Here is a 70,763-nt window from a genome sequence, read left to right as displayed (position 1 = left end):
TAATTCATTAAAAGGGGACAAATGAGTGGGTACAACCAAAGGGTTAGCAACAGGAAGAGCAGTGGAACTATCAGTGTGAATATCTGGGCTATGGTTTCTTACTGAAAAATATTTCATCATGTGTAGGAAGCTTTTGCCTGTATGTGCTGCTGGGCATCATGGGCATGCCTTGACAGGTGCCCTCAGGAGACATAGGAAAGCTCTATGGGGAGCTACCCCATGTGGGTGCTGGGATCTGAACTTGTGTCCTCTGCAGGAGCTCCTCAGTTGGCCATCTCTGGAGCCCTCACTTGGCTTTCATCCACCCCATCACTGCTGTGGATGCCCAGCATCTCACTTAGCACTAGCTTGAGCTGAAGGGGCCTTTCTAGTTGCTGACCTCTCTGGTCTCCCTCCCTTGAACAGCGTTCAAGCCTTCCATTCATTTGTCTTACATGGTTAATAGGCGCATAGATCATTGCAGGTTGATATTTAGAGGTTATTATAGGCTACAGATATCTTCAGAGACGTGGGGTCTTGCTGTATAGCCCAGACTGGCTTCAGACACCACACCTCCTCTGGTCTCTCTTTTTCCTGGTACATTTTGATTTCCTTTACAGGGTGCCTACCATGTGCCCGCTAGTGGGACCACTGCATGAACATGTAGAAATCCCATAGCAGAGTCCCCTTAGCCATAAGATATTAAGGGTAATATGGCTGGTGAATGCCAAAATCTGCAGTTTTGTTTTGCATCTTCCCATCACTTTAGTAAGGTTATACTTTTTTTTTTTATTTCTATGTCTTTGTGAACTTTTAGCCACACACACACCCCCACCCCCATCTTTAACGATTGAAAAGAACTCTTGTGGAGAGCAATACTCTTTTCTGTTGTATAAAGTATTGTTTTCTAGTTTGTGGCTTGCTTAACATTTTTAAGGTAAGTTTGTGTTATGATTTTGTGCTTTCTTTTTTATTGGATATTTGAATTTACATTTCAAGTGTTATTCCCTTTCCCGGTTTCCCGTCCATAAGTCCCCTATCCCATCCCCTTTCCCCCTTCTTCTATAAGGGTTTTCCTCCTCCCAAACCACTCTCCCTTCCTGCCTCCCTGCCCCGACATTTCCCTACACTGGGGGATCCAGCTTTGGCAGAACCAAGGGCTTCTCCCATTATTGCTCAACAAGGCCATCCTCTGCTACATATGCAGCTGGAGCCATGGGTCAGTCCACGTGTACTCTTTGGGTAGTAGTTTAGTCCCTGAGAGCTCTGGTTGGTTGGTAGTGTTGTTCTTATGGGGTTGCAAGCCCCTTCAGCTCCTTCAGTCCTTTCTCTAACTCCTCCAATGGAGACTTCATTCTCAGTTCAATGGTTTGCTGCTAGCATCTGCCTCTGTATTTGTCACGCTCTGGCTGAGCCTCTCCTATATCAGTCTCCTGTCATCATGCACTTCTTGGCTTCATCAATATTGTCTGGGTTTTGTGGCTGTTTGTATATGGGCTGGATCCCCAAATGGGGCAGGCTCTGAATGGTCATTCCTTCAGTCTCTGCTCCAAACTTTGTCACCATATCCCTTCCTATGAATATTTTTGTTTCCCCTTTTAAGGACTGAGCCATCCACACTTTGGTCATCCTTCTTGAGCTTCCTGTGGTCTGTGGGTTGTGTCTTGGTTTATTCTAGCTTTTGGGCTAACATCCACTAATCAGTGAGTGCATGCTGTGTGTGTTTCTGTGATTGGGTTACCTCACTCAGGGTATGTTCTAGTTCTAACCATTTGCCTATGAATTTCATGAAGTCATTGTTTTTGATAGCTGAGTAGTACTCCATTATGTAGATGTACCACATTTTCTGTATCCATTCCTCTGTTGAAGGGCATCTGGGTTCTTTCCAGCTGCTGTGAACATAGTGAAGCATGTGTCTTTCTTGTATGTTGGAGCATCATTTGGGTATATGCCCAGGGATTTTGTTTTTCATATTGAGGTCCTCTTTTAACACACCTAGAATTGGTACTTTGTGAAAGGTTGTGCTCCAACCTCAGTGTCCAGTTTATTCCAGTTGCTCACTATTTTGTATTTATTGTTCGTGTGGATCAAGGCTCTCATTTAGCCCAGGCTAGCCTCCATTCCCCATCCTAACACCCCACCTCTGAAGAGCTGGGGTGACAGGCACACACCATTATGCCTATCTTTTAGTCTTAAGAATGGAGGGCTAGCCTGGGTTCAATTCCCAACACCGTGTAAATTAGGTGTGGTTTCTATGAATGTTGGCAGAGCCTGGGGCATGAAGAGTGACATGAACTTGAGGCTAGCCTGGACTATTAGTGGCACTATCTCAAGAAAAGAAAGAATAGTTAAAATTGAGGCTGCCAAGATGGCTCAGTGGGTGCTCGCCGCACAAACCTGATGACCTGAGGGCCTACCTGGGACGCCCGTGGTGGACCAGAGAACTAACTCCTCCCTGAAAGTTGTCTTCTAACTTGTATATGATTGCTCTGGTGCGTGCACACACACAGACACACACACACACACACACACACACACACAATTGGGGGGCATAAATTGTGTTAGAGGGAACGGTAAATGATCTGGCTTACAAGGGTCTTGATTATATAGGGTCCTGCTAAACATGAAGAGCGATCATTAATGTGCTTTGTCAATCACATGCAACACAGTAAGTGCTGGGGTACAGAAAGTCAGCGTAAGCGTGATCCTATGGAAATGTGTTCTCAGTACTTCAGAAGAAGCAATTGTTAGTTGGGATCGTTATAGGAGATGGAATCTATTTGGGGACCCATATCTTTGAGAATGGATGATTGGTCTGACACTATCCCGGGAGCCATACTCACCTACCATGTACAAGGCCCTGACGTTGACCTTCAACACTACAGAGCAGAAATATTTACAGATATTTGCTTATTGTCAAGGCAAGTATACTAAATTTAGAGGGTAAAATAGAAGTTTTAACTCACTGAAATAGTTGGCTTAATTTTGTTTTATTTTTTTAACTTCTAGGGTAAAACTCTAGGAGACACGAAGCACGAAGCTAGAAGAATGGCAAGTGACAGTTTGAGTTTCCTGTTCATCAAAGAGGTAAAAGTGGAAAGTCCAGAGGTGAAGACTTACGAAGAAGAAACACTGGATCAGAAAGATAAAGAAACTCTCAAGAAGCAAGAGGCCTCAAGGCTAGAGGGGGAAGAAGAGATCTCAGAGAAACAGGGAGAAGAAACTTCAGAGGGAGAGGCTTCAGAGTTGGGGGAGGAAGAGGGCTCAGAGGAGGAGGAGGAGGAGGAGGAAGAGGAGGAGGAGAGTTCAGAGTCAGAAGAGGAGGAAGAGGACTCAGGGGAGGAGGAAGAGGGAGAAGAGAACTCAGAAATGGGGAAAAAGGAAGAAACCTTGGTACTACATGACGCTCGAGGCTCAACCTTTCAGGGCCTTACTGTGACAGAAGAGCATTGCGCTGAGAAAATCACCAGGAGTGCTGAGGAGATTGGTTTAGTTAGTTTGGTGATAGACTCTGAATCAGAGGAAGAAGGAAACAGAAAGACGTCTTCTCAGACTAAGAAAAAGGAGACCTTCCATGGACTTAAAGAACTTGCCTTTAGTTACCTGGTTTGGGACTCTAAGGGAAAAAAGCTGGTGAAATGCCAGGATGGTGGAGCAGCTGCCGAGTCTGGTCAAAGGTTTGGGATACCGTGTCTGACCTTATATTTGGCTTCTCCATCTGAATCTCTAGGGGCAGGTAGTGATGGTCCTAAAGGCTGTTCACGTACAAAGTCGAGTGTTCCGTCTCAAGCCACTCCACTTCTAATGAACACAGAAAAAGGGAGGTGCAAGACACCGCAAATAGAAGAGCTAATGGGCAAAGAGGCAGACTTGATCCATGAAACCGAAGAAAACTTTAGAAGAGGCGTGATCGGCGTTATCAGACAGATGCAGAGGGAGGTGGAAAATATCAAAAACCTTTACTTTTCAGATATCCTAAACATGAAAAGCTCAATGGATGATCTGAATTCCTTAGCGTGCATGATTGAAGCGAGGGTGAACGAACAGGAAGATGCCTTGGAGGGGTTGGCCAAGGAGACGCTGCAGTTGGCCAAGGAGATTGTTGATAAAGAAAGGCTGAGAGAGAGAGAGGACAGATTGCGGAGCTCCAACATCCGAGTGATAGGGATTCCAGAGAAGGAAAACCGGGAGAACGGAGCGGAGGACATAATCAAGGAAGTAATTGAAGAAAACTTTGCTGAGCTGGAAGACCAGAGTCTTGAGATTGTCAGTGCTCATCGAATCCCCAACTCAGTGGATGAGCACAGGCTCACGCCGAGACACATCTTGGTGAAGTTTTGGAATACTGGCGATAAGCAGAGAATTCTAAAAGCTTCCAGAGCCAAAAAAGAAATAACCTACAGAGGAGCCAAGATCAGGATGACAGCCGACTTATCACCTAGTACTATAGATGCAAGGAGTCAGTGGTCCAGCATCATAAAAATTCTGCAAGAAGAAGGCTTTCAACCGAAAATCCTTTATCCTGCCAAACTGGCATTTGATTTTAAAGGTAAAACCAAGGTATTTTTGGATATTGAAGAATTCAAGAAGTTTATCTCAGATATTCCCTATTTGAAAGAACTGTTTAACAATATGCCTTAGCAATCTGGAGTGCTTTCTGTCCACCAAAACACATCCAAAAGGTAGAGTCAGACAGTACGCCATCGCGTCTCTGTACTGAAGGGTGGACAGCTGACATTTCCCCCCCCAGGGAAAGGGGCTGGGGGAGCAGGGTCACTCCCTGCATGTTGGTTGACTTAGACAGCGCGTGTAGCTTTTCAATAGCTATCTACCTTTGTAAGGAGGCAACTTGTCAGTGTAACCACACACAGGGAATACTACTAGAGGCCACAGTGGGATGGGAAAGGACACAGTAAGTTGGAAGAGACTGGCTGCCCAGGCTGACTGAACCAACAGATTACATTACTTTATTTTTCTGCCGTTGTATATTAAAGCTTGAAGTTTGAATTTGTCATTTGTTTACTTAATCTCCCTACTCATATTTCCAAGAGTACTTTGCCATTAACTGTATATTGTCTAATAGCGTCTACATTTTATTGCCTCAACTCCTCCATTGATGCAGTCTGTACCTTAACATGTGAGACCGTGTGTGCATAGATAGAACTTCCTTTGAAATTAGTCTTTAGTGAGGAGACACTGAAGAAATCCAGGAGAACGAAACAGAATGTTTTGTCTTGTTTTGCAATGTTCTCCATTAGCCCTAGGTGTCCTGAACCCCTCCTTGTAACTAGGGCCAAGTGCGGAAATTAAGTTTTGGGGGAAACACCATGCGGTGTTAGGGCAACTGAGCAAGCCCTGGCACCCCTTTGAGGTTGGGGAGTCTACAGAAGACAGCACCAGGCACCCCTGGTTTTATTCCCATGCTGGGAGTGGAACCAAAGGCGCTAGCTCTCTTTCTGTATCCTCCCTCAGTCCTGATGGCAAATGTCAGATGTAAGATGGGCACAGTCATTCTTGCTGCTATGTTGTCTCTTTAAAAAGTTCTTCATTTTACATGTATGGATGTTGTTCACATATTTGTGTACCACATGCCTGGTGCCCTCAGATGCCCTGGGACTGGGATTACAGATGATTGTCTGCAAGCCACTCGTTAGATGCTGGGGCTTGAAGCCGGGTCTTGTGAAAGAGCAGGTAGGACTCATAACCACGGAGCCATCTCTCAAGCCCTGTGTTGTCTCTTGCTGTGCTGTTTTGCTTTGAGGGGCTGGTAGAAAATTACCTCCATGTTCGCTTTTTTAGCTGTATCACCGGAACAACTTACCACTGACTTGGAGGTTAGTAACAAATTTAGGGGCTAAAGAGATGCATTAGTGGTTAAGAGCACTGGATGCTCTTCCAAAAGGCCTGGGTTTATTCCTAGTACACACATGGCAGCTCACAGCCATCTGGCGCTTGCTTCTGGCAGGAGTACCAGGTACAAATACGGTACACAGAGATAGATACAGGCAAAGCACACGTACAATTAATAATCTTAAAAACAAAGCCCCAGCCTTCAGTTCCAGCTATCAGGAGATTAAGGAAGAAGGGCCACAGTGAGTTCAGGGTTCAGAATCCAGCCTGAGCAACATAGAGAGACCGTTAAAGGCCTTCAAGCTATAAAAGCAAACTAGGAATGTAGGCCCGTGAATTCCAAACTTAAACGGTGGCTGGTGGCATGTTCAGACGGTACAGGTGGCACCACATTTCCCATCACAGTAAAGGAAGCAGGACAAGAGCTCCAATGAGCCTGGTTGTCCATAAGACAAAACCAAATGTTATGCAGGTTTAAGAAGAGATCACCTTTAGTTGTCTCATCTTGAGAGTTCCACCAGCATTCGCTCTTAGTAATCTTAATGAGCTCTTAGCTTCGTAGAAGACAAGGGTTTTCCTAAGCCAAATCCAGGTCAGTTGTCTCCCTGTGGAGTTTCTGGAACCTCATAGAGTCAGGAATCCTGGACATGTCATCTCCATTTTGGTGCCCATTGGTTGAGGTAGAGAGAGAGCCTCCTCAAGTCTGCCGAAGCTGAGAGTCACCTGGGAGTGTCAGTGTCCCAGGAGGACCCCTCGGACTGTGCCAGGCTCTACAGCAGAGGGTGATGGTAAAGCTTTGCGTTGGAAGCTCAGGAGGCTGAGGAGGCTGGCACAGCAAGGAGGAGAGGCTCACTCTGCACTTCCTTCTCTTGTCCCTGCACTGAAGACAACCGAGTTTCAACCTCTTCCTTTCATGTTGAGTCTGGCAACCAGGACGTTGCTTCTCTCCTAGTTAGAGTGAGGGTCCATCTTGAAGTGTTTCTTCAGTGCCTGGTGCTGCTCCCAGGTCTGTCTGTGGAGTGGATTCAGTCTTGACTCTGGTTCATGAAGCTCATCCAAGCGTTTTTCAATTTCTAGGTCTTTTTTTGTCCTTTAAAGAATTATTTATTTTACGTATCTGGGAACACTGCTGCTGTCCTCAGACACACCAGAAGAGGGCATCGGGTCCCATTACAGATGGTTGTGAGCCGCCATGTGATTGCTGGAAATTGACTCAGGACCCCTGGGAGAGCAGTTGGTGCTCTTAACCACTGAGCCATTTCTCCAGCCCAAATTCTAGAGTTTTTTGTTTTGTTTTTTTTTTGGGTTTTTTTGAGACAGGATTTCACTGCGCAGCCTTGGCTAGCCCGGAGTTCAGTGAGGTCTGCCTGCCCCTGCCTTCTGAGGGCTGGGATCAAAGGTGTACTACACCATGCTAGGCCTAAGACATTGAAGTAAAAGGGAAGGTGTGTGTACATGGGTGTGTGTGCGTGCGTGCAATGGTATGCACGTGGGGGTCAGGACAAGTTTGTGGACTCGGCTATCACTCGGCACTTTTATATGGGTTCAGAGGCTTGAACTTAGCACTGTTAGGCTTTAGGGCAAGCATCATGTCACCAGTGAGTTCCTTCATATGTCACCAGTGAGCTCCAGGACAGGCTTTTGATGAATGGCATCTGCCACCCTAAAGTAAAGAGACTATATTTTTAACACTTTAGTCTAACCGCAGGTGACATGTCTATCTGCTAAGGAAAGCAGCTGTGATCAGAATGTATTAAGATATTTCTGAAACTTCTCAATGCAAAAGCTGACACCCTTAAAACACACCAACGCCCTCCTATGGCCTCTGCACGTGCTCATGTACTCGTGTGAGACACACGAGAAAGTGAGTGAGCTGAGGCAGGGTTGGGTATTCATCTTAATGCATATGACTTAGAGTTTGGGAGTGACGTTGCTCCCAGGGAAGGTATATGCCTTGCAGAACTGTTATCCAGTGGGTGAGAGTATAAGCTCATTTAGGAGGTGTGTTGTGCGAGACCACACAGGCTCGTAAGTTAAAATCAGCCGAAGGAAGAGGTCAAATGAAGTTCTGTACAAGTCTCAAGGACATCAAGGCCTGTGTTTTTATTATAAATTTCGTTCCTATTCTGGTTTGTGAAATTTCCACAGGGTAATACAGATTTCCAGGCGAGTTCAATTCAAATGTCTACATTCTGACAGTATGATAGTTCATTGCTACGTTAATGTTCTTATTTGAAATCTCTCTCTGTGCAAGACAGATTTGTTGTTAGTCCTGCCAAAATTTTTTAGTGTTTTTTTTTTTGGTGGGGGGGGGTTTGTTTTGTTTTTTGTTTTGTTTTGTTTTGTTTTGTTTTGTTTTTTCCTTCTCCTTCAGAGGTGTTTATTTCCCAGTCAGAGAGAATCAGTGTCAGATTCCTCCCTCGGCCTGTCAAGGTCTGAACCTGACAGATACCACATGGTAACCAGGGACAGAGCAGGGGCAAAGGAGACAAGCTCCCAACTTGGTCCCACGTTTGTCTTAGCTGAGCCCAGGAAGGGCCTGCCCAGAGATGTGGCACTGAGAGCTGTGGCATAGGCTATCCAACTGGCCCAGATGGAGTAAAAAGTGACAGACCAGGTATAAGGTTCCAGGTCACAAGAGACACAAAGCTTGAGATCTTTGGCTCTGTCCCCCAGGGGCACTCTGGGGACAGAGGCTCTGAATGCTGCCCTAAAGGACAGAGAAAGAAGGGTTAGAGCGCTCCATCCCCATCCTGCCTCGTAGATGGGACCTGAGGCATTGAGTTTGGGCAGTTTGATCCTCTCCTAGCTACTGGAGCCACCTCCAGCCCTGGCCATGGTGAAGAGCTGGCCCAGCCAATCAAAAACAGCAGTATACCCCAGGCTTCCCTGGGCAGGCCAGCAGCATGGTGACAGCAGACAAGGCAAGGACCAGGGGACATGCTCATACAGGCCAGCAAATATGGAGTAATTGATGGCCCCCAGTACATGTTCGCACATTAAGGCTTCGTGGTTAGACAGTGACTGACAGTGATGAACAGTCTGACCAGATTACTGATGGGACTGAGGGACAGCCCAGTCTTTGGCCTGAGTTGGGTTGGCCAACTCACTGCCTTCTAGAAGTTAGGACCCAGCTATAGCCTGAGGAAGGAGCTGGAGGGATAAAAGAGTTTGGAGGCCTGGCCTGGAACCCCTCCAGTGCATAGGCAGACGTAGCAATATGACACTAGAGACCTCAGTGGCCTGTGGGCAGGAGGTGGAGGGTCAGCACCTTGAGGTAGGGGGAGGGACGTGTTGGTCCTTCTGTTTGTCAGCTCTTAGCTGGGAGTGCTTCCATTCCTTTTTGACAGTGAGGTTCCCCTCCCAGGACAAGTGGTGAGTCTTGTCACCCCCTGAACTGGGGTGTGACCTTGTCCCAAGCAAGCATGCCTTTAGGAGCGTCCTCCATGGGTGTCAGGAACTCATACCCCTCAGCTCAGAGTCTGTGGCCATGGACCATGTAGTCAGTCTTGTCAGGCTGACTGCCTGTCCTGCGTGTGTGCTGGATGGACATCATGCCTGACACACTGTTTACCTGGAAAGAGATTTTTATCCCGTTCGCCATCCTTTCAGCACCAACGACTGTTTCTTGAATCTCTCCAGATCAGCTGTCCCATGCTGCACAGAGGTCAGCCAGGTCTCAATGATTTGGGGGACACTGGGCTCTGCAGAGGCAGCCACTTGGCCCAGTGGGGCCTCCTTGTATGTGTGCAGGAGTCCACTGTCATCCAGTTCCTGGATCTCCTGATGCATAGTTAGGGGCTCACGTTCCTCGCTCTCTGTCGCTATTGAGGCCGGCTGCTCAGCGGTGGACTCCTGTTCTTGTGTGCTTATCTCCAGCCTGTGACACCAGAAGAGAGCTCTGTGTCCCTCCCCTGTGCTTGGCTGTCAGCTAACAAGAAACATAAGCTGTAATGCCTGTGTCTCTGCATGTTCTCAGTCTTCCTATCCTTGCTCAGTTTACCCACTTAAGACTTTGATCTTAAAGGGTTAATGGTAGCTGAAGTTTTATTTTCTTCATTTTTTTAATTTAAGATTTAAGGGGCTGGAGAGACAGCTTAGGGGTTAAGAGCACTGGTTGCTCTTCCAGAGGTCCTGAGTTCAATTCCTGTCAACCATGTAGTGGCTCACTACCTTCTGTAATGGGATCCGATGCCCTCTTCTGAAGACAGCTACAGTGCATATGCACTATATGCATAAAATAAATAAATAAACCTGTTTTTAAATTAAGATCTAAATTATAGCCCATTTTATTTATGTGCATATGTGCATTTGTATGTCAGTGCCCCAAGAGGCCAAAAGAGGGCATTGAATCCCTGATGCTGGTGGAACAGGCAGTTGTGAGCCTGGGTTTTCTGCAAGAACAGCAAGCACTCTAACCCTGGAGCCACCCCTCCAGCCTTGAAGTTCCATTTTCTAAATCTCCATGGACAAGAGCGGACACTCTGCCTGTCCAAAGGCCGAAGTCTGATTTCAGGGAGACTTGAGAGCTCACTGGCTGATCGTGACCCTCCCATCCTTAAACAAATATTAGGAATATGTCGATGAAGCTCATGCAATTATAACAGAAAACAGATTTGTGTTGAACTACGGGAAGCTGCAGCAGTAAAAATCAAAGGCACTTTATAGCCTTACTCGCCATCTTGTTTTTTTAGAATTTAATACTTGTCCACAGCATGACGTGGTCCTGACTGTTCTTCTGAATGCTTCCTGCCTCCCAGAGACCCAATCCCTGCTGAGATTTGTCTTCTGAAAACAACAGGCAGTTCTGACTGGGAAGGAAGCACCAGTCTAGAATATTCCAGCTGTAAAGATCTCTTCTCATCCCCTCCAAATTAAAACATACAATTCAGTTGTGTCTGAGAACATAAGGACTCTCCCAAAATCTATTGTTGGAAATATTTTTAGTCTGTTAGCTATTTACTGAGAAGTTACCATGACAGCAGTCTTACACAACACTCAAGTTCCAAGGCAAGACCCTTGAAGGTCACCCAGGATGGGGGCGTGAGCTGAAGCTTGTCTCCTGTACCCATATATGTCATCGCCAGTCAGAGCCCCTCTTACCCTTGGCCCAGGCATGCCAGGGGCAGAAAATGTTTCGGGAAGTTCAGATATGTTCGTGTCTATCCAATGCTAAATTGGGGCCATAGGAGAGAAGGGCCTGTTCTTCCTGGAGCCTTCCTCCCGCCAGCTTCCATTCTGCCCCTGGCATTCAGTCCCAGGTGTTAGGAATGCAGGAGTGTGTTCCCTCAGACCTTTCTTTCTTCTTTTTCTTTTTTTTTAAAAAAGATTTATTTATTTATTATATATAAGTATACTGTAGCTGTCTTCATACACACCAGAAGAGGGAATCAGATTATACTGCAGATGGTTGTGAGCCACCATGTGGTTGCTGGGAATTGAACTCAGGACCTCTGGAAGAGCAGTCGGTGCTCTTAACCCCTCACTCTCTTGCTTCCCAACCCAGCGATATCTCCAGCTCCGTGCCGCCTTGGCCTTGCCTTGGCTGCTGCCTGCATGCTCTCCCTGGCTCTCCCTGGCTCTCCCTGGCTCTCCTCCCCCAGCTCTCTGTCTTCCCCGAGGCTCCATTCCATAAATACCTTTCAAAAGTTTCATCTCTTTTGTTCTTCTTCCTCCTCTATCCTAGAACCATCAGAGCTTCTGTGAATCCTTTCATCCCCAACACTTCCCCCCCTTGCCTTCCTAGGTCTGTCCACAGGTGTAGGGCATCCTGACTTGCTTGTCAAATTCCAACCCAACAGCTAACTCAGGACATTTTTAAATTTAAGTCTGCATATTGCTCAGACTGAATAGTTTGCACATAAGTGTTTCTTTGATTTGGGTACACTTTTCTAAATACCAGGGACTAGCAAGAAATACAAATTTTAATCTGTCATCACCTTATTGTTGTTATTATTATTGTTATTATTGTTGCTATTATTATTATTATTATTATTATTATTACATTGCAGTCTTTTGAGACGGGGCCTCACTGTGCAGTTCTAGCTTTCCTGGAACTCCCCATGTAGAGGCCAGGGTGGCCTCGAACTGCTGCCTCCCAAGTGCTGGGATTAAAGTATGTACCACTATGCCCAGCTAATTATTTTTTCTATTATGTTCTAGAAAGACGTAGACATTAAGGCTACTGTCTAAAAGCTAAAGCCTGCAGGTGGCTTCCTGTAATCCCAGCTGGCACATGGGAGATGGGAGCAGAAGGGTCAAGGGTTCGGGGTTGGTGATCCTCAGCTACAAAAGTTCAAGATAGGTCCAGCCCGGGGCTCCCGGAGACCCTGGTTCAAACAACAGCAAATAAAGTGTCTAGAAAATAAAACAAAACCAAACCCTTAAGACTGGATGCAAACAGTGACAGGTGCTGACGTGGAAACCCTGGCTGTGTTCCTTGCATGAGCTGTAGGTACAGTTCTGCAAGCTGAACCCAAAACCAAGCCCACTGCTGGAAACCCGTTCTCACCGTTCATAACTGACTTATGGCTAGGCTACCCCCTCTCCACTTGAACCCCACGGAGCTGGCCTCTTTGCATTCTAGTTGTCTGCTGGCTCCTCGTGGGCCCCAGGGTGCTGCATGCATTTCCAACCCTGCCTAACCTCGCCAGTGCACCAGGGCACCCATCCACTCTGCAGCAAAGCTTTCTGCAGCCCTGAGAGGGACAGGGCTGGGAAAGGCTGCTTGTACCCTCTTCTGTGACTCCCTCTTCTGGCAAACACAGAATCCAACAGACACTCACCTGATACTACTTCCTTCTTTCTTGAAATGAAATCTACGCTAAACAAGAGGTGACCAGAGAAGCAGGCAGAGTCAGGGATCAACTCATTGCTCAAGAGAACACAATATTCCCAAAATACCATGGCATTAGACTTTTCATCTCTCACCACGGAGAGATCAAATTAGGAGTGCAAAGCGGCTGGGTTTCCACAATCAGAAATCTGACTTTTAAAGTGCTTGTCAAAGGCACGGTGGTTCATCCCTTTCAAATACCCACTTGGCTCAGGGTGTTTCAATGTGGCAATTGTCTCTCCTGCTGCCTTGACAGTCTGAGGCCATTCCTGACAAACAACAACACATGAGAAGCTCTGGCCAGTCTCTGCTGCCTCTGAGGAATTCTCCCAGGTCTAACCAGTGCAGCTTTTCAATGACTTAGCCTCCAGCCTAGCCACAGAGAGGGACGACTTCCTGGAGGAGACAGGCCATAGGAAAGAATCTCAGGTTGATGGAAAGACAGGAAAGGCTAGCCAGGCCAGCACAGATGGATAGGGCAGGGGGTGAAGGAAGGCGTAGCTCAGTGGGAAAGGGCTTGCTTAGCAAGACACTGAGCAGAAATATATTTATGGTGGCACATGCCTTAACCCCAGCACTTGAGAGACAGAGATTGGTGGATCCCTGTTTGAGGCCAGCCTGGTTTACATGTGTGTGTGACGGTGTGTGTGTGTGTGTGTGTGTGTGTGTGTGTGTGTGTGTGTGTTCTCTATGTCTGTGTATCATATGAATGCCTGGTACCCAAGAAAGCCAGAAGAGGTCTCAGGATCCACTGGGTCTGAAGTTACAGTGCCCCTAGTCACTGAGCATCTCTCCAGGCCCTGGGTTCAGTCTCCAGCCACAAAAAACAAACTTCTTTGCCTTCATTTTTACAAATTGTTTTGGCTAGGTTTGAACACATAACTCTTGAGCTAAAATCTCCCTGGTTAGATTATGAATATTCTCCGTCTTCTGCCCTGGTCCTGCTGGCATTCGAGAACTGTTTGGTTGCTGGGAGTTTCACTTTGATTTTACCTAACTGGCTATGGAACATTAAGTGAAAAATACTGGCCAATCCCTTCTTTTGGGGTAGTAGGTTTTGCTGGAGGTAACCGGGTGCATGAGAGGCAGAGCCAGAGCCCGATTGCTTGTGAAGATCGTGGACTTGAAGCGGATGGGTGATGCGGACTAGTAATCCCAGCAAGTAGCAGGTCGAGCCAGGAGTTGGGGGCTAATCTGGACTTCAGAGCGAGGCCAGTCTTGGAAAACAAAAGCAAAAGCTGAACTCCGTGATGCGAACGTCGAAAACTGTCCTTGCAGACTCTCTTACATGCTTTAATCCTTAAATCCCACCAACCCATCGTTCTGTCCCAGGGAGCTAGCAGCTTCTCGATCAGAGAAGAGATCATGTCTTTCACAGCTAGTGATCCTGTGCTGCCTGGCACGGGTGACCTTTCCCAGTGCATCGGTGTTTGTCCCTGCTATGAGCTGCATCACCTTCATCACTGTGAGCTGCAAGACAGGCTTCCTGCTTCCGGAAGATGCAGATCAGGAGGGGCATGAAAAAGGGTGCCAGGGTCATCATGTGACCAACAAATACTCAGGGAAGCTATGGAGAAAAGTTCATTTGGTCTTGACTGACTCTTCTGAGTCACGATGGAGGCAGGGGGAGACTAGCGTGGGCTGCAGAGTGAGATCCTCTTTCAAAAGTCAAAACAAACAAACAAAAAGAACAAAAGTCTCTCTTATTAAGCCACCGGACGCTGGGGAGAAGCAGGCTGTGGAACAGTTAAAGGCCTCCATCCTAGGGGGTAGACTCTTTTTTCAGAAAGAATCAGTTTCTAGGGAAACAGGTATAGCAGGCCCTGAAGGCCATTGGCGGTAGAATCCAGAGTTTAAACTTGATTCTAGAATGAGTGGTTTCAAACTCTGTAGTTTCCTGAAGCTGATACAGTGGCCCGCCTCTGAAGTCATCATCGCACTTGGGAAGTAGAGGCAGGAGACTCAGGAGTTCAAGATCATCCCTAGCTCCTTGGTGCGTTCCAGACCAGCTTTGGCTACGTGAAACTGTTCCTATCCTTCCCTCAGTTGGTTTTTCTTGAGTAAATGGCATATGCATACAGTTATGAAAAATTCATGAGGTCTCCAACAGTGTACAGTGAAATCTCCTGTCCCCTCTTTCCCCTGTCCCCTCCTCTGAGAGGACACCGGTCCGGTGTGGGTCTCTCCCCTTGCTTTCCACAGGGGGTTACTCTCCAGCAGCACTGGAACTTGCTAGAATGCAAAGTCTCGGGCTCAGCACAGACTCAAGAATGGGATCTGCACTTCTGATGCTCTACGTGGACCTTAGACTTCAAGATGCACTTGCCACCGCTGTGGAATCAGTGAGGGAGGCCACACCCATTAAGATACTTAAGGACCAGGGTATGGTGGTATATAACCTGGTCTATAGTTCCAGCATTTGAGAGGTGGAGGCAGGAGCATTTCTGTGAGTTTGAGGCAAGCTAGGAACAAATTGGTGGGGAGGGGGAGCATAATTATCATTTTTTTAAATACCCAAGAAATTTCCTGGGGGAGTTAAAACCCCGCATCTTCTCGCTGCACTGGAGTCCAGGAGTCTATGAAGTCACAGCACTGGGGACCCAGGCCAGGGTCCGGGAGAGGGCTCCTTTCTCCAGCCATGGAGACAATGCAAGACTAAGACGTCTGGGCCCTGAACAGAGGCCTCTTTCTTTCAAGAAATGCTGAAACATGGGCATTTTGACATCCCAACTGTCCCCATCTTAAAGACTCTGTCCTGAGGGACACCTCTAATAGACCTGCAGGTCAGATGTTACCGTAACCTCCAGCCCCAGCCACTCTGACTCTAGCCTGGGGCACTAGTCGGGGGCAAGAAAAGATCTGGGTGTGTGGCAGTGGGATTTTTCATAGAGCCCATCTTAGAGTTTCTAATGCTATGAAGAAACACAGTTACCAAAAGCAAGTGGGGAAGGAAAGGGTTTATTTTATTTGGCTTACACTTCCCCATCATTGTAGTCTGCCATTGAAGGAAGCCAGGGCAGGAACTCAAACAGGACAGAAATCCAGCAGCAGGAACTGATGCAGAGGCCATGGAGGGGCGCTGCCTACTGGCTTGTTTGTTCTTTGTGGCTTGCTCAGCCTGCTTTCTTATAGAACCCGGGAGCACCAGCCCAGGAATGGCCCCACCACAATGGACTGGACCCTCCTCAATCAATCACTAATTAAGAAAATGCCCTACATGCTTGCCTGCAACTTGATCTTCTGGAGGGAATCCCTCTCCTCATATGACTGTAGCTTGTGATAAGCTGACATAAAACTAACCTGATTGGCTGGTTTGTAATCCTGAACCTGAAGTTTACTAGGCTACATGGTCCTTGGATGAATTACTTAACTCTCTTTGCTTCTGTCTTCAAATGGAAGATGGAAAAAATACAGCCCTTAACCATATCTAAAGCCCCTCCCAACTTCTGCTGTTGTTGTTTTGGTTCTGTTCTGTTTTGTTTTTTTGTTTGTTTGTTTTAGACAGGGTGTCTCAGTATAGCCCTAGCTGTCCCGGAACTCACTTTGTAGACCAGGATGGCCTCAAACCCGCAGAGATCTGCCTACTTCTGCCTCTCAAGTGTTAAAGCCCTTAAAATGGCTGGGCCTAGGTACAGTTGTCCCTTGTATCTAAGGGGGCTGCATCTAAAACATCCTAAGGATACCAGAAACCCATATACCCAAGTCTCTTATGTAAAATGGCATAATATTCTCCATAACTCACACACTTATTATATATTTAGTTATTTATTTAAAATTTTCAGAGTTGAGTTCAAACTTCCTTTTTTTTTTTTTTTTTTTTTTTTTTTTTTTTTTTTTTTTTTTTTTTTTGGGGACCTAACCCAGGGCCTTGTTCTAAATCCCCCAACCCCTGTGTGTGTGTGTGTGTGTGTGTGTGTGTGTGTGTGTGTGTGTGTGTGTGTGTGTGTGTGTGTGTGTCTCCTTCTCTCTCTCTCTCTCTCTCTCTCTCTCTCTCTCTCTCTCTCTCTCTCTCTCTCTCAAGTGTGTAGGTACCTGAGATGACCAGAAGAGGGCGATTGACCCTCTGCCCCTGGAGCTGGATTTACAGGTGGCACCCTGCCCTTCTTGGGTGCCTGGAACTGAACTCAGATCTTCTGCAGAGGAGTATGAGCTCTTAACCTCCGAGCCATCTCTCCACCCCTGAGCTCTTGTTTGCCTTTGTTGCTAATAGATTTTAAACACTAGGGTTAAGAGGAGAAAGGACACACTGAGGACTTGGGTGTGACTTCAAATCGGAGTGCTACCCGTATAGTTTAAACCAGCTCTAGATTGCTTAGGCCTAATGAGGTGAAAATGCTATTTAAGTTATTGTCACCCTGTATTGCTTAGGAATAACAAGAAGTTTTTGTGCAGGACATATGAAAAGCATTCTTAGTATTTATTATTAGCATTACTCACAACTGGCTGGATCTATAGATGTAGAACTCACAGATGCAGAAAGCTAACTGCTCCATAACCAAAAGCTGTTTTTTTTGTTATCGTTTTTTTTTTTGTTTTGTTTTGTTTTTTTTAAGACAGAGTCTCGCTACTCTTGCTATACTGGAATTCACGATGTAGACTGGCATTAAACTCACAGAGACCCACCTACCCTTGTCTCTGCCACCTGCCTGAGTGAAGACCTGTAACATTATGCCTGGTGCAAGCTGCTATAGTTAGAGGCAGGGTCTAGGGAGAGCCCAAGCTTGGCCCTTCATGCTGCTGTTACAGAGGCTGCCCACTCACTGTGCATGCGCCAGCTGCTTCCAGGACTAAGGAAGCTCTGGTCCTCACGCTGCAGCTGGGATTGAGCAGCAGGCTGTTCCATTGACACCTGCCTTTGCTGCATCCTGTCATGGTGCTGTGCACCTACAGGGGATGGGAGAAGACATGGGGCAGAAAAGCTCCCGTACTTGAGGGGAGGCATCTACAGGCACGGGTGGCCCTGGCTTTCTCATCTCTCTCTGCTCTGAACATCTGAGCCAAGCACATTGCTGATGCATGACCAGGAGCTTCAGAGTTCTTTATACTACAACCCAGATACCAGGGAACTGGAGCTATTTACTAAATCCCAGCTTTGGGGTTCTTAGGAGACGACTGACTGGCTCAGGTGGTGCCTACAGCCTATATTTTAAGGGGTAGGGGTGAGTTTTCCTGTAGGTTGCCCTTGTGAGGTAGGCTAGGATGATTGGCCTCCCTTCCATCCCCCATCACCAGCAGACTTTGCTCTGACTGTGACTCCTCGCTCCTCCCCTCAACACATCTCTTCATGAAAATTCACCCTCTCCTGGAATCTCATTTCCCTCTGGCTTCAGTCCCTTCTCACAAACCAGCCACTGCTGCTGCAGGAGACTGTGTTCTCTCAAGTTGCTCAAACTATTCAGTGCTTTTGCCCAGGTTTTCATAACAGATTTGCTTAAAGACTGGCCAGGCATGGACAGCTCATATCCTGAAATCTGCCAGGGTGGCATAGGCTACACTTTCTGCAGGACTCTGGGTGGGCAATCCCACCATCACTGTGCACCAGGTCTAGTACCATAGACATCCATGGCACCCAGATGGGAGGCAAGTTTTTGAGGAAAGGCCTTCCTTCCCTTCCCTCCCCCCTTCCCTTCCCTCCCTTCCCTTCCTTTCCTTCCCTTCCCTTTCCCTTTCCCTTTCCCTTTTCCTTTCCCTTCCCTTCCTTTCCTTTCCTTTTCCCCATGATGGGGTTATTCAGTGTAGCCTTGGCTATCCTGGAACTTGTTCTGTAAACCAGGGTAACCTAGAACCCTAAGATCTGCCTGCCTCTGCCTCTAGAATTCCCAGCATCAGAAAGGCTTTTCTATCCTGATGCCTTTGCTGTCTCAAGGTCTCAAGGATGTTGTCTATCTCGGGAGGGGCTCCAGTGGACAATGGTTTACCTCTGGTGAGAATACTTTTGGATTTTGTCAAGGGACGGATAAGCAGCTCAGAGCAGATGTAACAGGACCCCAGCTCCTTCTGACTCCTGTCTGGGTGGGGGCATTAGCCCCATCTTTATGGATCGAGCTGGATGGCTACAGTATCCTGGCCAAAGCGACAGGGAAGGTGCGTGTCCCTTCCTTAGCCTGAAGTCTGTGCACATCCCTTTGTGCCTCGCTCGCCTTCCATGTGTAGTTAAGAAGCCGACCACATTGCAAAGGAAGCTGGGAAGAGGAGTCTCTGTCCTTGGCAGTGAGTTGGAGACGCTATAATTAAGGAAGCGGAGTAGAATGATACTGGGGATAATGGTGACACCAACTCTTGTTACTCAGTTTGTGACCACATCCTGGTACGCCCTCATTCCTGGTACCTTTCCCAGCAGGCCTTACTGCTCTCACTGCTTTATACCCAGGGGCTCACAAGAGACTCCTAACTTGTGCTCCTGCTTCCAGTTCCTCCCCTATCAGAAAGGAACCCAAGACCCTCAAACATACCAGGGCTGTATCTCTCAGCTACATCTCTTTTGAAGTTTGGTCTTTTCTTATATATTGTAATGCTGAATACTGGCCCCTAAGGCCTGGTTACCCACAGGGACAAAAGAGAAAGTTTGCATGTAATTCTGTGTGACCCCCCCCCCCCACATTATCCCTGATTGGTGAGTAAGGATGTCAACAGTCTACAGCTGGGCACAATTGAGATAGGTGGGGTTTGGGGTTCCCCGGCTTGGGGCCTGAGGAGACTGTGAGGATGAGAGAGGAAGGGGAGAAAAGACATCATGAGGTAAGAATTTTAAAATCATGGCCATGAGGGCTGGCCTATTGGAGTTAAGAGTAGACAGGATGGGACATAGTAAGTAATGACTCAGGGTTATCGATGGGAAAGTAGATTCTAATAGCACAGAGGGTAGATATCTGTCCAGCTTTGGTGCTGATAAAGGTGTATTATAAATTGAAGCTTGCGTCTTTTATCCGGGAACTGAATGATCAAGAAGGGGTAGAAATGGAGAACTCGCCCAAGTTAGTTCTCTTCTTTCACCATGTGGGTCCTCGGAATCAAACTTAGCAGGTTTCCATGCTGGGTTCCCAACAGTAGGGTTTTAAGTAGGGTTTAGTGCATATGTATGTTTTTCTGGAAGGAGTTTAAATTCTTAAACTAATTTGTGAGACACTCACAGATTGGCTCAAGGCCAAATCTCTAATATCAAAACAAGGCCATCTGTCTTCTCTCTCAAATCTCCTCTCCCATCCGAAACCCTCTCCTGTGAGGCCCTTACTCCTGTCACATCTGCAACCCCATTGCTTCCTCTAGGACAGCCTGGCTAACCTTAGAGTTCAGCTCAAAGCCTCTTCTTGGGGTCTATGACCCTCTGGCTGTTACGGTTTCTACAGCATATCACCCCCTACTCTAGCACTGGGAAGCCTTAAGGAGCAGCCATGCTGTCATCTGGGGGCAAGCTGTCAATGTGGTTAAGGTATCTTTCTTGGGACCTAGAGCAGCTGTCACAAGATCATTGCTCAAAAACCCGATTTCACCCTGCTGTTGTGCTCCCTATATCCAGCTGTGCTCCCTTTACCCAGCTGTGATCCCTTCCTCCTCTAGGCTCTGGGCAGACGATAGGTCTGCCCAAACACCCAAACCAGGCTGGTTAAATTTCAAAGCTGTGGGCTAATAAATACCCTCTTTTTCTTCATAAGTATCCTTCCTTGGGTATTTTGTCATAGCAAAGAGAAATTAGAGAATACAGGCCAGCATTGCAAGTTCCCAAGAATCAAGAGCAAAGAAATCTTGAGACCAATTGGGAGGCAACATTTTAATTTATAAACAAAAAGAAGACAGGCCGGAGCTGTGCTGCTCAAAGCGTGGCTGTAGCCTGACCGCACTGGCATCCTCTGGGCCCAGTTAGACACATAGAAACCCAGACCTCGTTTCAGACCTACAGTATAACAAGATCCCTGGGGCTGGATACACATTAACCTTTGCGAAGCACGGAGCTAACATTTATTAAGGTATGTGTTGGCTTTTACATTGTGTTTTGACATTGAAATAAATCCACGTAAAGCATTTTTAAAGCTCATCTGTCACACCATTCTTTCCACCTCTAAGCAGCATCCACATGTGGGATTTTGGGCATCGCTCACAAATCCCACCGTGGGGAGGACTTTGCTGCAGAACTTCTGAAGACAACCTTTCTGGGTTATCATCCAGATTCCAAAACTGTTACAGCCGTTTCTTGTGGAGACTCCCAGAGGTAGGTTGTACGATCACTTCCACTTTGGGGATGGTGAAATTGTTACTCATGAAGACTTTGTGACTCGGCCAAGGGGTACCAAGCAAATAGGTATTCCAGGCCAAATGAGAAATCTTGCTTTAGTGTTTTCAGTGTTCAGATCACCAATTTTGATACTTGATACTCTTCCTTTTATATAAAAGATGTGTGTGTGTGTGTGTGTGTGTGTGTGTGTGTGTGATTGCATGAGACTTTCAGAGCTATGACCATGAGCCTTTCATGTGCAGGACCCAGGGGATATGGATGCTTAGGAAAGCACTATCCCTGGGAGAGATGTCTAAGGGAGAGCTCTATTCTGCCCCCACTGGCTGCTACTGCAGCCCAGGCTGGATGTTTATGCAGCAAAGATCCAGGAAGTTCTCAGAGCTGGTACCTGCTTATAGGGGCCCTGTGCTTCTAGAAATGGGTGAATGATGTTGACTTCTACAATGTCCCATTCCCAGCAAGAAGCTGGCCAATTCACTTGCTTCTCTTGTAGGTTGAGAATGGGTAAAACAACTGGACTCTGTCAAGCATGCATCTAGTATTTACCATTGGATTGGTTTTCCCCTTACTTCCATAGAGGGGATGGGATACTCAGAAGTGTCACAGCCTGGCACTGACATAACTGGGCTTAGTCCTCCTTTGCCTGAATTTAGACTCCTCTGCCATTCTCTCTAGACATGCATATTCACTGGGACATATTTGTATACATACTTGATTAAAAACAAAAAGACGGTGCCCTTTAAAACTCCATGTAAAAAGTATTGCTTTTTCTACTGTGCAAGCGTGCCCTTACCTACGTGCTTGCTACACAGGGCTGCAAAGACGACATCGTGAGGAATTCAAAGCTGAAGCTGTTTTGAATTTCTGGGCGACTCCACTGCAGCCTGCACTCTGCACCTCGCACCCTGCTCTGAACCCCATGTAGTTTGGGGGGGCTTGGCCTAAGGCAAACACTACCAAGCATCCTAATGAGCAGAACTGTATGCCGGGAATGTATTGTGCATATTTGACATAGTTTCTGTCTTGAACGGTGGCCCTCTGGCTGTGACCCCGGCCCTCTCTAAGGGCAGGGGGGGAGTCCAACAAAGGAACCTTTTGTTCTTGGCTGCTAATTCTTCTGCAGCTCCTTCAGCCCCAGGGACCTGCCGTGCTCCGAGTGGGCCCTCAGAAGCTCTGCGATTTCCACGTGGGCAGGTGAATTCAGAGCGATGGACAAAGCTGTTTGGCCGGCCTGCAGGGAAGAGAGAAATAAAATCATCCTATCCGCCTCCCCACTCAGAGGAGAGAGTGGGAGCATTGTTGACAAGGATGTTAGAAACATCAGGTGACCCAGGAGGGGATGTGACTCCAATGGCACCGGGACCACGAGACATGAGGGTCCCTTCCGCAAGAACCGCCCTCTTCCTGTGTCAGTGGGAACAGAGAAAGGGTTGCCAAACCCTCAACACTTAAGAAAATTGGAACGTAACCTTCCCTCTCAGATCTAAGAGAGCATTAGCATTTCAGTGTGTTCTCTTTGTGCTCTCTCCTGTGCAAACCTGTTGTTGGTTTTAAAGCAGTGGAATGGGGGTGTGCACGTCTCCCTAGAACCCCCCTTTACTGTAAATTACTGTGGTATGCTAGGGGATGTTTCCCCATTGTTCATCTTCATAATGCATGTCTTCTTATAGGCTGTCAAAACAGCCCATAATATACCAGAAAATTTCCACTTCCTGTTTGTTTCTATGTGTCCATGGTCATAAACTCACTGAAAAAGCATATTCTCCTTGTGCATGTATGTGTGTACGTGTTTGTGTGTGTTCACCTTCATCCATGCATGTGCACATATATGTATGTGCATACATGGTGCTGTTCCTCAGGTACTGTCTACCTTGTTCATTTTGAGACAGAGTCTCCCCCTGGCCTGGAACTTGCCAAGTAGGCAAGGTTAGCTGGGGAGTGAGCCCCCTCACAAGCATGGGTTCCAATGCCTGGATGTTTTTTACAGCTGTGGGTTCTGGGGATTAAACTCAGGTCCTCGAGATCACACTGCAAGCACTTTACTAACTGGGCTATCGCCCAGCATCCTCCCATTGCTAGTTGTTTCCTTAGGACCAGGAGCGAGCTCACAGCACTTGTGCATGTTAACAGTTCCCGACTCAAAGTCACTGTAGCACTTTCTCCAAAGCACAACCCACTCACTATGCGAAGTCCTGTAGTGTAAAGAACTAGACCTGTGGGTTCTCCTGAGACAGGGCAGCTGGCTGTACAGAGATGGAAGGAAAGTCCACACACCACGGGGTTGGAGGGTGAGCTCCACAGGGACAGCCAGTCTCTTATGAGTGGGCACAATCCTACAGCCAGCATTCCAAAAAGTCCTTGTGGATATGAGGAGCTGAACTTGGATCCTTTGCAAGAGCTATGTACACTCTCAGTCTCCAGCTCTTGCTTTCTTTTGGAGACAGTGACCTGATAAGTATTCCAGGCTAGCCTTGAATTTGCTGTCCACCCTCCCCGCTCCTTTCTATTTAGGCTGGAATCTGCTAAGTCATGTGATCAGTTCTGATCTCTGTCTCTGTCTTTCTCAGATCAGGAGCTCAGTCTGGCCTGGTCCCGGCTGCATCCTGGCATAGGTGGGCTGCCTGGCCGTGCTCAGCCCTAAACACTGTTGAAAGCTCAATCTGCATAAGCAGAGGTGTTTGGTTCAAGTTGATAAAGGAGTCAAGCAATCCCGAGGAGTCTCTGCTTTGACTGAGCAAACCCAGAACAAGGAACAGTTTTCAAGCAGGGAGTCCCCACAGTATAGAGGAGAGAGGACTGCCCCGCAGGGAATTGTCAGGGGAGAGGGAGGGCTAGCTTTACTCTGTGTTCCAAGCTGGCCTTGGCCGCCCAGAGCTTTATGTAAACAGAGTGTGCGGTGACTGTTACCATGGGAAAGTGCCACAGGGCCAGTCCCAGCGGCTATGCGTTTTCTGACAGAGTCCATCTGGAGGCGACAGCTTCCATCTGCTGGCTTCTCAGCGGAAGACACGACGGGAAGTGGGAGAAAGAGACCACCTAGGCAGGGAGAGCGTCTGCTAAATGTAAATATCTCCTGCAGACTGGGGAAGGAAGGGCACAAGGAGGCTTCTGCAGTAGCTGGATCTAGTGAGTCCTATTCTACCACACTGCAGACTTGGCATACACTTGACTGAGCTAAAACATGGAGGGTTTGCATAGATGGTGCGTGCGCGCTGCAGTGTCTTTCAATAAATAAGAACTCACCACGAACCCATAATATATCAGGTAATGATGCTCAAGCTGTAATCTCTGTCTCAGAAACGTTCCCATTTGATGGATATTCTGAAATGTCTTCCAAATAAGCCCTTCTCAGGAAGAAGCTGGCAGCCTGTGCACAGGTTTCACTACCACTCCTTGTCACGCTGAAGGTCCCCTGACACCCACTTGACGCCTAAACCTAAGGAAAGTGCCTTCAGTTCTCTGCACTTTTTAATCAAACTTAGCTGATGAGAGAAAACCATTTCCAAACATGAGTCTCTCTCCACATGAGTCTCCAGGAGATTTGTGCTGTGGAGAGCTGAGACTCCAAAGACAGGTGTTTGCTGGGATGGCAGTGTTCTGATGAGAGCTGGCACCGGGTACCAGCCTTGGTCCTTGGTGGATTCTATCAACGGTTCTCCTCTCCCTCAGCTGCTGGGAACCATATGCTCTCCCTTGTTCTGAAGACGCTGAAGTGGGAATCCTCAGTCAGGCCTGACCCAGCAGGACAGTGTGGTTGGACCCTAGGTGAGTCTTATAAATCCTGCACAAGACCACCCTGGCTAGCTATCCCTTTCAGCTCAGCTCCACAGCCAGCACCGGGCCCTGTTCTGCAGTGGCCTGCTCCTGGGTGCTGCCCTGGCTCTCCCTGCCCCAACCTTTGACCAGGTTTTTTGTTTTTTGTCTTTTGTTGTTTTTTTTTTTTTTTTTTTTTTTTTTTTGAGACAGAGTTTCTCTGTGTAGTTCTGGCTGGTCCTGGAACCTGTTTCTGGACCAAGTTAGCTTTGAGCTCAGAGGTCCACCGCCTCTGCCTCCTGAGTGCTGAGATAAAAGATGTGTGTGATCACATCTGGCTTGGTCCAGGGAATTCATAATTCTTCCCTGTTCCTGGGCACTGCAGGTGTTAATCAACCACGCATGGCTCTAGAGGCCAGGAGCACCTCCTCCTCTACTTCTGATGAACAAAAATGTCTCAGACACTACCAAACTTTCTCTGGAGGCAATGTCACCCCTTCTGAGGACCATAAGATTGACTTCAGACTGGTAGTCAACTGGCTTCTCAGTTGGGGGCCAGTCTCCCTCTGGTTTTCCTGACTTCAGATCTCCATCCTCATACCCAGCAGACACTTGCAAATGCCAAGGCCCCCACCTGCTGATATTCTTGGGACTTTGCTATCGGTGTCACAGTTCCAGCCAGCAGGTGTGGCTTAGAAACATTAAGCATTTGGGTAACTCATCTCTATAGCCATTTCACAGATGTCCACAGAGACCTAGGGTGATCTGTTCACCTATCAGAAGGCACACGGTTCCTGAACTCAGATTCAAGCTCATGAATGCCGAGTTTAAAGTCAGTTCTAACAATCACAGGCTAAGCTGTCTCCCTCATGGTTTTCCTCTACCTCCAGAAAGCTACGCAGTTCTTTCTTATTTGTGACCACCATGTGGCCCCAAGAGGGGTTCCCATTTCCTGGTTTGTTATTCTGGCCAGCCAGAGACCTTCAAAGCTCAGACCTGCTTGGCCTGCCCCATAGGCACCTCTTCCCAGACCTTCTCTGTCATCATTTCTAAGCGACTCTGGGCTACTGTTGTTCAAGCTTACTCCAGATGAGCAGCTCACAGTGGGCTCCTCAACACAGATCCTCTGTCTCACTACATGTCTGGAAAAGGAGACTACCATCCTCTACTCCTAATTCCACGTGAAAACAGAAAGGCCTGTGCTCTCTGAAGTGCTCAGAAATGGCTTTGTGGAAGCAGGGGTACACGAGAGCTGTAACTGTGGGGTTCAGCTTGGCTTGCTGATGGGATACTCCCCGTGGCACCAACAGCATCCAGGAAGAGGTGCTGTCCTTGTATAGCAATGGCCTCTCTTTCCCTCTCTAGACTTTCGTTCCCTTTGAACTTTGATGTTAAGTACAAAGACTCCAGTTTATAGCGTGAAATCATGATGCCAACATTAATGATATCAGAATCAAGCCTGAGATTGAATCTCTGCTCTAAGAATTGCTTGCTGTGTGACCCACTGTAATGATCAGACACTTGGTCACTTTGTTGTCACTGAACCTTTAGGTTTAGAGCTCATTCATTCAATTCTTGGTGAGTCACTGACATGCGGCAAATGCTCTGTTACATACGAGGGATTCAGCAGCAGGGCGAGCCCCTTCGGTGGGACAGCAGAGAGATGCTGCATCATTCATGGGCACGAGCTTAGGACAGTTGGATTCTCTCAGTTGGGCAGTGTGGGACCGCCATCTAAGGGGACTGTCACTGACTGTGCAACGCCAAGCAGGCTTGCTTGGTAGAATGGATCACTCCATGACGTAGATCTGGGTCGTGTGGATATTGTCAGTTTAAGATTACAGGATTGTCTCTATACATTTTACGTCATCATCTGGCTTCCCGGAGTCTCCCCTGGACACAGAACTATCCCATCTGAGTCGCTGGTTTTGCCAGTGGAGGCTCAGGACCAAGCCAGGCCTGGGTGTATTTCCCCAGCACAGTGTTTTAATCTTGTGAGTCTTACGGCACCATGGCTATGACCGTTTATCACCCGTTATCGTATGGAAAGCCTACACCAGCCTTAGGAGGCTGACTTCATTGCTACAGCCATATGGTTTCCTGAGTTCTGATGGCTGACAAGACACTTTTCAAGACAGGTGTTAAATACCTACTGGTTAACTGCCTGTAAATCTTACCTTGTCGGTCAGGTTGCTATTGCAGTCTGGGTGTGCCAGGAGCAGTCGCACCAGGTCCGCGTTGCCTTGGTGACAGGCCAGCATGAGGGCCGACGATCCATCATGGTCCTGCAGGTTGACATCTGCCTTGCAGCTCAGTAGTGCTTGCACCATGTCCTCCCGGTCGTGGCTGACTCCTAACATCAGTGCAGTCTGGCCTCCCTGCACAGAGAGTGGCAGGCACAGGCTGGAGCAAAACTTCTCAAGGGAATGGCCATTGATTAGATCTTCCCTCTGCCTGTGACACGGGACACATCCTTTTCTTTCTGGCTAACTTCTGCTTTCCCAGGACTCTAACCAAATCCTTTGCCCGTTCCAAAGCCTTGCCTGGCTTCCCAGCACGGGCAGTATCACAGAGCACTTGCTGATTGCTTCCCAATTTCCCTTTACTCCTAGGGGCTAAGAAGATGACACTGGGGACTGTTCTTATTTGATTTTACTCTCTGTAGTATGGAGGATTAACTTCAGGGCACCATACATGCTAGACAAATGCTCTGCTCTGGCCACCCCCGGGGACTATGTGTCAGTCTCCCCAGGGCCTAACACAAAGTATGGGATGGAAAGCAGTAACTGATGAAGCAGATGAAGGCTTTCATTCCCATGGTCATCTGTGGGCCTAGCAATGGGTTAGACTCAGAATCAACCCAAGCTCTGTCTTTGCATTTTAATGTCTGACCATGCCAGGCTCCCGTTTTCCCTGAATCTTGTTTTTTTCTGTGCTTAAAAATTCATTTCATTATTTTTCCTGTGTGTTTTCTGTGGCTCTCGTGAGAACTGAGTGAGAATATAAATTTATAGAGTATATAAATATGATAACGTGAGGTGGTAATTTTTCTGATTATAAACTGACATTCATTTCTTATTTGCAGAAGTCTGTTATATATTCCTGCTTTCTTACAGCCTTACCTTAAGACTTACTGTATTTTGCCAAACCTTTTTGTTTGACAGTTGGGCTTGTCTCTTCAGCGGGATATCAGGTTCCAAAGAATAAGACAAGGTCTATGTCTTCTCTCTCTCCAGAGCCCCTGTGGCTTTAAACCAGTGTTTCTCAACCTTCCTAAAATTTCAACCCTTTAATACGGTTCCTCATGTTGCCCTGACCCCGAACCATAACATTATTTTTGTTGCTACCTCATAACTCTAATTTTGCTACTTTATGAATCATAATATATATTATCTGTGGTTTCCAATGGTCTTAGGTGACCCCTGTGAAAAGATCATTCTACCTCAAAGGGTTCATCACCCACAGGTTGGGAACTGCTGCTCTAAACAATGTCTTTCACCTCAGAAGCAGCGAGGACATGCTGCTGGTGTAAGTTCAATCACCTTGGCCATAAAGAGGACTTGGAGTCTGAAATCCCTGCCTGTGCCACGGCACTTGTGTGGACCAGACACACCCGTTCATCTCCGCACCATCTCCTGATGTGGTAGGACTGGGACAGTTAGGACACAGCCTGCCTCGTGGGGCTGAGGAAAGACCCAAGAGCTTAGCAAGGTAGGTAAGTGTCCGCTGCCATTATCTCTATGGGGATTACAAACGACAGTGTGTGGCAATTGCTTAGTTAGTGAGCGTATGAATTACTAGGTTCTCCAAGCCTCCATTTCTCTGGAATGCAGACAGATCTCTCCAGAGACTGCTGTTTGCCTTCCGGAGTGTGATTACTTAGCCTAGAGGTAATGGTTGCTCACTAGATTAACTAGCCTTGAGGTCTTCTCTCCCCAACCACTCCTAAAGCCAGGTGCCACTGCAGAAAGCCTTCTTATCTGTCCCTCTGTCCCTCTGCTCTACTCTGGGGCTCTTCTCCCTTATCTTTCTTCTGGTCTAGATTGATACAACTTGTTTCAGTAATTGGTCATTTCCAGACCCTGGAGATAGGAAGATGTATCCTTCCCTCAAAACTCTCAGCTCTCTCCCATCCTGCTGGACACAGCCACCTCCCACAGAGTCCCAGGGAAGTCAGGAGAACAGATGCAGGTTTAATCCCTGGCTTCCCTTTAGTGACACAGACAAAACTCTGACCCTCCCAGAGACAACTGTACCTCTGGGCAGAGACTTTGATCATGGTGAGCATTCCCTTTTCCCATTAAAAAAAAAAAAAAAACCAACAACAACCAATCAACATGCTTGTTAGGATAATAGTATTTGAATATGGAATGTTCTGGAATAAGAGTTGTATGTGGATGAGAATACTTTGAAAATCAGAAAGTGAGTTACAAATACCTGTATGCTGCCATCAGTAGGAAGCTATTAGACCACAGAAACATACGTTTTTTTCACAAATGCTGTTTCCTGCATGTGTGTTATGTGTATGTGCAATATGTGTGTGCAAGGTGTGTCTGCAGCTGTGCGAGAGTGATGCTTTGTAACTCTCCCTCATACTCCTTTGCTGGCAGCCAGCACCCTCAGCAATCCTCCTGCCTCTGCTCCCCACAGACCTGGGTTCAGGTGTGTGCAGACCCATGCCCACCCTTTTAATGTCAGAATGGAGATCTGTCTTAGTTTGGGTTCCACTGCTGTGAACAGATACCAAGGCAACTCTTATAAAGGACAACACTCGGTTGGGGCTGGCTTACAGGTTCAGAGGTTTAGTCCATTATCATCATGGCGAGAAGCACAGCGATGTCCAAGCAGGCATGGCACTGGAGGAACAGAGTTCTACATCTTCATTCAAAGGAAGCCAGAAGCAGACTGTTTTCAGGCAGCTAGGAGGACGGTCTCAAAGTCCACCCCAACAGTGACACACTTCCTCCAACAAGGCCACACCTACCCCAACAAGGCACACCTCCTAACAGTGCCATGCCCTGGGCCAAGCATTTTAAACCAGCACAGGATCCAAACTAAGGTCCTCATGCTTGAGCAGCAAGAGCTCTAACTACCGAAGCCTTCTCTGAGCCCCTGAGAGCTCTTAGATGAGTTGTGCAAAGTGACCTTGTAGCCATCAGGCTCTGTCAGCAACTTGGGGGAGTGCAGAAGAGCAGAGCTCAACACAAATATTTAAACAGTTTCAGTATTATTGTTTTGTGTTTTGCCTGCATGCCTGTGCTGGACGAGGTCAGAAGAAGGCATCAGATTCTCCGGAACTGGGGTTACAGATGGTTGTGAACAGCCATGTCGATGCTGGAAATCAAACCTGGGTCCTCTGGAAAAGCATCCAGTGCTCTTAGCCAACAAACCATATCTCCAGCCCCCAGATGCTCTTTTAAAGTTTCCACAGCCAACAGCTTTGGAAGAGGCTGTGTCTCCCAGGGCAGGGCAGGGCAGGTTTGCTGTCTTTTAAAAAAGACTCAGCTTCTTCAAGTTCGGGGTTATTTTCTTGTAATACAATTACTGTGACTTGCTGACAAGTGTCCTCATATGTTAAAGACTCATTACCTGGTCTGTGGAACCACTGGGAGGTGTGGTGGATCCTGAAACACGGGGTCTGGTGGGAATAAGTTATTCACTGAGGTTCGCCCTTGAAGGGAATACTAGAAATATATTCATTCTCTCTCTCTCTCTCTCTCTCTCTCTCTCTCTCTCTCTCTCTCTCTCTCTCTCTCTCTCTCCTGTGTGTGTGTGTTCCTCTCTTCCTCCCTTCCTCTTCTCCTTTCCTATTTCTGCAGTGAGGTAACAGTTTCCGACTGTGTGTTCCTTCCATGACACTCTTTCTCACTACTGGGGAAAAGGCGATAAGACCGAACAGCCATAGACTGACAACTCTGAAACCATAAGCCCAGATAAATTCTTCTTTTGTATAAATCCCTGAGAACGACCCAGGCTCTCAAACATAGATGCAAACATCCACTGCCACTACGTCCCTTCATGATAAGTGACTTATTTCAGGCATTGCTCATTCTGGTTAGAGGATAAGGAGGTGAGGAAAGACAGACTTGATTTAAGACCCAGCTAGGATAAGGACCAAAGAGGTATGCTAGGCATTTTAGCTCGGTTGCAGCAAATTCTACAGTAAGCCTCTGGGTTAGAAGAGCCCTGGGAGGTAAGTAAGTGACTGGTATTAGGTCCCACCTACTCTGCTACCTAAATTCTCCATTGGTCTGGTGGAGATTCATGACTCTGTTAAAAAGACTTGGGCGAACTGGAGACATGGAGTTAAGTATGGATTGCTCTAACCGATGATATGAATTTGGTTCTTGGCATGCATTTGGGGAGCTCACAATTGCCTATAAATCCAGTTCCTGGAGACCTGACACCTCTGGCCTCTAAAGGTACATGGTAGACAGAGCTACACTTAAAAATAATAAAATAGCCAGGTATGATGGCACATGCCTTAACCCCAGTACTTGGGAGGCAGATCTCTAAGCTTGAGGCCAGCCTGGTCTATAAAGTGAGTTCCAGGGCAGCGTGGGTTACACAGAGAAACTCTGTCTCAAAAATACAACACATTAAAAAAAAAAAAAAGACTCTAGGAAGAGAGGACATGACAGGTAATTAAGCTTCCTAAGTGTCCTGGGTCAAGATCTGATGAGTCACTCACAAAGGTGACTGATAGCAGCAGCCGACCAGCAAAGCTCTTCCCGAAAGCTAACTAACATTTGAAATTTAGTTGCAGAAGTTAAGTCCCGATGGAATTTGCCCTGTTTTAGTCAGTGACCCTTGCACCAGCTTCTCTAGGTCCCAAGAGCTTTTAAGGAAAACCAAGCATTGGAGCTTTGGATAGATGCTATCTGGGGGCCCAGCATTCGGAAGTAGAAAACTCTCCATGGATCCACACGGAATTCCTCACCATACTGGCAGAATAAAACTGGAGGGTGTTGTGTTCGTCAAGAAGCAGAGAGATCAAGTGCTCTCCACCTACCTGAGTTGCTTGTATGTTCACGTTCCCTTCTCGTAAGAGCTTCCAGACGACCGCCATGTCTTCTTTTGTCTCCGGAGAAGCCAAGGGCGTGATCATCACAGCAGTGTAGCCAGCTTTGTTCTGATGATCCACATTGCAGACACCTACGAAGGCAGGAATGGGCGCTGGAAGAGCTGAGTTAAAACCACACCGCTCCTCAAGAGTGGACAGGATGCTGCTTGCCAGCTCACACTGTTGACTAGTGTTTCCACAGCTCACATTGTTAGCAGCCATTGCAGTTAGCTAACCTTCTCTAGAGATTTTCTGAGGATGCCCAGCAAAGGAGGACCACAAAAGGGGCAGCCATAGACGAGGGGTCAATGTTGATGACTTTATTTTGTAAACCTGGGCATAGCACAGCTCTTTCTAGATGAGGATGTTAAAAGCCAGAGAAATCCAGGGTCTTCCTAAGGACTCATGAACCATGGACCAGGGGCAGAAAAACAATTCAAGACAAACAGTGAAGAGTCTTTGAGGGAAGGAAAGAGCTTCCTAATTTGAATACCAGAATAGTGGAGAACATGCTTTTCGTGGTAGAATGACAAACTGGCATCCTTTAAAGACAAAGTAATGAGTGAGAAGGTAAAAGTGTAGCCCCCAAGATACACTTTCATGTCCTTCTGCATCAAAGATGAGGCAGGATTACACACACGGATTGCGACCTGTGACCCAAATGACAACACAACAGGACAGTTCTGAGTGGAAACTCAAATCATCTCGTGCGGTTGCTTACTGCAGAATGCTGTGTGTCTCAATAGATCAGGACAAAAATTATGGTTATTATAAATAATCACCAAGGAGAGCACATAGTAAATACCAGAGGCCCTAGCAGCAGCCATTGGTATCATCATTCAGAATGACACTCGTGTAGACTTAGGTATTTGTTACAACAGATCTGATTTACGAACAAATATCGGGCCTCCTTGTACGTTTTGAGAGAAAGAAAAAAAAATCTGATATTCTTTCATCACACTCAAAGAATATTTCTGAAATGTGCCGTAGGAACATAGACACAGCAGACATAGAAAACCAGGTCTGGCTCCTTTGTAACAGTCTTCTTCCCTGGGGCGCCCACCATTGTTATGACCAGGCCCACAGGTGACAAAAACTATGTGACAACTCTATTGATCCTCACTATGACCAAAAAAATAAGTGAACCCATTGGGCCAGTGGGTAAAAGCACTTGCCATCAACCTGACAACACGAGTTCAATCCCTGGGTCCTACATGGTGGAAGAGGAGGACAAACTCTCACAAGTTTTCCTGTGACTTTTACATGTACACTGTGGCACATGTGTCCCTACCCTCATAAATAAACATAATTAATAAAAGAAGAAGAAGAAGTGGATCCTGGACTGCCACATTCTTTTTTTTTTTTTTTAAGTTTTATTTATTGTACATGAGTACACTGCAGCTGTCTTCAGACACACCAGAAGAGGGCATCAGATCTTATTACAGATGGTTGTGAGCCACGGTGTGGTTGCTAGGAATTGAACTCAGGACCTCTGGAAGAGCAGTCAGTGCTCTTAATCACTGATCCATCTCTCCAGCCCCTGGGCTGCCTTCTTAATACATTTTAATTGTTACCCTTGCCTGATTTATGTTTGCTTTAAGAAGTGCAGATGTCTCTTTAGAAACATGATCTGGGGGTTGGATATTTAGCTCAGTGGTAGAGCGCTTGCCTAGCATGCGCAAGGCCCTGAGTTCGGTCCCTAGCTCTGAAAAAAAAAGAAAAAAAAAAGAAAGAAAGAAAAAACAAACAGAAACATGATCTGTAGCACAGTAGTGATGTCTCTCTGCTCCGCAGAGCACAGAAGGAGAAACCCATATTCCTCCAGCAGCTGCTTTTGAGCAGTGCCCAGTGGGCAAGTCAACCATCCATGGAGGAGAGAGGGGAAGGCTCTCAACTGAGCATGTTTCCATTCAACAAGCCGCAATGACATTCAGGCAAAATAAAGGACACAACACCGAGAATTGCCCACAGAGGGGTGCTCTGTGGCTCCCTCCTCAATAATCACGCACTTAGCCATGTACCTTCCGGGCGTGTCATAACCGCCCTCTGAAGGGAGCCCAGATTTGGAGGGTGACAGCTCTGCCTTTTGCTGATGAGGAGGAACGCCACATTCAGCTCCATGTCCTCAGCCAGCCTTCAGCCCCTTTGCCTGTGTTTATTCAGCTATTTCAGTGTGTCGGTGGGGAAGGTTTCAAGGTAGATGAGTGTGAGCCGGGCTCTTGGTTAGCTGCAGCAAGAACTTACTGCCCCCAGATCTCAGGTTGTTCATGCAGACTCTGCCTGGCTCACTCTGAGCAGACGTTGAGCAGACTTCAAGCCTTGGGGCTTCCTAAAGACAAGGGTTACATGCAGCCCCATGTTTCTAGTCTTTGTGGTCTTCGTGCAAATGATAGATGCTTTCAATCCTCATCATCCATTCCTGGGAACCTGCTTGGGCAGTAGAAACAGATCTTGTTTGGCCTCTTACTGGCTCTGGACTTCAATCTCACTCGTGACATCTTCCTGTCTGTTTACTCACCTGGGAAATGCGGCTGGTTTCTGGTCCACAACCGTGTGAGGATTGTGGGCATATGAAGGTGCATGTGCATCGTCATACTAAATCATAAGGATTGTGGGTGTATGAAGGTGCATGTGCATCGTCATACTAAATCATAAGGATTATGGGCGTATGAAGGTGCATGTGCATTGTCATATTGAATCAGTGTAGCTGCCACTGCTCCTGCCGTGCTATCACCCCCCAACAAGGAGCCTGAGACACAGAACAGGGCCGTGTTCTTCCGCACTAGTACTGCACCCACTAAGGCTACCCCATCCTGATGGTAGCCTGGAGCCTGTGGAGAAGGCAGAGCAGCCCCGCTGACTCAGTGCCAGAACTCTAATTTAACCCCTTGATGATGTCAGTATCAGAGAGAATTACAGGCTGCCAATGTGTATGGCACCTGTGATGCTCCTGGGAAGAACCTCAAGTTGACTTAACAGAGCTGTGCAAAGTTGTAAGTGTATAAGAGTCACCCCTCTTTCCTTCACTTAACTACTGGGAACCAATAGTTGGTTGCCGGGTGTTTTGAGACCGAGTCTGTACTGTAGCCCAGGCTGGCAATTCTCTACGTAGCCCAGGCTGGTCTCGAGTTTATGGCGTTCCTCCTGTTTCAGCCATCCACATGCTAGGATTACAGACAGGAGCTTTCCGGTCGAGTTGTATTTTACATTTTTAAAAAATATTTGTGTGTGTGTGTGTGTGTGTGTTGTGTGTGTGTGTGTGTGTGTGTGTGTGTAGGTGTAGGTGTAGGTGTAGGTGTATAGGTGTGTGTGTGTAGGTGTGTGTGTGTGTAGGTGTATAGGTGTGTGTGTAGGTGTGTATGTGTAGGTGTGTGTGTGTGTGTGTATGTAGGTGTAGTGTGTGTGTGTAGGTGTGTGTGTGTATGTAGGTGTGTGTAGGTGTTTGTGTGTGTGTAGGTGTATAGGTGTGTGGGTGTATAGGTGTGTAGATGTGTGTGTGTGTGTAGGTGTGTGTGTGTAGGTGTGTGTTATTATTCACACGGGGAGATCAGAGGACAATTTTCAAGAGTCAGTTCTATCCTTCTATTATGTGGGTCCTAGGAATCAAACTCAGGTTGTCAGATTGGCAGCAAGCCACCACCTCAGATCCTAGATCTGGAATTCTTTCTTATTTTTCTTTTTAATATCTTATTTTTATTTTATGTATATGAGCATTTTGACTGCATATATATATGTATATATATACACACATGTATGTGTTTATGCATATATCAATTACTGATAGCCTTCTGAACATTTTACCTGAATGACCCGCCGGATATCTGAAACCCCCCTAAGTTGACCGCTGCATCTCTCACGCCTGGTCCTTCCTGTTTATAGTACCATCCCCTTCTCAGCCACCGGAGCTTGACACATCCTGGCACTCTCCTCACCTCACGGCTGGTTCATCTCTTTCACCCTTTGGATGTGACCACCTCCACCTACTGTACGCGTGCACTGTCTCTCTGTGGACCCCTGAGATGCCCTCCGGTCTGCTTGTCACCTCCTCAACTGTGGCCAACCCAGTCCTACCTTGAGTCACACTTCTGAAGGATTTATCGACCATGTGCTTTCCACACAAAAACTGATCAGCTGCCCAGCACCTTCCAAACATCGTTCAAGTGCCATCGGTACCCAAGGTTCTGCCTGTTGCCTCCAGTTTACCTTCCCAGCCTTAGTTCACCCACTGTCCAAGCCAGGAGCTTTTTGTTTCTCGCGTCCCACAGAGTTCTCTTCTAGGATTTCTCAGGCTGCTCTGTGCACCTTTGCTGCTCTGAACTGGACTTGCCTCACTTCATCTTCAGATCACATCTAAGTTCCTCTCCTGAGGCATCACCCCATCCCATGCTGATTTTTTAAAAACTCATCTTAACATTTTTTTTTTTTTGGTTCTTTTTTTCGGAGCTGGGGACCGAACCCAGGGCCTTGCGCTTCCTAGGCAAGCACTCTACCACTGAGCTAAATCCCCAACCCCTTAACATTTTATACATATAGGTGTTTAGCCTTCATGTATGTATGTGTCCTGCATGCATGTATGCCTGTTACCTGTGGAGGCCAGAAGAGGGTGTCGGGCCACTGGAACTAGAGTTACAGACAGGCGTGAGCCTCCATGTGGGTGCCGGGAATTGAACCTGGGTCCTCTGGAAATGTGACCTGTTCTTATTGATGAGCCCCAAGTCTGACTTAAGCTATAAGCTTTGGAGAAATGGAGGGCTCACTCCTGGGTCACCTTTGCATTCCTGATTCATAAGTCATAAGTAACCAATAGACACTTGGGGAGAGATGCCCAAGTCAAACTGGACTCATGCCTTCATTAAATACTGTTTTAAGGAGAAGGTGGTTTTTCCTAAAATGTGGAACAGCTCTGGAGTTAGGCAGAGCAAATGCAAAATCTACTCTACGACCTCAGCAACTTCTCTAACCCCAAGTCACAGTTTGCTTAACTGCAATGTGAAAGCTATTTTACTGATGACACCTTAGGGGTGCAAGGAAGATGTGCAAGCCTGTGATGATTTCAACATTACACAGCAAAACAAGGGGCCGGAGAGATGGCTCAGTGGTTAAGAGCACTGGCTGCTCTCTCAGAGGTCCTGAATTCCATTCCCAGCAACCACATGGTGGCTCACAACCATCTGTAGTGGGATCTGATGCCCTCTTCTGGTGTGTCTGAAGAGAGCAAAGTGTACTCACATGCATAAAATAAGTAAATAAATCTTAAAAAAAAACCCCAAACAATAGCAACCAAACATGCTTTAATCCCAGCTCTCCACAGGCAGAGGGAGGAGGATTTCTGTGAGTTTGAGGCCAGCCTGGTCTACATAGTGAGTTCCAGGATAGCCTGAGCAACCTAGTGAAACACTGTCTCAAAAAGAAAAAAAAAAAACAAGAAAAAAAATAGCAGGCAAATGACCCATTTCTGTTCCTGGACTACAACAAGAACTCAGTAGGAGAAGGAAATATGATACAAAAAGACGCTTACTGTAGTCCTAGCTACTGACGAGGCTGAGGCAGGAGAATGATTTGGGGTCAGGCATTCAGGAGGTAGGGACACAGACTGTAACCGCCATTTCTGACCTGTGTCCAGCAGAAGCTTGGCAATGGCGAAGTTGGAGTGCGACACACTGTAGTGAAGGGCTGTGTTCCCGCTTCGGTCAGCCAAGTTGACAAGTAGCTTCAGAAGATGTGGAGACTGAGGCTGGACCTCGAGGAGGCAGGCGGCCACGGCCTCGGGGCTAGATAACTTCCGGCTGGACACGCGGAACCACTCCTGGCTGATGGTATTCAAGCTTTGCCTCTGAAATGGGAGAAGACTCTGATGACAAGAGCTTCCTGGCCTGGGTGCCCTAGTTGGAGCTCTCAGTGGCCCTTGGATAAGCCAGCTTCGGATGCACCTCTCTCCTCACTTCCCCTCAGCCCTTCGTATGACTTATCGGGGGTCTGAGATGGAAGGACCACGATCCCTGCGGCACACTCAAGGCCTGTGTGATTCTACCCCCTCACACCCCCTACTTCCCATCTATCGGCAACCATGTTTAAAACAAATATGGAGAGACATCAGTTCTGTGTGTGACAAGCCCAAGTGGTTAAGGCCACATGTTTAGAATATTTATCTAATATTTATCTAAAGGCAAGAGATGCTACCGGGATGTGGTGATTTTAAATGACCTTATTCTCGTTCTGGAAGTTATTAAATTCGCATGACCAGACATACGTTCTAGCTGAGCTGTGTGAGCATACACCCTCATCAAATATTTCTTGTCCCCGTTATAACCCAGGTCTGGCATCCTTGTTTTCATAGTTCTGAAGGGTGAGGCAATTTTAAAACCTACTTTGTCTCTCAGGCAAGGTCAAGGTGAGGGAGAATCCCATCCTAAGGTGTGATTTAATACGGGCGGTGCTAAACTTGCATAAATGTAGATTTTTCCAGAACAGAAACAGAAGAATTATTTGTGGCTGAAACACTTCTAGGAATTCAACTATCTTCTTGATCTACGGAATCAAGAAAATATGGAGGAAGGCCCTGGTATGGTGGAATATAGTGGTAGATTTTAAACAAAGAGCTTAATGAGCACCCAGTTCTCAGCACACAGTGACAGGCAGAGGCAGGAGGATCAGAAAGCTCAAGGTCATGGCAATATAGTGAGTTTGAGATCAGGTCGGGCTGCAGGAGAATTTATCTCAGGATGAACGGACAGTTAGAACAGAGCTTAGTTATGTAATTTGAGCACCAGGAGTCTCCATCAACTGCCACCTCACGTATTGGCTTCTAAGCAGTCTGGGAAATGCTATTTGCCAAATCCGCTAAGATAAAAAATAAAAAATTAAAAAACAAAAAACAGGAGAGCTAGGCAGGTAACAAACACGGTTGAATCGATCGGTTTGATCTCCGGGCTGCCCTGCTGAGGAAGCGAACAGTCTTGAAAGCGCTTACGGGTTTTTTTCATTTCGGGCCTGACAGCTGTCTCCTGGCCCAGCCCAGTAGCTCTTGATTAAAAATAGAACATAGGAATCACAGGTTCAAATCTCCGTGGGACATGAGGGTGGGGGAGATCGAATGGAGGTGTGTTCTGACTTCTGGTCTCTTGACCCGTGAGTATACATTAAGCAAAGCAGTGGCGTAGAAGAATCAAATGTGGGGGCTCAAGGGTGATGGAGACAGACCACCAATCACTGTCATTTACTAACGAGGAAACCAGGCCTGGGCACTGAGTTAACCGGAAGTAGGACCCAGCCATGTGCCTTTTTTTTTTTTTTTTGTCGAATCTTTGTGTAGCCCTGGCTATCCTAGAACTTGCTCTGTAGACCAGGCTGGCCTTGAACTCAAGAGGTCCACCTCCCTCTGCCTCCTGAGTGCTGAGATTAAAGGCAGGTGCCACCGCCCGGCTCGGCCAGCTTGCTTGTGTGTATTAACCCTACTCTTCCCTCAGTCTAGCCTATCTCCTGCAGGAACAGCATTTGTGTAAACCGTAGAATGCCTGAGGGGAGGCTCACGTGTGTCCACACACACTGCTGCCTTAGGTAAGGGACCAAAGTCACCCCCATCGGAAACCTCTGTGCGACACTGAAAAATCTGAGTACCAGGAGCTGCTTGTTGGTGGCCCCGGCTTCCGGCAGGTGCTGGCTCAGTGCCTGGCATGCGTTAAGAAACTCCTCTGAGGGTTTATATCTAAGGAAAATAGAGAGATTGCATATCAGCTTCAACGCACTGACAAAAAGGACTTTCACGCTCCACTTTCAGCAGCTCAAATAGTCAAGAGGGCGACTTTTCCACAATGAGGGACGTTCCTGAACAACATGGCTGCTCGGAGCTTTTTGTGGCTCTGAAGTCAGGCTCTGTCTTTTCACGCTGCTTTTGGCAGGGGCTGGAACAGCTGAGGAAGACGTGCGGCAAGGGCCCAATGGTAGTCACTGTCCTGCCCGGAAGGAAAGTGTTGCTGTCCCACCTGGGCGCACAGGAAAAGCCAAAGAACCCAGCCCGTGCCTGCAGACTCTTCCCGTTAGTCCTCCATGAAGGACAGCACACGGGAGCCAAGCGGGTGGAATGAGAGCCTGTGAGGCTGGCGTGATACGTGGCAGGGACTTCTCCCATCACTGTGAGGACATCCTCTGCCATCTTGGGCTGTTGCAATGGAGCAGCCCTGAGGGCCTGCTTGACCGTCAGCTCTGTTCTTTCGTCCCTCACACCCAGGCTGAGGGTAGCAGAGGTGACGTCAGTGGTTCTGGTTGGCTTATTTCTATATATTGAGAATTTACTCTGAGCCAGGCATTTCACAGCCTTCCTCATACAGTCCTTAGATCAAACCCATTTGGCTGCAATCCTTGCTTCCTGGATGAGGACACTGAAGTGACTACAGGTTCAAGACCCGGATGGTCCAAGTGAGGAACTGCAAGTTTGGGCAGCTGTCGTCAGCCACGCAAAGCTCCATGACAGGAGAGTCTGTGTGGAATTAGGAGGACCTGGGCCCAAATCCCTGCCCTACTCAGGGGCATCACCTCGTCTCCCAAAGCCTTTGTTTCCACGTCTATACAGAAAGGATTGCAGTAAGGTCTACCTTCCAGGACTGCAGAGAGGATTCCATAAAATAACACGGGCCAAGTCCGTCCTATTCACAGCACCAACAAATGCTTGTTTTATATATAGAAAAAAACCTGGGCCACTGGGGATTTTCCTCATGAAAGCAAGAGTCACATGTGTTTAGTTTACCCAGCAAAGGAGTTGGCACAAAATAGAATCTCAACAAATGCTGAACGGATTGATAGAAATGTACACACACAAAAGGGACTAGATAAAGATATGCCCTTGCCCCTCTTTAGAGGAACATGTGTCCCATTTTTACCCACACGACTCACCTCTCGGCCCTCAGGTGAGAGGCTCCCTTCCCCGGCTCACTCATGTGGCCTGAGTTACTGGTGCCTTTGGAGACTCCCTGCCCGGCCTCACAGCTGAGATGCAGGTCTCTGTCCTCCCTGGGCTCTGAGCGGTCTTGTTTCTTCTCGGTCTCACTGTCAGACAAGTCCTCAGGGGAGCTGTCCTCCCCACTGGTGTCCTCGCTAGATGTGGTCTCATAGCTACGGAAGAGACAAAGGTTATTTGGGTCATCCTTCTTGACCAGGGCCAGTGGTTCAATGTCAACACCAGTACATGGAATCCTAATGTTAGGACCAGAGAGGAGCCCAAGTCTCAGGATCCCCATATCCACCTTAAATTTCCTCCTTTAGCCCCCTTACTCTAGTCCAGATTACTTCTGGTGAACCCTCAGGGCCTGTTCCACACAGGCTCTGTGTGATAACAGCCACGAATAGAATGTCCATGAGGGAGACTGAAGGAAGACTTACTTCCAGTAGAACGTGGGTTACAGTTGGGCGTGGTGGTACACACTCAGGGCAGTGAGGCAGGAGGGCTGAGTGAGTGGCTATCTTGGGGGGCTACAAAGTAAGATCCTGTCGAAAAATAAAGTGTGTGTGTATGTGTATAATACGGGCTTTTAACCTTGGTCACACACCAGGACGTTGGAATACTTAGCATTCTCAGTATGTGTGACTGTACCCCACGCTAACTGCACTCGTCTCCATGATTGGAATCAAGAATTTTCAAGGCTTGGTGCCCAGGATATACAGCCACAACGAGCACGTGGTTCTAGAGTTCCAAACACTGAGGAGTAGCCAGGAGAAGAGTCGGTGGGCAGGGCAAGCAAGCAGGAAAGAAGGTAGGCGGCAAGCCTTCAGGGCCCTTCAGGTCTGGGCTATACAACCCATTCCTGTGTTTGCAGCAGCATCCTGTACTTCCTGCCAAGAGAACTGCCAGTCAGCACTTTCTTCTTTCTTATGTTTTTTTTAAATAATTTATTTATTTTTATTTTATGTACACTGATGTTTGAGGGTGTCAGATTCCCTGGAAGTCGAGTTGCAGACAGTTGTGAGCTGCCATGTGGTTGCTGGTAATTAAACTTGGGTCCTCTGGAAGAGTAGCCAGTGCTCTTAACTGCTGAGCCATCTCTCTAACCCCCTCTTTCTTATTTCTTAAAATTGTATTACATATATTATTTATTTATTTGAGTACACACACACACATACACACACACACACACACACACACACACACACACTCATATCACGGTGTGTGTAGAGAGAGAGGTCAGAGGACAAATCTGAGGGAGTCAGTTCTCGCCTTCCACCTAATCCTGGGGATTAACTCAGGTCCTGACTTGGTGGCAAGCGCTCTCACCTGCAGAGCCTTCTCACTCAGCTCCTTTTGCTCTTCACTTCCCTCTGAGCTAAAGGTAGCAACCGGGATTCACTTGATTCGTTTTTTTAAACCCTGTCACCTAGCATATAGCTGTCTTCTACTGAACATTTGTGGAATGACCAATTTAGGATGCAGTCAGGTACAATTTAAGAACATACTGTTCAACCACAGACTGCATACACACCAGATTGTACTGCTTAGTGACGTCACTGATGGCCTAGCTTGTGTAGCCCTCTGATGCTCACCCAGTGATGAAATCCCTCAAGGATCGCTTTCTCAGATGGTGTTAGATGGCCTATGGCTGTGTCTGACTCTCACTCTCCCAGCCTAGAGAAGGCTTGGCTCATGTTCTGTATGAATGGACTAGTTGTTTTTTGTTTGATGTGTAGTACATTAGAGGAAGAGAAAAAATAAAGGTGGATTGGGCTTGTGGTAGACAGAGTGCCTCCTAGTGTGTGTCTGGGTTCAAGTCTCAGCACCAGAAATAATAAATAAATAAATAAATAAATAATAAATAATAAATAAATAAAAAATAAAAAATAAAGTTCAACAAACCAGCCATGCTTGTGCTAGTTTCAGTGTCATGTTCAAGTCAGAGACCTTCCTCACAGGACCTAGAGACCCTGAACTCCCACAGGCCACCTTGAGGTGGACTCTGGAGAAGCCACACTATAAGTAGAGGTTCCAATAGATCAGCACAACTGGCAAGGAGTCAGACATGTGCAAACCCAATATGGAGTGTTAACAGGCCATGGAGTTTGAGTCCCTGCAGGAGAATGAGACACAGATGTGTCCCCCGGGGAAGGGGTCCTAAGGACAATAGCGGGTTAGGGAGCAGGGAAGGCATTCTGAGCTTCACGAGTGATGCTTACCCACCGTTAACCCCAACAAACTGAAGGTTCTTTTTGGTCCCATTACCTCCTGCACGGAAGCCATAGTCTTTCTTTTTCATTATGGATTTAAGGCTGGTCGACGGAGAGATCTCTAAACAGACACAATATCACAGGTTAGAATGGCCTTAGGGAATATAAACTAGATTATTGCTTTGAGAGGATATGGGTATATGAAAAGGGAGAAAGGGCAGGGGGTGGGGCAGATAATGCAGTTCAGATGTTTTGGGGCTGTTAGCCGGAGGGCCTCAGGCTCAGTGTTTGCAGAGCTGTGTACCTGGGAGTAATGTCCTTCTCTCTGTGTGGATGACAGAGTGTAGGTTGATGTCATTATGTAGGTGAAGGCAGGTACAGGATAGAACGAGGCCCATCATTGGATGAGAAGGAAGGATGGGTGGGAGAAAGTTTTAGAGAGGAGAGGAGACCAGAGCAAGGGGGAGAGCAGCCGGGAGAAGCAGCATGGAGGCAGACATAGATGATTCTCGCCATGCATCTCTACATAGATACAGGTTGTTATGACTGTCTTAAGGGATGGATGTGCAGGATTTTCTGTGTCTAGATGAGCAAACTGTATCTTATCTAGGTGGGTGGTTTATATCCTTATCAACTGGTAGTAAGTTAACGGTGTGGATGTATTGTACATTGAGTAACTAACATATAAACCTGGTTGTTGAGTTTGTTGAGTCATGACTTCACTAGGTTGTTGGGAGTGTGAGCAGAGTCCGTGACAGGAAGCCATGCTTGGGGCTAGAGTGGCATGGAAAATAGCAAGAGCATGCGGATCCGTGAGGACTGGGAACTCCCGGGAACCGGTCATGTGCTTTTTTAATTATGCCACAACAGCAGAGTAGTATTGGAACGCGTCTCAGAACCGTGTGTGCGGTGTTGGCATTGCCTTTATCCCGGGGCTGGGGGTCTGGAGCTCAGACTTGCACACAGAATGGTGTGGCAGAGCTCAGGTCTGTGGATGAGATTCTATACCCGTCTCTACTCAAGGACATCGCAAGAGTGCTTTGGATAGCGTGCACATTGTCACTTGTGATGACACTGGACTCATGACTGATACGTGACCCAGGTCACAAACCTTGTGCTATGTGATGGCACGGAAGACAGTTCCCCACTGGTAAGTCTAGAAGCAGCAGAAAAGTTTAGCAGCTGATTGTGGCCTGTGGCAGGGAGCCAACTTACTTTCTGTAAGGCACTAGACAATTCGGCTTCACTCAACAGCAGAGTGTGCGTGACGACTTAGTCATCTCTGCTCAGCTCACGGGTGACTTCCGTATGTGAGCACCCCCTCCTCTTCCTTGCCCTCCCTCCCTCTTCCTTATCTTCTCTCAGACAAATAGTAAATGAACTATTTCAGATCTTGTAGGATGATGTCATTATGCGGCAAGGCGGGTCCAGCCTATCATTGAATGAGAAAGAAGGGTAGGCAGGGAAAAGTCAAGGAAGGAAGGAGGAAAGAGGAATCAAGATGGACATGACGGAGGAAGATGGTTCCGATCCAGGTGGTCTGGGTCAATTTTTGTCTTGTCTAGGTGGGCGGTTTCTATCTTTATTAATTGGCAGTGAATTTATTCTGTGGATGTATTGTGGATCGAGAATTTAATACGTAAGTCCAATTGCTAAATTACGAGTTTCTGGAACTTTGATTTACTGGGCTAAAGAGGACTGTGTGAAAGAAATGGGCTGCGAGGCAGTTGGAGCGTGCGGATCTGCTTCTGTTGCTCACGTGAAGTAAAAACAAGCAAGGGCCCGAAGAACAAAATGTGTGTGTGTGTGTGTGTGTGTGTGTGTGTGTGTGTGTGTGTGTGTGTGCCAGGCTTGGTAACTACCGCCTAGGGGACCGCACGGATAGGGTGACTAAAAGGGAGACAGCTGGGAGAGGGAGGCTTGCGGGAACTGACAGAAAACGTTCCTTTTTAATTTTTACCACAACAAGATCTCATTATAATGTTCTTCCAAATTCAAGTTAGAGAAAACCTCTGAAGTGAGAAGCCAGCAAGGAAAGTGGGAACTGGCAAAGAAGGGACACCCGGGAAGAGTGTACCTGCAGGATCCTTGTCTGCCCAAGACAATGGCCTGCACACAATGAGCCACAGACAAGGTGGCCTCAGGGAAGGCTCCGGGCTGCAGGCTTAAGGCTTGGCAAATGGTTTCTCCTCCATACCACTCTGTTGCCTGTGGTAGCTGTATGTGGTGACTCTGCAGCCAGATACAATCCAGCAGCAAGGCCTCCACAATCAGTTTTTATTCTCCTGAGTCCATGAGGGTGTTAAAATCCTTTTCAAAAACATACCCGTGGAATTAAAAGCCCTCATCCCCTGAAGGAAAGTAGGCATGAATAGTTACCTGGAGGTGGGGGAGGGGTGGAGGGGGGCGGAACAGGGGATTCCTTGGGCTCTGGCGCCTGAGCTGAGTAGGCAGAGAGCAGCAGGTTAAGGGAACTGAGCAGCTGGTTCTGGATGCTGCTGAGCTTGGAGGCAGGCTGCTTGATGGCGCTGGCCAGCTCCGGGTACCCGTGCTCCAGGCAGTTCCACTGCTCATGCAGTAGCTCTTGGATCTTCTTGACATACTGCCCGATTGTGGCGTCTTGTGGGGAACTTGCTGGCCTTCCTGGACGCTCTGCCCCTGGGAGTTGTGAGCTGGCCTCCTCCCTGATCACTGGAGCGGATTCTCTTCTGCTCCAGGGAGAGCCTCCTGCTGCCCTGCTCAAGCCCCCAGCTCCCCCCTCTGGGTCTCTCTCCTGTTCAGAAACCTCCTCTTCAATCCGGAGTTCCATGGAGAGGCAGCTACATAAGGATGAGGCGAGGATCTGCTCAGGCCCCCTTGGCAGTGACAGTTGGGGTGGCAGTGCGGGTTCTTCGGGGCTCTGATAGCTTTGCTTGTGATTATTTTGGACCCATGGGAAGCCATTCTTTTCTGCTCTCGATGCCCAGCATTCAGGATCTGGAGTGCTCAGCAGATTGACCCCGATGTTCTTGTCCTGTGACTCTCTAGGGATGAGTTCACGGAGGGGGTCAGTGTTCACCATGGCGTCAGTCCTGTCCAGAGCGTCACTGGCCTTCTCTTGACTAAGCTTTTCTTCTAAATGGGCTACAGTACACTCCAATTCTTGAATCCTCTGCTCCCTAGCCTTGGTCTCTTCTTCCTGCTGCTCAAGGGCAGCTCTGACCTGGGCGAGCTCTTCAGTTCTCCCTGACAATTTGTCCTCTAGGTCCAGGACCTGATTTTTCAGACTGGAGATGCTGCTGGTATCAGTCTCCACCAGGCCCAGGCTCTCCTCTGTTACCCGGACACCGACGCTCCTCACATCCACTTCTATGGGTGGAGGGGGCGGGATCTCACTGATATTGAGCTCAATTTCCTCCAGGGAGAGCTCGTTCTCAGGGATGGGGGACGGCAGAGGGGGAGGGCTGGGAGTGGAGGAGCCAGGTGATAACGCCAGGTCTGCTGTTCTAGTATGGTGCTGAATGTCTACCTCCTCTAGATCCACTGAGACATTCTGAACTGAGGAGGAAGGAGCCGGCTGAGAGAGGTGACTTGCAGCCTTGATGTCACCTTCTTCTGGTTCAGCCCCCTCCCAGACCGGCTCTGGGATTGCTGGCTCCAGTTCTCCCACCGCTGTGTCTGTTGACTGGGCTGCTGCTTGGAAACCCACGAGCCCTTCTGCAGGGTCAAAGGTACCATCCTGGACACTGCCTTCATCCTGGAGAGGAGGGAGGGCAAGAAGTGTGGAAGGGCCTGAGGTCAGGCTGGGCTCTTCGGGGGCCTGGTTTTGCGGCAGTGTAGCGGGCATGCTGGATGCTCTCAACAGCTGGGGCCGTCCACTCCCAGCATCCTCCAGAGAACCAGCCTCCACCTGCCTGGTGTCCTTTGCCAAGAGGGCCTTTCTGTGGTAACTCAGCTCATTGCCATGCACTGTGGCCTGGGGGAGATCACTCAGTGGGACTGACTGGGATTGCTCCTGGGTCCCCAGGGATATCTTTCTGGGTACCACAGGAGACCAGTTCTGCTGGGGAGGAGCAGCATGGGAGCGGTCCCCACTGTTGGGAAGGCTGAAGTTTCGGGGCAGGGTACTAAACTTAGCCTGCTTGGCTCTCCTGTGGATAGGAATCCTTTTGATGGTGTGTCCCTTCTCAATGTCATCCACGTATTTGAGAAAGTCCAAGTCCAAATGAAAGCCATATGGGGTCTCCACAGAGTAGGGGTAGCTCTTTGGAGGCTCTTTCTCTTCATCCCCCTGAGGGGACTGGTCCTTGGCTAAGAGATAACAGACATACAGAAAAAAGCACAAAGTTACATCGAGGCTCTCTGTGACTTTGACCTCACGTTATCTATTGTATGAGACTTCTCTCCAATGCTCCAGCCTCTGAAGGGTGCCGCTCAGTCTATGAACTTGGTGCCTGTGCTGGGATAGCGTCTTAACAAATCAACATGTGTGTAGCCAATGTCTGCACTTTCTTATTTTCAATAAGCCTCAGTTGTTGTTATCACGAACCTGCCTGCGGACCAGGAAAACAAAATTGCCTCACACTGTTTTTTGGGTTGCATCATGTAACTGCTGAACTGAAGTCCAGCCATTTGTCAGGGAGGGACGTAACTCCCAACTGTCGGGTACAGACATGGAGGATTCCGAAGGGCGAGACAATTTTCTCAGCATTCAAAAAGAAACTGGTATGCCTAAATTGGTTCCAGTAAATCTCGCAAAAGGCTAAGCTATGGATAATTTATGATTCCTGCATTATTTAAGCACCTGGGGTGCCTAAGCCTCTGGTTACCTAAACACCAAAGAGAAATGGAGCAGTTGACCATAGGTACCCAAAGTTCCTTCCGGATAAACTGCATATGGGGTAGCAATGTGAGTTCTGCTTTCAAAACCTGTGCTAGTGAGGAAATACCACACTTTTCATGGACTGTGAAACAATTGTCAAGGGAGGAGAGCCCATAAATGTCAAAAGGAACTGACATACATCCTCCTAAATGTGGGGCCCATGGCCTCCTAGGGAAGCCTGAACCTCAGTGGGAGGGAGGCATGGAAGGGAGAATGTGGTCCCTTAAACCACCATTGGTCTCCCTTCTGACTCCCACAGAAGACATGAGGAACCTGTCAGTCTAATGACTACTGAAGTCACTGGGATTTGCACACAGATTCTCCCCCCACTGCCACTCCCCCCAGGCTAAATAGTCTTGATCCTCCGATGCTGTCCTTATGACAGACACCCTTGTTACCTCTGTGAGAACATGCTTTGAGAAATCTGAGCTCGGAAGTCAAGAGTACAGAGACTGACTGGCTATGGTAGGGCTCACCAGTAGGCTCAGGACTCAAAGGCTGAAGCAGGAGTTCAAGTTCCAGGCTAGCCTGAGCTCTATAGTGATACTTTGTCTCAAAAGAAAAAAACAAGATCAAACAGGGAAACAAAAAGAACATGGGGCCTCTCTGACCTTGGGGAACTTACCGGCTTCTCTGTGCGGCATCATTTATAACGTGGAAAATAATAATAGGTGATGTACGATTATCGTGAGGCCTAATGAATTAATAATGAATATGATATACTCAGTCCCATGCCTGGCTCATGATAGACATTCTCAGTGTTATAGTTGCTATTCTTGTGGAAGACCAAAATATAAAGAACTGAGAGGTCCCAAGACATATGTGACTCATCGCCTGGAATGAAGGGGGCCTGCCCGGCATTCGCTGGGATTGATTGCTGGGTTTCAGTGCGAAATTATAAAACTCCAGCAATTCAGTCAATTTACCTCGCCTACTATTTACTGAGTGCCTATGTGTCAGTCACTGAGCTATATATTCTGGAAACACAAGGGTGAGTCAGGAATAGCCACTTCCCGGAAAGGATTTACAGTCAAATAAGGCAGCAGCAAACAGTGCAGTGTCCCGGGCACAGTCTACAGTGGTCTCCTTCACTGACTGACTCTTTCCTGTCTCTGGACATATTTTCTTGGACATAGAGGAAAACTTTACCTTGCTAGTGGGGGGAGACTTCACGAGAGTAACATAAAATGAGATGCTATATGAACGAATAGAAATTGCCAGAATAAGAGGGCAAAAAAGACTTCGTAGCAGTTTATCTCCCAGATGAGTCCACTGACTCCCAGCCCCATTAGACAAGCAAGCTAATCCACAAAGAAGGAGGAAACCATTTATTTACACCTTCGAATCTCTGCTGGCTCTTGATGCTTTGACCAAAAGAATACGGTAACAATGATGCTAAGAGAACTCAAAAGGTAGGAGACCAGTAGTTTCTACCATGAGATAAATCTCTGAGGCTGTCATGACGTGAGGAAGCTTAAGTAGCTTTCCAGAGAAGTTACCTGGAGAAGGAGCAGGGGTGTAAGGAGGGTAGAAAAAGTCTGTCCTAAGTATAAAAGTCACCAAGGGACATCTGACTACAGGAAGGACTCAAGGGAGGAGCTCTCCGCTAAATGTGGATCAGTAATCAATTATACTGTGGGAAGCCATTAAGTTTCAGGGTGGTCTGGGCTCCTGAAACAGATAGCCAGGACAGGCATTCTCTAGGTAGAGGTCAGGGAAATGGCAAAGGCATGTGTGCTCCCACAGCACACCGGGGGTGGATAAAACTTAATATAGCCACAGCTGAAAGTGTGGGGTGGAAAAGCAAGGAGAGAAAGACAAAATGGAGAAGGTGAAGAAAAGCTGGATCATGGGGCAGCCTGTGTGCATGCCTGCTATGAGACTTACTGTCTAGGTAATGAGATTCACTCTCTGGCTTTAAATAAAAAGTGAGTCTGTTGGGCAAATTTCAAGAAGAGAGGTACTTATTGTTATTTTTTTGTAGTTGCTCCCTGGAGCCCTGAGATTATAGTTGTGCGTCATCCCGCACAGCTCAAAATGAACGTTCTTGCCATAGATTAAAAGAAAGATACATCAGAAGCCAGAGGCCAGTAGAGGGATTGTTGATATGATCGAGGTGAGAGAAACAGGAAGTGATTTGGAGAGGAAGAGGCGGGCTTTAAGAGGGCAATAATGATGGGGTGGCCGAGGGAGAGAGCTTGGGGCTGTGTGTCCGATGGCTCCTCCTTCCAGCAGTGCTACATGACTGTCCAGGGGCTCCCTGCTTAGGCATCTCTAGAGGATGGAATGGAGCCAACCTGACACAGGACGTCTCTGCATCACTATTGTGAAGTAGATCTATGGTCCTTTGGGTGATGGTCACAACCACAGCAGAGAGCCGGGTGAACTTCTGGGTCACATCATGGTCCCTGTTGGACTTTAGACTTCAGCCAGACAAGGAGACAGTGTACCCCTGGCACCCAAATACCTCCATTTAACCACATACTTTCCCATCCACCTACACGTTTCCCCCCAACTTTCCCACTTCCCAAGGAGACACATTGCAATGAAAGTTATGAGAACATTCTCATTCTTGCTTCTGTTGGCTTCCCAAGTTGTACTCTGAAGCCTGCCAATCCACTCAGAACAACCCTGAACTAGAGGACAAACCAAGTCTGAGAGGAGATATCTGTCCAAAGTTCAGTGAGGAGACCCATGACCCAAAGCTGAGACTTCTAAAGGAGGGACTGCATTATTTACTGTAGTGGTCTACTGCCTCTATTCAGTGGAAATACTCCGAGTTTCCCAGCAGCCTCTGGGAGCAGATCTAGTGCATGACTACATAACATCATGTATGAAACAGACTGTTGAAAGGCAAAATATTGGCCAAGAACCAAGAGGAACTAAAGGAGTCTGGAACTGATATGTCGAAGGTAAGAGGTTTATGAGTCCAGAGAAATGGGCTCAGCAGTTAAGAGTATTTATTGCCCTTCCAGAGGACCTGAGTTCCATTCTCAGCACCGATGCCAGAGAGCTCACTACTGACTGTAACTCCAGCTAGCTTCCAAAGTCACCTACAGAGGATATGCCTACCTGGATATATGCACATAAATGAAATATATATAATTTATTTTTATTTCATATGCATTAGTGTTTTGCCAACCCCCAACATGCATGTATGTCTGTGTGAGAGTCCGAGTTACAGACAGCCGTGAGCTGCTATGTGGGTGCTGGGAATTGAACCCAGGTCCTCTGGAAGAGCAGCCAGTGCTCCCAACCTCTGAGCCTTCTCTCCGGCCCAAATATATCTTTTCTTAAGAGATGAGTTGTTTAAGAGGCATCTTCCCACACATACCCACATATCAACTTGGTTATCCTCACAGGGCCCTGCATGACACTCTCTGCATTCTGCCTTTTCTCCCAGGGCAAGAGCAATGGTGGAGCTCAAGCCCTTATGTGTGAGACTGAACCTCATGTTATGTTAGTTATATCTGGTGACAGGTTTGCAGGAGTTTAGGCATGGCCTCAAGGCAAAAAGTACTGAGAATTATCTCTGTTCAAGATGAAAACTAAATGTGATAAACCAGCCCACTTGTGTGGCTCTGGGGAAAGAATCTCATATTTTGACTTTATGATTCAGGGTCTCCCTCCGTAGAGTATGATGCCTGGCTGTTTGACTATGTGGGTTAGGTAGACATGGGGAGATTCTGATGGGACTGAGGAGGATTGGCTGTCGATTCTTCCTCTGGGCTATCTAACTCTGTGAGGATCAGAGTTTGGTGGGAGGAGGAACGTCCCCCAAATAACCAGACAATGGATCAGGAGGGGGAAGAAGAAAAGCAAGCTATAGGGGATTCAGAGGTACTGGAAACTGTCTCACTTCAAAAACAAAGCTGGTTGGTAGGCACTTGGAAAAGACCAGCAAACATAGCCACCGGACAGAGAGAACACACACACACACACACACACACACACACACACACACACACACACACACACACACACACACGCTGTGTGGGGAGGATAGGAAAGGAACAAAGGAGGGAGTGGCGGTCATTACTTCAAAGACTAAGTGAAGTGCAGCAGGTGACTGAGTCAATCAGAGATGATTAAAGAAAGAAGTCGAAGCTCAAATATCTGCCATCAGTTTCAGAAGGAAATGGGAAAAACAGAATTATGAAGACGCGGCCAAATGAGAAGCTGCAAAGACGGGATTTTAACTTCTTTCAAAAGCCAAGGTGGTGCAGGCACGGTAGCTCATGCCTTGAATCCCAGTACTCCAAGGAGGTAGCGGTAGGAGGCAGGCAGGTCTCTGTCAGTCTGGTCTACACAGCAAGGTTCAGGACAGCCTTGGATACACAAGGAGACCCTGTCTAAAACAAAAGAAGTGAAGACACAAAGGGAGGGGCACGTTTCTTGAGCTTCTGGGTAGAGGAGTCGTTGGTGCTGAAAGGGAGTTACACTGAGGAGGAAGAGCAGGGATGCACCAGAAGAGTGGCTCTCAGTGGGGAGTGGCAAACTCCTGAAATACAGGGCAATGCATTAGAAAAAAGCAGGAAGCCTGGGCATACTGTGGCTGGTAGTCCTAAGTCCTGCACTAGTGTGGGCCACTCTTCAGGGCTGTGGGACTGCAAGATTGTGGACTCTCCCATTACCTGAAACTAGGCAATCTGAAAGAAGACATCCACTGGAGTCAAGAGCTTGAGGTCTAGACTGTGGCCTGCAGCACGTTTCCCAGGCGTTGCTATTCCCTATGCTAGATAGTTATTACTCAGTGATTTGTGTCCGCCATCTTGCTTCCTTCTGCACCAGCCCTGGGAGATAGTACTCATTCCCATTTATACCTGAGGTATGACAGATAGTTTGGGGAAATGCCCAATATTATACCACCACTTCTTCTCATAATTGTCCTTGTGACTGGTTTTGCCTAAGGGTTAGGAGCCAACAATTATAACATAGACAGAAGTGTGAACACTAACTGTCCATTGAGATTAGGGCAGGTTTTTGGGGGGCTGTTTTTCCTGTGCTTTACTTACTCTTCTGCCTCCCCATGGCACCATGCCCCAGCCACCCTCCCGAATGATGAATGACATGTGGTTAAGTCATTACCGATGGCCCAGAAGTTAACTATCAGACACACACACAAGGCCATTTCAAACCATCCAGCCCTGGCCCAGCCATTAGGAGACCTCACAAATGGGCCCAGGGGAGGTCAGTCACGCTGGCCTACACCAGAATACTGTCTCCAACAGCTTCCACAAAAAACAATAAGTGTTGTTGAAGTCACAGGAGCTTTATTTCCTCATCTGTTCAAAAAAGGTGGGGGTAAGTGATGATGTCAGGCATCCTATTTCATTCTGGGTACTTGGATGAGAGGAGAAGAAAAAAGTTTAATTCACATGCGTTTGATGCTTTGTACGTCACAAGACTCCATTTTCATGCTCTACACCCACTGTGGCTCACAGCTGAAGTAGGAGCTGGGGAGGGAGGGCAGCACTCCATGTTGGGTGAATTTCTCCTGCACACTTTTCCAGAGTCATTCCAGCAACCGGTGGTGGTTAACCCTTTCCACACCAGCTAACCCTTTAAGTCAGGGGACAGAAACTGCCTACCGTCTATCTTCTCCATCGTCTCTCAGGTACTCCACATCCACGGAGTCTGCGTGATTCGTTGAGAGTTCTGAAAGGAAAGAAAAAGAAGTGGTCAGTCCCGCCAAAGCTAGAATATGTAGAAGCTAAGGAGACAGTATGAAAAAAGTAACACTCAGCTGGGCCTTTCTCCTAGAGATGTTCACAAACTAGCGTTCCAAGGCGGGAGGTGAAAAGCTAGACACATTCTGGGTGTGTCTTCATGGAACACTAGCGGTAGCTGACACTAAAGGAGGCACTTAGCCCAAGCCCTCGTTTGGCAAGTCAGGCAACTGAGGCTAGGTGAATTGTTTTATCCGAGGCGTCTCAGCAGACTATTGATGGAGCTGGAAGGAACATAGGGAGGGACCTGGTAAGAGCATGGAGTCCATCCATTCTCTTTTGAGATGATTTGAGGCATTCCAATCGATTTTGGGACAAAATGAGACAATGTCAGGACAGATGAGGAGCTGATATGGAAGTAGGGTTATAACCATGGCGATAAGGGGCTGATACAGAGGGGTGGTTTATAACCATGGTGACAAGGGAACGTACAACCCATTTGGCCAGAGGACATCAGGAACTTCCCAATAGAAATGCCTCCTCACTCTGAATTAGTCAACCTTAAGGTTTGATCATCAGTCCTCAAAGTTTTAATCCATTCCCAGGACCCTCTCTACTTCCTATCCCATTACAATAACCCACCCAGAAATTGGCTTTTTGTGATTATCAATTTACAACAGAATCATGAGTTATTCTTAGCAGTGGAAGCCGAGCTGTTATAGGAATTTTAATATGTTCAATAGCCAGAACAGTGGGCTAATAATGACAGTCCTGGAATGAGGAGTGACCCTCCCGGAACACACACATCAAGGGTGGGCATGGGAGAACTGATGACATTATTGCCTGCCCCGTAAGAGGGAAAGTCAGGACTGCCCGATACTGTATGTGACATAAACCCTGGGAGCGCTGTGTCTCCCCAGCGTGTGTCTTACTGTCCATCCGGGATCCTTTACACAGCCTCCACACCCCAGCCAAGGGCCTGTCTGACATTTGGCTGAGCCTCAAAGGGCACATAATGCTTTGTGGAAGCAGAGACGCAAGAGTTGTGACTATCACACTTAGTTTGGAGTTAATGGGCTACTGGACCAGCAAGTGCTTGATTCTGGTAGAGAATAGAGCTGGAGCAGACAAGTCAGGGATAACGAAGACCACAGAGGTGGTGGGTCTAGGGGTGGCCTGGAAGGAGCCCAGTGGAAAGGAATGGAGAGTTCCAACCTGGATGCTGGAGGGCTGGCCCTGAGGAGAGGAAGAGACTCCTAGGCAGAGGGCTCCCCTGTTTCTCCCATGACCCTTTGGGGGTGAGATGGAAAGCAGAGAGGGTTGGACAAGTGTGTCAAGTCAAGCTTGGGAAGTAACTTTTGGTCCCCATCATCTTAGCCTTTCTTTATTCTTCTTGCTCCCCACACCCTGTGACGTTACCAAGCCGAGAGTAGGGTTGGAAGCATGTGACATACTTGAATTGTCTCATACAGTTTGTACCTTAACCCGGATAGGATTGCTATGCTCATTGTTCAGGAGAGGAAACTGAGGCTGAGTTAAGGCACATCACAAGGGTTGCACTGTAACAGGGGCTCCGGCCTAGCCTGCTCCGAGTCTGTGTTAGAGGTAGTGGCTATAAACACCTGTCCTTCGTCCGGCCAGCCCAGTTCACAGTTGTGACTGTCCCTTGCTCTCCTTAGGAGGAGAATGTTTCTGGCTAATACTTCTTCCTTCTCTATTCAATTCCTGAACAGCCTGTAGGCCGGGAGAAGGAAGGACATCTTGGGCCTCATGAGTCCACCACTCTAAGGCTGGAGAGCACCACACGTAACCAGACCTGTGGCTGCAAATTCTAAGCAGCACGTGGGACGTTAGAGTTATTGCCTTTGGCTAGGATTCTGAATTTGGTCCATCAAATGTGGGATCAGATGACTTCTAGGGATCATTCCATACACATCAGGCTGGATTTAAGAATGAAAAACTCTATGGAGGCCTCTAAGTCCCTCACCCCCACCCCACACTTGCATTCTACTAAAACTAATCACTTCAAGGCTACAGATATTAAGTGGAGTCGAAACCCAGCTCTCTTAGGAAGGGCTTCACAACTCTTCACTCTGAAGGACTCTAAACACAGAGAGGAAATGAAGGAATTCACCCCTTCCTTCCCCACCACAGCTGGGCCCGCTTTTCACTATGATTCTTACAGTAGACATCTTGGAGTTTGGGAGATTCCTCGGAGTTGGGCAGATGTTTGATGGTTAGGTGAGTGGAAGAATAAATACCACAGCAGCACGTGCTGCTCTGCTGGGAACACAAGGACGAGCATGAGGATGGTCTTGTGGGTCCTAAGTTCCCCTTTAACGTGGGATCCTACAGCTAACTAGAACACGTAGCCCTTGTCAACACCCTGCTGGGCTGTATCCCCAGCATGAAGCTCTTTGATATCTCCTGCTGTCCTCTGTGCTTTGTCCGGGTCTCAAGGACCCCCCAGTGACAGCCCAGCCTTTCTCAGTAGTTCATTCCATTCACAACCCTTTGAGAGTTCATAGCATATCTTTCTAGCTCCTCTCCCTATCAGCAGGGCTTTTGAAGGTCAGGATTCTTACAAGATGCATCCCTGTATGCCCCCCAGCTCTCCACATTTAAAGCTCATGATCTGCTGCATGATTTTTAAATAACTAAAGGAGGGAGCAAGCGTATCCATCTTCAAACAGAACCTGTGGAGAGAAATGAACAGGTGCCAAGCACTGGGTGTCACCTGACCACCCTCCCCCACATAAGCAAGCGTGGGAGCTGGCTTTAAATTATAGATGAAGACACTAAGGCAGCCAGAGGCTATGTGGCCAGCCTCAAGTTCCCCAGTTAACTAGGGGCAGGATGGCAAGTGTGTTAGCTTACAGGCAATTCCATCAGGTTCCTCCCAGGGACCTGGCAGTGGCTTAAGTCATCACCTGCCACCTTTACCCGTTGCCAGGTGCGGGCTGCATATAAAAGGACTACTTGCCACACCAGTTGGTCCCCTCTTCCTGTTCCCACGTGTTTTTGGCCAGTCCCTCTCTCCCCATTTCTGTCCTTCTCTGTCCCCTCTTTCCCTGCTCTCATAGCTCTGCTCCCATCTGTCTGTCTCTATCTCCTCTCCCCCAAATAAACTTCCTCTATATCAGGTCTGCTGTATGGTTTGATTTCTCCAGGGGGGGGGCACCTTGGCATGAGCCATCTAGGCACCCCCCCTACACATTATATTTTATAACAAAGTGTCCTTCAAAACTTAGGAGCGGAGGAGCGGCCTGAGGCTGCCTATGCAGTCCACCAAGGCAGTTGGTGTCAGCAAAGAGGGCCCCTGTACAGCTAGACCTTGTTAGAAATGGTCTCCTCGAGCCAGCCCAACTCCTGCACATTTTTACCCCTGCCCTCCCCCATCCACATTGACTCCTTTTATGATGCCATTTTCAAACCCCATTTAACCTCAAGTCAAAACAAAGAAAGCTTCCCTTCCTTAGTCCTGAAACTGAGACCCGCATCTGCATTTTTGTTCTCTTAAAACCCCTTCTTTATTCTGTAATAATAAAAACTCCACTTTTCATCACAGAACAGGCTGCATGCCAAAATAAATAGCACCTTGGATTTCCTTGAAAAGAGAGCTTGGCTCGAAGCACAGCCCCGCTGCCACAGAACTCTTGGACAATTCAACCTTACAAAGTCAAGTATTTAGCATGGTAGTGCACCAAATAGCATCCCCACTGGTCCCCTCATGATCACCTGGCACTGACAGAGCACTCTTTCCCAAAGAGAAGTGAACGATGCCGCCCCTCACCCCATACCTAGGAGGACCCTGCCCCGATGACGCGTTGAGACAGCAGCTTTCATTCCTCATCCCAGGACCCTAGTTTTTTAAGTGGAACTGTTTCCTGTGCTAAGAAGCTGTCACGGCTCAGCTCACCCATGGGAGGGATGATGATGGGGTCTTCACCAAAGAAGTGAGATTGCACTCCTAAAAGATGCTATCTGCTGAGTTCTCAGCCAGGATCACTTCCTGCCCACCAGGAGGAGGCGGGGTCGGGACTAGTAACCGGCATATTAACACGATCACAATAATCCCATTTCCACAATTTTATTCAAGTGTTTCTTTTATCTTGCCCACTCTGCCTCGGCTGCATCCAGGGCTTGTCGGAAAAGGGAGGCCAGTCGGGAAGCAAGCTATGCACATTTCGCCCCCTCGAGTGCCGTCCACTCTGCACAGCCCAGGCAGGAAGGACTCGGCTCCCTCCTACGAAGCCAGCCTCAAGAGACTTGGCAGCGCCTAGTTCTGCTTCGCAGTTGTTTGTTAAAGGGCTCGGTCAGGTGACCCATGACCTTGTTGGAAAAGCAAATACTCACTTCCGTTTCGCTCTCCGGAATAGGCAAGCTGGGTCAGAAACAAATTTACTGTTTAATAAGTTAACACTGGGTCAGACAGGAAAAGGGCAAATTCTCAGATCCATCAGCTGCAACCTTTGTTCTGGGGGAACCGCCATTGTCTCTGAGGGAGCCGTCTAAAGACATCCCCCAAACATGCAACCTTCTTTTCCTTGATGTCTCCAAATCCGGAAACTCAGGAGCAGGATTTCCCACGTCCCCCTGTAGCTCATCAGTGAAACTGACTGTGCCGGCTGCGCAGCCTGGAAACCCGCTAGGTTCCGGCGTCTTCAGACGACTCCGAACGTTAAGTGAATGAAAGTGGTTTGATTGGGGTGGGGTGATGGTAGGAAAATGACCAGTGAATCCCTGGAGTCGGACTAGCAGTTCCCAATTTCTGCTGCCCCACCAGTCTGGTTCTCTGGAACCCCAAGAGGCACCCCAACTGGCAGGAAAAAAAAGGAAAAGGGGAAGTACCTACAATACAAGCAAATTCCTGCCGGTTCTGTGGTTCCAGCTCACAGCAGGGTTTCTAATCCCTGCAAGAGCCAGGCAGAGGCAGCTGCCTGAGAAGGGAGGTAACCAAACAGACACAGCTGACAAGACCTGGAGTCCAGCCTGGAGTTGCTCTGTGTGACTAAGACAGACACTGTCTATTCCTTTCAGAACAAAGTCCTCCGTGTTCATCCCTGAGCTACACAGGTGTCAAAGGCTGTACCCCCTTGTTGGCCTGCAGGTCCTGCTGTCCTGAGCCTCACACATCTCTCCCCTGTACAGTAATCATCTTTCTACTGTGTCTTTCCTGTCCGTCCTTGGCCACAGTGGCCGCCTCTGGGTCTGTGTCCCTGACCTCCACCACAGGCTCCAGAAAGCACGTAATATGAATTTACCCACAACCCCTTGGGATAAACACTTCCTGTGTGTCGGGAGAACACGTGTGCTCCAGACTTCTTAACAGAGTGAAAGGTGGATCTCAGAGGTGGGTGGGGGAGGTCCTTCAAGGGTGCAAAGTTACAGGTGGAGGTTCTGTGGTACCTTTATGCTTTATATATACTCCGAGGAGCTAGTAAGCTGAGGTAAAGCTGCCCATCTCCCTGAGTTTACAAGCGCCCAGTGAATCTACAAATCCTGCTGTCTGTGGGCCTGTGGATGGCTTAGTGGGTAAAGATGCCAGCTACCAAACCTCACAAACTCAGTTTCATTTCCACCAACCAGGGCAGTGGGAAGAAAGAACCAACACCCACAAGATGTCTTCTCTCACTGCCACACCTAAGGACTGTGCACTGGCACATGGGCACACACAGATGTAAAATTATAATACACCACAGTGTTACTCACAGCTGTGCACAAATCCTATGTGTCAGTAAGGAAATCAGATATGGGGTTCAGCAGTTAAGAACACCTCTTGTTCTTCCAGAAGACCTGAGTTCAGTTCCCAGCATCCTCAGGAGGTGGTTCACAGCCACCTGTAACAGCTTTGCCCTCTTCTGGCCACCATGAGCACAGGCTCGCACACATGTGCACGTGTGTCACACACACACACACACACACACACACACACACACACACACAGAGAGAGAGAGAGAGAGAGAGAGAGAGAGAGAGAGAGAGAGAATTTAAAATTTTTTAAAGAGAAAAACCAAATACTAAAAGACGTCTCTGTGTTTAAGAGCACCATGCTGGGCAACTCTGAGGACCAGAGCGTCCATCCATTCTGAGGTGACAACCTGGAGTTATGCAAATGCCTGAACTCCAGTGTCACCTTAACCTCAGCTCTGTCTCTAACTCCAGCTCCAAAGGAACCCAAGCACAGTCCTGGCCTTTGCACGTGCACCTGCACGCCTCCACACGCCCGTGCCTCTACAAACACCCACATACTCACACAGACACACGTCCATATAAGTAAAACAAGTCTTAAAAAAGAAAATAAAACAGTAGGAAGGAATGACCAGGCACCTGACAGTGCCACTAGTCAGCTTCCTTAGATATCAGGATAAAGGCATATGTAACGGGCCTGGTGGGGCATACATAAGATCCAGCATTTGGGGGGAGAGTCAGAGCTTCAGACCAGACAAGGCTGAAGAACAGAGATATTGTGTATGCATGGGTCCTTCCACCCTCTCTCTAGAGCAAGATGGTACTCAGTTCTCTGGCCCTCTATGAGATACCCATGCAAGCATTGGGCAGAATGGCCGCATTTCACAAAAGAGAAGTGACGTCTCACGTGAACTCAAGAGAGGAGCAGAATGGGCAAGGTGACCCTCCGGATGAGGAAAAGCGACCTTGCAGATGAAGAAGCAAAGTCTATTCTCAGAGTCGCAGAGCTACCAGGGCCCTGCTAAACCATACAGCCCAAACCACCCTTAGGGGAGATTTTCCAGGGCACTCCAGCCCCTCGTCCCTCCTTTCTTCTTTTTTGTCCTTGTACTATTACTGACTTTCTCTTAGTGGACCAGAAGCTCCTTGATGACAAGAACTAAGCTCTCCTCTTGCTCATGCGAGTCATCTGTAGTAGTCATGTTCGGGTTTTGTTTTGGATGGGTTCTCATGCAGCCCAGGCTAACGTCAAAGTTGCTATGCACCCAAGGATGAACTGAACACCTAGACTCCCAAGTGCTGCTAACATAGGCATGTGTCACCACTCTTAAATACCCGGGCTCTTAAACAGGAACCTGGAAACACCCTGTAGAGACAATCTCTTACAAGCATCACCTGTCAATAAAAATGCCAACGGCCAATGAGCTGAGGCAGGAAATAGGAGGTGGGGCACTGGCTGGAACAGAGAGGATTCTGGGAAATAGTGAGAGGGTGAAAATAGAGATTCGAGAGAGACGAGATGGGAGACAGACAGAAGAGAAGGAGATGCTGAGGAGACGTGAAGGAAGAAGCAGGCCGGGAGAGGGAGAGGTAACTAACCACATGGTAGACATAGTTTAAATGGGTTAAATCGGTGATGAGCTAGTCAGGGAATGAGTCAAAGCTTGTGGCCTAAGCATTTAATAATACATATTTAGTCTCAGAATCCTCATTCTGGGAGCCAGGCCTGGGAAAGAAAACAGATTGAAATTATTTCTACACATCCTACTTCTAAAATCCATAATTCTCACAGCAAAGTCCTGGTCCAGTGGACGAGGGTGAGAGTTTCCAAAACAGCACTAAAGGGATCCTAAATTCTGACTCTTAAAGTAAGTAACATAGTAATATGATTTTATCAGTATAAGGAATGAGGAGCAAAATATGCGAATCAATTAAATGCTGGCATTAGTGAACAAAAAATGGCAGGGCAGTGCCTGTGTGTGTGCCGTTAATCCCAACAGTTAGAAGGCAGAGGCAGGCTTCCTTTGTGTTTGAGCTAGCCTGATCTACAGAGTGAGTTCTAGGACAGCCAGGGCTACCCAGAGAAACCCTGTCTTGAATAAATCCAGTAAAAAGAAAAAAGTCCGTTACAAGAGTGCTAAGAACATTGTCTATTCTTCAAAGAAGAATGGCCTGTCACCTCCGAACAATACTTCAAAACTCTTGGGGATTCACTCAGAGCGAGGTCTGGAATCCTGCCATTCTCAAAGAGGGCATTTTGTTACTAGTGCAGAAGACATTCGTGCTTTTCCCAGTGAGCAGAACTTTGTAAACTCCCTTCCTATGCCAGGACTCCCTCCTTAGGAGCCCCAAGTCTCCAAGGTCGAAACTGGAATTTACAGTGCCAGCCACTTCACTCAGGACCCAGCCTAGTTAGTATCAGGGGACAGCCAGGCTGGACTCCTGCCCGAAAGCCAGTATCCCTGAAGAAGACAGACTACAGGGTAGTGGCTCTGGGAGGCCAATGGAATAACACCCTGCTGTTGACATCCTGACATCCTTCTATGAACTCCTCTTCTGCAGGCTTGCTAGGATGGTTTAAAAGTTTGCAACGATGACCCTTACCTGCTGTAAGATTTGGATGTTAATTATTCTTATTTTTTTAAACTTCGATGACTCATAAAATCATTTTTGGGAATTTTTGTTGACTGCTCTCTTGAGTATTTGCTTTATTACCACTTTATCTTCCTCTTCCACTAAAAACCTTTATTACCATTCCCGCCCCCACTGGAACATGGGAATGAGTGAGCTCAGTAGACCACGAGGACTTCTGCTCCAGCGCTGTGGACTGCTGGCTAGATAGTTGGGAAACCACAACTTGGAGCAAATATTTCTCAGGAATTTAGCCCCACTCCTCCTTCCTGGGTCCCACCGTGGGAGCGTCTCATGTGCAGAGACGACGCCCTGTGTGTGGTGGGGTAGGAGGGCCTCTGCACCTCTGCACCTCCTGTGCAGTCACTGTCCTTGGTTAGAGTCCAACTGGAACCTTCTGAAGCGCCAGCATGGGTGCCTCCCATGAGCCCCAGGTGCAGACCGTTCAGCACTTTTGTGGGCTATGGCTTCTGCCTTCTGGGTTGGGAGGAAGGTTTTTCTTGGCTCAAACACACACACAGCCTGCCTACTCAGGAATCAGTTTATACAAAACTGCAGATGAAAACCAATCCCGAGAGATCTGGGTGGAGGCAATACTGTTTGTTTGGTTTTTGTCTTCTTTAATTGCACAATACCCTATCCAGCCTTCTACGAGTTCAGTCTGCAGAGTAGACATTTGCCGTGTGTGTCAAACAAGGATGACGGATACTTAATTTCAGCAGTATGTCAGCCGAGGGAAGGTGGGTATCATCAAAGATGAACCAGAGAGACAAAGGGCTCTAGAAACTTCCATCAGCTTGAATGTTTGCTGGAAGCAGCTGGGACTCATCCAGTGTGCCACCTGGCAGTACTCGGGAAGGCTGCGCACTGCTGCGACCTGAGTTGTGTCCTGTGGTACTTAATGTGGCTGCTATGTTTCAATGTGTCTCTCAAAGTTCATGTGTTGGAACTTAAACCACGGTGCTGGAGAGAGAGGAGGCGGGGGGACCTAACAGAGTCACTAGGGCTATGCCCCCTTGAGTGGATGCATGCCTTGGGAGTGTTAGCTGTTGAAAGAGTTGGCTTACACAAAAAGTGAGTTTGGCCTTCAGTCACTCTTCTGCTTTCTCACCCCTCTGCTTTCCTTCCCAGGGCGGTACACCATGAAGCCCCTCTGAAAAGGCCAGCACCACACTCTTAGATTTACCAGTCCTCAACACGATGAGTTCGGTAAATTCCTGTTTGTGCAAAATTATCCAGTTTCAGATATTCTCTTACCTAGGATTATCTTAGGAAACAGACTAAAATAGTAGGTGGGGGTCACTGGGAAAACATGCTTCTGGGAGTCACACCCTAGGTTTAAACCATTCGAGAGCAGCTCTGAGGCATCAATCAATGGTTGGGCATACAGCACACAGTACAGGCCAACTTCCACTAGACGTCTCCTCTCCCCTCAAGCCACACTGTGGCCTCTCTCAAGTCAAGACCCCTCTTCCTGCTTCTGCAAACCTCTCCCGGCTCCAGGCCAGGACTGTGCAAGCGATGAGTGTCCTTGCAGCCATTTTTGCTAATTTTACACCCGAGAGAAGAGAAATCTCTAACAGGACCTTGGTCCCGAGCTTCATTTCCTAGGGGGGATACTGAGGCCCCGTGACGTGTATGTCACACACTACAGCCGAAGTCAGCTTTTGCCTTCTAGATTCCTCGCTTACTATTAGAAGCTCTGCCTTGGTGCTTGTCTGCCTTGGGCCTTGGAGGACACTGACGCTCCGGTTTCTCTAAAAACAATATGGCCGGTCTTCCCAGTTTCCATAGAGAATAATGGAGCTTTCATTGAAGTGACTGCTTGCCAGAATCCTGCTCGCACTCCCACTGCTGACCTTTGTTTGCAGCCTCTGGCTACAGAGACAGTACCAAACACAATAATAAAAACAGCTGCCAAGATCAATTAAGCACCTTCTCTGTGTTCATCCTTCAGTCTTCCCTCCTCAGCACCTGGGGCCCTCGAAGTTCTGACTCCTCTCCAAATGAGACAAAGATGGCTGCCTCGTGACCCAGCCTGAGCTCCGCACTGCATTCAAAGAAACAGCAGCTAAGCAGATAAAAAATTAATTGGAAGCTATCCAAACCTTCACTGTAGTCTCCAGAGAAAATACCGAAGGAGAAGAACATTCTTAGTGCAAAGCAAAGCTTCTGCTTTCCTCTCCGCTATTCTGGGCACCTTGCTCCAGGAGAGCAGCTGCCACTGCAGCGGAGAGCTTTGTTCCCAGCATCCTCTGCGTCTCATCTCCTGGCGCCTGCACCACCCTCCTCCCCACCTGGCACAATTCACCATCACCAGGTTCTCTCTGCCCTCTCCTCAGGAATTCCATTGCTGGCTCCATGTCCAGGCCTTTACTCTCTCTGGAGCACCCAGCCTACATAGTAACAGAGCCGCACCGAAGCAGGGTGTGCCTGGCATTTCCTCAGAAAGGAATTCCTCAGAAGACTTCACGGGCAAAGTTATGAATACCCATTAATAGTTCTGTTCCCCATTATGAGTGATTTATGGTGAGAGAGATAAGGCTTAGATATAATGACGATAACTTGCATGGTTATGATGATAATCGTTAGGTGCACACTGTCCTGTACTGATGGTAGGGCTGCTTACTTAGTGGTCATGATAGGTAGGTTATGTCCTCACATGGACTACAGGCTCAAGGGTACCAATCTAGTACAAGGTAGGGTGTGTCAAAGTACACGGAACAAGCTCTTAAGCACAGAGTGGAAGGACCCCCTGGGCTTCAGTTTCTGTAACTGTCTGTGAAACAAGTTGTTTGGAGCCTGAGCAGAAAGAGACATTAGCAAAGGTGCCTGGAGAGATGGTTTGGTGGTTAGAGCAAAGGCTGCTCTTCCAGAGGACCTGGGCCCAATTCCAAGCACCTACATGGCGGCTCAAAACTGTCTGCAACTCTAGTTCCAGGGGAACTGACATCCCCTCTGGCCTCCTTAGGCATGTGGTACACTGACATATATATAGGCAAAACACCCATAACATAAAAGGGTTAATTGGCTTTTTTTTTTTTTTTAATTTTAAAGATCAGCAAAGGAGTCTAGACTTGGATTCCATCACAGACTTGCTCATGGGGTATCAAGTGACTATTAAAATATAAATATTTTCAGGGGATGCAATAGGTCCATAAATAAATTTATTTGCTAAGGAATAGAGTGGGAAAAATGCAGTCTGTCTTAATCAATAAAAATGCAATTAGGTTTCAAACAACCTTGAAGGGTTCCAAGGAGACTCGGGGTGTTTAACGGCCATTTAACAGACAGTAGCAGTTGAGTTTCATGGTCATCAACTTTATATACAATGTTATTTGCAGAACTAGCACTCTGTCAAAATTGCCATTCTGAAGACATATCTTTGAGCCAGAAACAAGGTTTTGGGTTTGCCAATTAATTTTGTTTTCCTGTCATTCACCGAGTTGTATAGAGCTGGGATGAATGACATCCAAGCTTTCTGCCTTGAATAACTAGGGAGATGGATCTCCCTGCCAATGGGGCATTTCTCCACAGAGTCAGAGAGAGGGGTGCCACTGCAGCAGCCTTGGGTGGAAAGCCCGAATCCAATCCAGTCCTGCCCCAATGGCAGATAAAAAAAAAAAACACAAGCTTCTGCAAGGTTAAGACTTGGAAGTCTGCCCTGGTCCTATTTCAACCCTACACCTCCAGTGGCATGAGAATAGTGGGCAGAGGGGGATCAAGGGCCCAGGACTGGAATCTGCTTAAGCCGGCCATCCAAAGTGAGACTTCACACACTCCACTCTGTATTTTGCTTGTTTGTGACAGGGCTTGCCTTATAGCCCAGGCTGGCTTCCTAGCCCAGGCTGGCTTCCTAGCCCAGGCTGGCTTCCTAGCCCAGGCTGGCCTCAAGTTCTCTATCTTCTCCCCTCATTCCTCTGACTACTAGGATTATAGGCATGTGTTACCATGCCTGTCCTTACTTCACTCTGTGTTTGTATAATACATGGAGTTTTTACTTACTATGTTTGTAATATGAATGCTTATTTTGTATAAATTAAGCCTGGGTTCCACATATGAAAGAAAGTAATTCTGTTTTTCTGAGTCTGCCTTATTTCACTTAAGTACTGACTTCTTGATTTCTTCGAGATTTCATTTTTATGGGTGTATAAAACTCCACTGTGTATCTATGTTATATCTTTTATCCATTCAACTTGATAAGCATCTGGGCTGGTCCTGTGTCTTGGGTATTGGGGCTAGTCAAGCAACAAACGTGTGTGTTGCATTACATCCCTTCGGGCATATACCCAGAAGTGGTACGGGTAGGTCTTAATGCTGTGTCTGTTTTTAGAAATTTGAGAAATTTCCACAGTGTTTTATGTATTGGTTGCACAAAATTGCATTTCTATTTGGCAATAACTTCCCGTTCATTACATTCTCACTATCGTCTATTGTCTGATTGGAAAAAGATGGAATTTTTCTTTTTCTTTTTTTTTTTGGGGGGGGGGGAGAGAAACCCTGTTCAAAACAGGGTTTCTCTGTGTGGCCTTGGCTGTCCTGGAACTTTTTCTGTAGACCAGGCTGGCCTTGAACTCAAAGATCCTCCTGTCTCTGCCTCCTGTGCTGGGATTAAAGGCATGTGTCACCACTGCCTGGCTGAAATGGAATCTTAAAACTATTTTAGTTTGCATTTCTCTGATGACTCCCAAAAGAATAAAAACAGCCAATAAGCACTTGAAAAAGGCGTTTAAATTCCTCTCCTATGTATTCAGTTCATTGGCAGAATTTACTGACTGGATGGTGTCTGTGTATTTAATGTTTGCAGTTTTAAAAACTGCATATTAATTCCCTGTCTAGTGAGTATTTACCCCCTCCCCTGCCCAGATGTCTCTTCACACTGGCGATTCTGGGTTTGGAGTATGGAAATGTCCTGATTTAACACAGTCCCATTTGTCAATTCTTGGGATCACTCCATGTAGTAGTAGCTTCCTTTATAGAATGTCCTTGCCCATGCGCGTATCTTAATGCTTCCTCCTGTATTGGCTTCAGCAGTTCCAAAGTTTCACGTCTTACACCAGGCCATTGATCCATTTTGAACTGAGCTTTGTGGAGTGAGGGGTAGACGTGCCTTTTATCTTCGACATGTGGAAATCCAGCTTTCCCAGCTACTTAACCTACTTTAATACTTAACCTACTTTAAAAAAAAAAAGTTTGTAAACTCGCCTTCAGTGAGTTTGCAAACCATATTCTGCGGAGATCTCGTGAAGAGTTTGTTGATGCTTGCCAGCTGGTTCCGTGAGCCGGTCCAAGAGTTTCCACTAAACGCAGAGATGCTGGGGTCACGACCCTGAGCAGCACATATGGGATGCGGTGTCTGGTTTGGAGAGGGAGGGAAGGGGCCCACCTGACCTTGACTAAACTCCGAGCTCCAGAGTTTAGATGATTTGCCCTTGGGCAAGTCTTTCTACCTTCTGATGCAGCTCTCCCAGCTATAAGGGAGCTCTGAAGATTACTCCCCAAGGCTGTCTGGATGGCTACCTGGTTGCTCCTGTTGTTTGCGGTGTCTCGGTGCACCTGTGCATGTACTCGTGCTCATGGAGGAGAGAGAGTCGGGTCAGTGTTTCTGTCACACTTCACCTTCTGCTCTTGAGACAAGCTCTCTGACTGAACCTGGAGCACAGCAATTTGGCAAGATTAGCTGACCAGCGCACCCTAGGGAGTCCTCTTGTCTCCGTCTCCCCAGTGCTAGGACAACAGGCATCGCATCACCACACCCAGCTTTTTACAAAGTTCTGGGGATCCGAACTCAGGTCCTCATGCTTGCACAGCAAGCACCCTCCTAACTGAGTCATCTCCCCAACCTGTTTGTATTGTTTGCCTATTAGAGGTGCTCCCCACCCCCGTCTTTCTCTGTCTTTTCTTCTTTCCCCCTCCGTGTGTGTGTGTGTGTGTGTGTGTGTGTGTGTGTGTGTGTGCGCGCGCGCGTGCGCGCGCGCATGCATCTCTCTATGTGTGTATTTAGATAGGTCACTATGTAGCCCAGACCTTCTTGGAACTTACTCTATAACCAACACTGACCTCAAACTCAAGTCAACTCTCTTGCCTCAGCCTCTCAAGTGCTCCCAGTTTCTGGTATGAGCTACCATGTCCAACTACATACCCATTCTTAACACCGTATTTAGCATGTTGAAACACTGTCGTTCCGGGGTGGGAGGGGCAGGAGAAAAACAGTAGGTGCCCAGCAATTGTTGGCTGCTTTGTCTTTGTTTATGGACTGTGTACTGGCCAAGCAGTACACAGTTATCTCTTACTCTTGCCTGACCCTCCCCTCTTCCTATTAATCTCTTCCTATGTGGAGATTTGGAATCCAATGTATAGGAAGTCAGTAGGAGTCATAAAGACCACACAGGGCAGAACTTACGTTGCAGTGAGGTCTTCCGATGGACTTTTACTGGGCAGACTGAGTCATGCACGGTTCACAACTGTCCAAAAGGCCTGAGTTGAGGGAACTTGGTTGCTCAGAATGGGTAAGTGGCAGGAGACTAACCTCAGATTCAAAGGTGGGGAACAGGCCTTCAAAACAGGAGCAGAAGTCAAGCCCAAGAGAAGAAGCAAGATCCTGTTTCCGAGGTCTTCAGACCCCTGGCAATCAGGAATGACACTTAAGCAATGGGGACTGCACCTCCCCTCCTACCACAGGGCTGACCCACAGCCACGCCCCAGAAGGATACAGGCAGTTGGCTCAACTAATTGTCCACGTGATATATTTTTGAGGGCAGCAAGTGGTTTGAATTTTTCGTGGGATCTATTAGAACCTGTGAGAGATTTTTTGTTATCCTTTGGGGCTGTTCTTCTTTAAAGGAGGGAGCTATGTTCAACACAGAAGAATAACTGGCCTATTTCTCTTGGAGCACTGCCAGCACACACAAGGCCTCCTTTTCTTTGCCATCAGCAGGCGTTTGGCATGTGTGTGAAGCCTGGGGCCTGCCCAGCATACTTACCCACTTGTGTTCTGGAGCACCTCGACCTCCGCCTACAAAGCCAAACATAAAGGCTGTCTTCACCAGAGCTCCTTGGAGCATGTGGCTTCCCTCTCCAGAGCCAGGGAGGCCCCAGGGGACATCTCCTCACTACTGTTAGAGATGGTGCCGATGTTAACATGCCGACGATAACATCGTCACCACAGCCATGAGCCTGGAGTCAAATGCTCAGCGTCGAAGGCCGATCTCTAAGAAGTGCACGCTCACCTGAAACAATGGCCCAGACGCTGGGGCAGGTTCTGTGGGTTCATGGAAGAGTAAGATGGGGTTCTTTCCTTTAAGCAGCTGACTGTCCCAAATGGGGAATAGAAACCCTAAATAAGGACTAGTGGTCTGAGAATGGAGCAGGCAAAGCTTCAGAGAGGATCAGGAGGGCAAACTTGAGCTGGCCTGTGAATGATGAATATGAGTTCGCCAGACAAATGGGGCAGAGAGGAAAGCATGTGGTGGCTTCAGGTGCTCACATTCCTGGCTAACAAGGAGGCGGGGCTGGAAGTCTGCTCCACTTAGTCCTAAATCCCTTAGCAGAGGAGGAGCAGGCAGGAAGAAGCGACTGGGATGAGGGAATCCTGTGCCCAGACACTGGCCTCTAGAGAGTGTATAACGGATAGGCACAGTCTCCAAGGCTGGTTTTGGGAGGGAGGAAAAGGGAGTCGTGAGTCTGGTGAGACATTTGAGCAAACTGACTCTTCACCAAATGCTCCTTTTGTCATTGTTCTTCAAGGGAACAGCAGCGATGCATTTAAAAGCCATTTACTGTTATTGTGTGTGTGGATGTGTGACTGCAGATATGAGTGTGCCATAGCACATGTGTGGAGGTCAGAGGACAACTTTTGGGAGTCAGTTCTCTCCTTCCACCGTCTGGGTTCTGGCGACGAAACCAGGTTTTCTGGCTTGCCCATGGGGCACTTTTACCCACTGAGTGTCTCACCAACCCAAGGGCAGCCACGATCTGAAATGCAGGCATAGGCGTATAACGCCTTACAGCTGCCAGGTTCCCGAGTGTTGGCTTTGCCATCCTGCACTGTTTTCAGCTTTGTCACAGCTAGGGAAATGCCTCCTGGGCTCTCTCTGCCTTGCAAACATTTATCATGGACAGAGAACACAGTAAGTGGGCTCTGAGTTAAAACAGATAGAAGCAGATTCTTAAAGCACAAGAAGTGTGGACCAGCTTGTGCAGTTCACTGGCCCAGCTCCTTCATTTCACTGAAACACAGAGGAAGGGACACTTGCTGCCTGTCCAAATGTAGCCCTGGATAGCCACTAAGGAAGTCTCTTCCTTCTAGTCAAGAGAATGTAGTCTGCCGCTGGGTGGACACATGTCATTGTCTCCTCTCAATCATCTTAAGACCAATCACCTAGCCAAGGGACCACTCCACCAATACTATGCTAAAGGGATGGGGAGGGATATCTATTCCTTTGATGAGATAATAGAGGCTGCACCTAGATCAGCCTCTGCAGAGCCGCTGGAAGGTTCTGTTAGGTCTGTCCGTCTTTCTGAGCTCTTTCTTTTTCTTCTCCTCTTCTTCCTTTGGATGCTGGCCATGGCTTAAGTGTGCTTTCTCTGGTACTTTGAACTGAGTCTCTTCCCCACCATGTGGCTGCTTACAGATTCGTGCACTTTCTCTCTCCATCTCCCTCCTCCCTGAGGCAGCTGAGATATCTATCTTGCCTACCCTGAGGTTGTACTTTTAAACACTTAGAAAACTGTCTCTGAGCTTTCCCCTGAGTTCATCCTTAAAGTCTTCTGTTGAGATGAAGACTCCACGGCAGCAGCTGGGTGCTTTTAATTACTTTATCTCTCGCTTTACAAAAAGCAAACTTCACTCAGGGAAAGTGTTGTAGAGGGAGGACTGTGCCCTAGTTCATATTAAATCCGCCTTTGGACGAGATGGTATCAGAAGTGGGGTTCTAGGGGGGGTGCAATGGAGCCTTCTTGACTGTGATGAAGCCTCCTGCAAGAGTTTTCTAGAGAGCTGTCTTGTCCTCCCACCGTGCCAACACACACGCTAAGAAGATGATTTCTATGAG

General features: G+C 47.7%; 2 protein-coding genes across 2 annotated transcripts in view; one reads left to right on the top strand and one right to left on the bottom strand.

Annotated features, from left to right (window-relative positions):
- Nucleotides 1–4,635, top strand: part of L1td1 (LINE1 type transposase domain containing 1) — a 5,772-nt gene extending 1,137 nt beyond the window's left edge. Inside the window, exons 2-3 of the mRNA XM_032893231.1 lie at nt 2,989–3,216; nt 3,298–4,635. Of these exons, the coding sequence (XP_032749122.1) occupies nt 2,989–3,216; nt 3,298–4,620 (1,551 nt within the window). The 3' untranslated portion in view covers nt 4,621–4,635. The remainder of the gene's footprint in view (nt 1–2,988; nt 3,217–3,297) is intronic.
- A 16,848-nt stretch (nt 4,636–21,483) lies between these two features.
- Nucleotides 21,484–53,369, bottom strand: Kank4 (KN motif and ankyrin repeat domains 4). Its single transcript, XM_032901805.1, has 9 exons — nt 53,311–53,369; nt 45,238–47,148; nt 42,868–42,979; nt 40,600–40,818; nt 39,328–39,415; nt 37,324–37,543; nt 31,660–31,802; nt 26,825–27,025; nt 21,484–22,125 (listed from the first exon to the last, which is right to left on the bottom strand). Exons 1-9 carry the CDS (start codon nt 53,324–53,326, stop codon nt 22,003–22,005), a joined length of 3,033 nt encoding a protein of 1,010 aa, XP_032757696.1. The 5' UTR covers nt 53,327–53,369; the 3' UTR covers nt 21,484–22,002.
- Between the last annotated feature and the right edge of the window lie 17,394 nt (nt 53,370–70,763).

The sequence above is a fragment of the Rattus rattus genome, chromosome 1 (assembly GCF_011064425.1).
Source record: "Rattus rattus isolate New Zealand chromosome 1, Rrattus_CSIRO_v1, whole genome shotgun sequence".
Lineage (NCBI taxonomy): Eukaryota > Metazoa > Chordata > Mammalia > Rodentia > Muridae > Rattus > Rattus rattus.
This window is presented reverse-complemented; position numbering and strand designations above follow the sequence as displayed.

Bases quoted from the DNA above. Each gene is read 5' to 3' on its own strand.
- Kank4 (XM_032901805.1), bottom strand. The intron at 27,026-31,659 runs GTAGGTGGAGAG...CTCTCTGTGCAG, and splicing joins TGAACATACAAGCAACTCAG to GGAGGCCAGACTGCACTGAT. The intron at 22,126-26,824 runs GTAAGATTTACA...TCTTCCCTGCAG, and splicing joins ATAGCAACCTGACCGACAAG to GCCGGCCAAACAGCTTTGTC.